At 42.3% G+C, this 72,089-nt stretch overlaps 1 protein-coding gene across 1 annotated transcript; it reads right to left on the bottom strand.

The window, feature by feature from the left end:
- Nucleotides 1-24,537: 24,537 nt before the first annotated feature.
- Nucleotides 24,538-55,293, bottom strand: LOC307189593 (NUT family member 2G-like; the record flags this gene model as incomplete). The annotated part of the gene is given in 10 exon segments (XM_079927771.1): nucleotides 24,538-24,813; nucleotides 49,888-50,293; nucleotides 50,295-50,728; nucleotides 51,055-51,297; nucleotides 51,710-52,005; nucleotides 52,458-52,581; nucleotides 52,585-52,630; nucleotides 53,677-53,792; nucleotides 53,796-53,805; nucleotides 54,767-55,293. Coding segments are annotated over 10 exon segments (2,478 nt in total).
- Nucleotides 55,294-72,089: the final 16,796 nt, after the last annotated feature.

Raw genomic sequence — 72,089 nt, 5'->3', positions numbered from 1 at the left:
ATCAAGTGGGATTTTTTCCAGGGGTTCAAGGATTCTTCAATAAATGCAAATCAATCAGTGTGGTACTCTATATCAACAAATTGAAGAATAAAGACCATATGATCACCTCAATAGATGCAGAAAAAGTTTTTGATGAAATTCAACACTGATTTATGATAAAAACTCTTTAGAAAGTGGGCATAGAGGGAAACTACCTCAACATAATAAAGGCTATATATGACAAACCCACAGCAAACATAATTCTTTTTTTTTTTTTCCTGCGGTACGCAGGCCTCTCACTGTTGTGGCCTCTCCTGTTGCAGAGCACAGGCTCTGGACATGCAGGTTCAGCGGCCATGGTTCACAGGCCTAGCCGCTCCGCGGCATGTGGGACCTTCCCGTATTGGGGCATGAACCCGTGTCCCCTGCATCGGCAGGTGGACTCTCAACCACTGTGCCACCAGGGAAGCCCAGAAACATAATTCTTAATGGTGAAAGACTGAAAGCATTTCCTCTAAAATCAGGAAAAAAAACAAGGATGTCCACTCTTACTACTATTCAACATAGTTTTGGAAATCCTAGCCATGACAATAAGAGAAGAAAAAGAAATAAAAGGAATCCAAATTAGAAACAAAGAAGTAAAACTGTCACTATTTGCAGATGACATGATCCTTTATGTAGAAAATCCTAAATTACTAGAGCTGATCAATGAATTTGGTAAAGTTGCAGGATACAAAATTAATACAAAGTAAGCTCTTGCAGTCCTATACACTAACAATGAAAGATCAGAAAGAGAAATCAAGGAAACAGTCCCATATACCACTGTACCAAAAAGAATCAAATACCTAGGAATAAACCTACCTAAGGTGACAAAAGACCTGTACTCCGAATACTACACAACACTGATGAAAGAAATCAAAGATGACACAAACAGATGAAAAGATATACCATGTTCTTTTATTGGAAGAATCAATACTGTGAAAATGCAAATCTACCCACAGCAATCTACACATTCAATGCAATCCCTATCAAATTACCAATGGCATTTTTCACAGAATTAGAACAAAAAACTTTACAGTTTGTGTGGAAACACAAAAGACCCCGAATAGCCAAAGCAGTCTTGAGAAAGAAAAATGGAGCTGAAGGAATCAGGTTCCCTGACTTCAGACTATACTACAAAGCTACAGTCATCAAAACAGTATTGTACTGGCACAAAAACAGAAATATAGATCAATGGAACAGGATAGAAAGCCTGGAGTTAAACACACACTCATATGGTCACCTTATCTTTGACAAAGGAGGCAAGAATATACAATGGAGAAAAGATAGTCTCTTCAATAAGTGAAGCTGGGAAAACTGGACAGCTACATGTAAAAGAATAAAATTAGAACACTCCCTAACACTGTACCGAAAAATAAACCCAAAATGGATTAAAGACCTAAATGTAATACCAGACACTATAAAACTCTTAGAGGAAAACACAGGAAGAACACTCTTTGACAAAAATCACAACAGATCTTTTTTGACCCACCTCCTAGAGTAATGAAAAAAAAAACCAAAAATAAACAAACAGGACCCAATTAAATGGAAAAGCTTTTGCACAGCAAAGGAAATCATAAACAAAATGAAAAGACAAACCACAGAATAAGAGAAAATATTTGCAAACAATGGATTTGCAATCAAGGGATTTGTCTCCAAAATTTACAAACAGCTCATGCAGCTCAATATTCAAAAAACAAACAACCCAATCAAAAAGTGGGCAGAAGACTTAAATAGACATTTCTCCAAGAAGACATACTGATGATCAAGAGGCACATGAAAAGATATTCAACATCACTAATTATTAGAGAAATGCAAATCAAAACTACAAGAGGTATCACCTCACACTGGTCAGAATGGCCATCATCAAAAAATCTAAAAACAATAAATACTGGAGAGGGTGTGGAGAGAAGGGAACCCTCTTGCACTGTTGGTGGGAATGTAAACTGATTCAGCCACTATGGAGAACGGTATGGAGCTTCCTTAAAAAACTAAAAATAGAACTACCATATGACCCCTTAATGTCACTACTGGACATATACTCTGAGAAAACCATAATTCAAAAAGACACATGCACCCCAATGTTCATTTCATCAGTATTTACAATAACCAGGACATGGAAGCAACTTAAATGTCCAAAGAGAGATGAATTGATAAAGAATATGTGGTATATATCCACAATGGAATATTACTCAGCCATTAATGGAACAAAATTGGGTCATTTGTAAAGGTGTGGATGGACATAGAGACTGTCACACAGAGTAAAGTAAGTCAGAAAGAGAAAAACAAATATTGTATATTAACACATATATCTGGAATCTAGAAAAATAGTACAGATGAACCTATTTACAAAGCAGAAATAGAGACACAGATGTAGAGAACAAACGTGTGGACACAAAGTGGGCGAAGGAGGGGTAGGGTGAATTGGGAGATTGGGATTGACATATATACACTGCTATGTATGGCATAGATAACTAGTGAGAGCCTGCTGTATAGCATGGGGAACTCTACTCGATACTCTGTGGTGACCTAGATGGGAGGGAAATCCAGAAAGGAAGGGATATGTGTATACATATGGCTGATTCATTTCACTGTACAGCAGAAACTAGCACAACATTTTGAAGCAACTATACCCAAAAAATTTAAAAAAATAAAGTAATTATTATTATTTTAAAAATTCCCCACCCCTGAAGGGTAAGGGGAGGGAGGGACTGCTGACTTGGCACACCAGCTTGTCCTGACTCCCACACTTCACATACTCTGCTGCAGTCTGCAGCTGTGCCAGCCCCCTCACTTGCCTAAAGTAATTATTGATAGGCATGTACTTAGTATAATTTGAGTGCTGTGTCCCTGCCAAGCTAGCTTCTTGGACTTGTGCTGACAGGTTGGTGGATGTGACCAGGCCCCAGCACTAAAAATCTATAGGGAGGATTCTGAAATGGTGCTTGCCAGCACCAGTGTCCTCATGGTAGAACAATTTCCCCAAAGTAGGTGTTGCCTGCATCTATGTCACCAGGATGAGTTCCAGTTGCCTCCTGTCTCTTTAAGAGGGTCTCTAAGATAAGCAAGTGTGAAAGGACTCAGGTTCCTTTCAAATTACTGCTTCTGCCGTGGGTCTTGGAACATGTAAGATTTTTTGTGCATGCTTTAAGACTGGAGATTCTGTTTCCTACAGCTCTCTGGTTCTCCTTCAGTAAGCCCTGCTGGCCTTCAAAACCAAAGTTTGGGGGGTCTCACCTTCTCATTGAAGGATTCCCCAGGCTGGGGAGCCTGATGTAGGACTCAGACCCCTCACTCTTTGGGGATAATCTCTGCAATTGTGATTATCCTCCTGTATGTGAGTAGTCTACTTGGGGGTGTGAATCTTGAATATATCATGTCTCTGCCTCTCCTACACTTCTCATTGTGGTTCCCTTTTTATATCTTTAGTGGTAGAAGATGTTTTCTGCTAGTCTTCAGGTCATTCTCATTGATAGTTTCTTTGTAAATAGTTTTAATTTTAGTGTGCCCTTGGGAGGAGGTGATCTCAGAGTCTTCCTAATCAGCCATGTTGGCCACCTCCCTCTGACCTTATTGTTCATGTATAATTGATGGTGATGACCACTGTCAATAGAACCATTATATTAAAAAACACTTTTCCCTCTTTTAGTTTGGAGAAATACAGCAGATGCGCAGGAAATGATTTAAAGGCTTCAATTCTTTAATTTTTAATCATGTGGTTGAGTGATACATAAGTTTTGATAAGAATAAACATTTGAAAACTATAGCCAATTTTGATATTAAAAGGTTTAGGCAATACAGATTAATTTTGAAATATTGTATGTAGGAAAAACTGAGTAATTAGTAATTATCACTGAGTTACATTGAGGTATTTAGTCCACAAAATATTGAAAAAAATATAATGTCTGGCAAGAAAAGACACTTCACAATTTGTCTCAGGTAGACACTCCAACAAAAGTTAATTTTGATTTCCTGCTTAGCTTTTAGAAGATTGATCTCTTTCATTGAAGTCCAGGATATGCTCTACTATGACTTTGAAACTCTTTCCTTAGAGAATATTTACCTAAGCATTAGGGTATCAAAGAAACTAGGAAATAGTAACTTCTAGCTAGAGAGATAAACTTTTGAGTGGGATCACATTCTGATTATACTAATTTGATTTTGGTATTGCATATATATTTCAAGAACACCAAGAAAGTGAAATCTAAGTGTACAAACAGGTACCATTGCCTCAACATGGCCCTTCTCATAAGGGCGATTGTGCTAACCCATTAGGGACTCTCATGTTATCCAATACAAAGTCACAACCATCATGAAGTGTGGTCCAAGAGAGAAGAGCAAGGTCTCTTGTGATGATTAGGAAATAATATTAAAATAAAATGTTGGAATAAATGAGCATTTCTCTAAGTAGAAACAGTGAAGTCCTTGAGAATAAATCTTTAAAGGGCTTGGAGTTCTAGGAAATTGAAGTATAGTTGACTTACAATATTGTGTTAGTTTCAGGTGTATGGCAAAGTGATTCAATTATATATATTTTTAGATATATATAACACATTTTTAGATGCTTTTCCACTATAGGTTATAAGATATCAAATATAATTCTCTGTGCTATAAAGTAAATCCTTATTGTTTATCTAGTTTATATATAATGGTGTGTATCTGTTAATCCCATACTTTTTTTTTTACATATTGTGTGATTCCATTTATGTAAAATTCTATAAAATGCAAACTAAACCATAGTGACAGAAATCAGATCAGTGTTTGCTTGGGAATAATAGGGTGATGGATTGGGGAGGGATGGGAAGAATGGATTTCAAAAAGGCATGAGGGAAATTTTGTAGTGATGGATATGATCATTATCTTGATTGTGGTTATGGCTTTACAGGTATATATATATGTCAAAACTTATCAAATTAAATACTTCATATAGGTACATAGGTACATTTCATTGTAAATCAATTATACCCCAATAAAGCTATTTTTAAAATTACATATGTGGTGATACTATAAAATGGTACAGCCATTTTTGACAGTTGGGCAGTTGCTCAAAAAGCTAAACGTGGATATCGTCTAACCCAGCAATTTCACTGCTACATAACTGTCCAAAAGAAATAAAAACACGTTCCACACAAAGAATGCTCCAAGAGCAGCATTATTCAAAATATCCAAAAATCAGAAGCAACTCAGATGTCCATCAACTGATCAATGGATAAATAAATATGCTATATCCATACAATGGAATATTATTCAGCCATAAAAAGGAATCAAGTATTGATAGATGCTATGACATGAATGAACCTCAAAATATTTATGCTAAGTGAAAGAGCCATCATAGAACACCACATATTATATGACCCCATTGATACAGAAATTCCAGAATAGGAAATTCTAGAGAGATTGAAAATAGATGAGCAGTGGACTAAGCCTAAGTGTAGGGGAGAATGGGAAGTGACTGCTTATGGGTACAAGTTTTCTGTTGGGGATGATGAAAACTTCTAAAATTAGATTACATGATGATTTCACAACTCTATAAATATACTAAAAAACATTGAATCATATGCTTTAACATGTGAAGTTTATGGTATGCAAATTATATCTCAAAAAAACTGTGAAAAATTACATATATGGCTGGCATTCTATTTCTGTTGGACAGTTCTGTTTCAGAGAAACACAGCTTGATGCAAAATATGGGCCAAAGGTAAATAGGAGGACATAGTGGTACTCATTATATGCCTTCCCTGCATATGTTAAGTGTTCTATGAATATTTACTCATTGTTAACATAGGACAAATGCTGCAGGCAATAAAAATATATTAGAGGTAATTTTTTGACCCCAGGATTTTTTAAAACTATCATGTGTAAAAGATTTTAAATACTCCATTAACATTTAATAAGCAATAATTAAATTCTCTAATATCGGCTTGAATATACAAATTACATTCAAGTTTTGGATAGTTTTTAAGGATTTTTCTGTAATCGCTAAGGAGGCTATCCCCAACTCTAGCCTCCCCCCCCCCCAATCTACATCAGAGTTGCCTTTCCATCTTGCAGATTGCTGCCTTGGAAAAATTCAGACAGAAGCAAGTTTTCTAATCAAGTGCCACCTACTGGTGTGTCAGTATTTGGCTATATCAAATCTTAAATCCACGAAACGAATTTTACTAAGTTTGATGCCAGAATCAAACAACTTTATAGGTCATAAGCTAAAAGCATGATGTCTATGTGAGTTTTGGGCATGATGGTGGCTGGTAGTTTATTTTTTCCAAAGGGGTGGAACTGTCTTCCACTTCTTCAAAAGAAATGATGATGCTAAAATATCCCACATAGAAAATAGAGATGAAAGCTTTGATAAACATAATGGTCCCCCACACAAAGATGTCTAAGCCCTAATTCTTAAAACCTATGAGCATATTATGTAACATGTCAAATGGGACATTGCCGGTGTAATTAAGGTTGCAAACTTTAAAATAGAGATTGTTCTGTTTGATCTGGTGAGCCCAGTCTAATCACATGAGCCTTTACAAACAGAGAACTTTCTCCAGTAGGAGGCAAGAGAGCTGAGGCAGAGAGGTGAGACAGACTCGAAGCATGAGGACTCAATGCATCATTGCTGGCTTTGAAGATGTAGAAGCAATGTGACAAGGAAAATTTAAGGAGCTGAGAGGGGCTCCAGGCTGACAGCCAGATAGGAAACTAGCCCTCAACCATACAACGACAAGGAACGGTATTTCACTAACAACCAAGGTGAACGTACAAGTGGATTCTTCCCCAGAGTCTCCAGAAAGGAATAAAGCCCTGCTCACATCTTGATTTTGACATTTTGAGATCTGAAGGTGAGTACCTTGCCAAGCCCACCAGACTTCTTTTTTTTTTTTAAATAAATTTATTTATTTATTTATTTTTCACTGCATTGGGTCTTCGTTGCTGCGCCGGCTTTCTCTAGTTGCAGAGAGCGGGGGCTACTCTTCGTTGAGGTGCATGGACTTCTCATTGCGGTGGCTTCTCTTGTTGCAGAGCACGGGCTCTAGGCATGCAGGCTTCAGTAGTTGTGGCACATGGGTTTAGTTGCTCCACGGCATGTGGGATCTTCCCAGAACAGGGCTCGAACCCATGTCCCCTGCATTGGCAGGCAGATTCTGTTTTTTTTTTTTCTTTAACATCTTTATTGGAGTATAATTGCTTTACAATGGTGTGTTAGTTTATGCTTTATAACAAAGTGAATCAGTTATACATATACATATGTTCCCATATCTCTTCCCTCTTGCGTCTCCCTCCGTCCCACCCTCCCTGTCCCACCCCTCCAGGCGGTCACAAAGCACCAAGCTGATCTCCCTGTGCTATGCGGCTGCTTCCCACTAGCTATCTATTTTACTTTTGGTAGTGTATATATGTCAATGCCACTCTCTTACTTTGTCACAGCTTACCCTTCCCCCACCCCATATCCTCAAGTCCATTCTCTAGTAGGTCTGTGTCTTTATTACTGTCTTACCTCTAGGTTCATCATGACATTTTTTTTCTTAGATTCCATATATATGTGTTAGCATATGGTATTTGTCTTTCTCTTTCTGACTTATTTCACTCTGTATGACAGACTCTAGGTCCATCCACCTCACTACAAATAACTCAATTTCGTTTCTTTTTATGGATGAGTAATATTCCATTGTATATATGTACCACATCTTCTTTATCCACTCATCTGATGATGGACACTTAGGTTGATTCCATCTCCTGCCTATTATAAATAGAGCTGAAATGAACATTTTGGTACATGATTCTTTTTGAATTATGGTTTTCTTAGAGTATATGCCCAGTAGTGGGATTGCTGGGTCATATGGTAGTTCTATTTGTAGTGTTTTTTTTTTGCGGTATGCGGGACTCTCACTGTTGTGGCCTCTCCCATTGAGGAGCACAGGCTCTGGACGTGCAGGCTCAGTGGCCATGGCTCACGGGCCTAGCCGCTCCATGGCATGTGGGATCTTCCCGGACCGGGACATGAACCCGTGTCCCCTGCATTGGAAAGCGGACTCTCAACCACTGTGCCACCAGGGAAGCCCTACTGGTAGTTTTTTAAGGAGGCTCCATACTGTTCTCCATAGTGGCTGTACCAATTCACATTCCCACCAGCAGTGCAACAGCATTACCTTTTGTCCACACCCTCTCCAGCATTTATTGTTTCCAGATTTTTTGATGATGGCCATTCTGACCGGTGTGAGATGATATCTCAATGTAGTTTTGATTTGCATTTCTCTAATGATTAATGATGTTGAGCATTCTTTCATGTGTTTGTTGGCAATCTGTATATCTTCTTTGGAGAAATGTCTATTTAGGTCTTCTGCCCATTTTTGGATTGAGTTGTTTGTTTTTTTGTTATTGAGCTGCATGAGCTGCTTGTAAATTTTGGAGATGAATCCTCTGTCAGTTGCTTCATTTGCAAATATTTTCCCCCATTCTGAGGACTGTCTTTTGGTCTTGTTTATGGTTTCCTTTGCTGTGCAAAAGCTTTGAAGTTTCATTAGGTCCCATTTGTTTAGTTTTGTTTTTATTTCCATTTCTCTAGGAGGTGGGTCAAGAAGGATCTTGCTGTGATTTATGTCATAGAGTGTTCTGCCTATGTTTTCCTCTAAGAGTTTGATAGTTTCTGGCCTTACATTTAGGTCTTTAATCCATTTTGAGCTTATATTTTTGTATGGTGTTAGGGAGTGTTCTAATTTCATTCTTTTCCATGTAGCTGTCCAGTTTTCCCAGTACCACTTATTGAAGAGGCTGTCCTTTCTCCACTGTACATTTCTGCCCCCTTTATCAAAGATAAGGTGACCATATGTGTGTGGGTTTATTTCTGGGCTTTCTATCCTGTTCCATTGATCTATATTTCTGTTTTTGTGCCAGTACCATATTGTCTTGATTACTGTAACTTTGTAGTATAGTCTGAAGGCAGGGAGCCTGATTCTTCCTGCTCCACTTTTCATTCTCAAGATTGCTTTCGCTATTCGGGGTCTTTTGTGTTTCCATACAAATTGTGAAATTTTTTGTTCTAGTTCTGTGAAAAATGCCAGTGGTAGTTTGATAGGGATTTCATAGAATCTGTAGATTGCTTTGGGTAGTAAAATCATTTTCACAATGTTGATTCTTCCAATCCAAGAACATGGTATATCTCTCCACCTATTTGTATCACTTTTAATTTCTTTCATCAGTGTCTTATAATTTTCTGCATACAGGTCTTTTGTCTCCTTAGGTAGGTTTATTCCTAGGTATTTTATTCTTTTTGTTGCAATGGTAAATGGGAGTGTTTCCTTAATTTCTCTTTCAGATTTTTCATCATTAGTGTATAGGAATGCAAGAGATTTCTGTGCATCAATTTTGTATCCTGCAACTTTACCAAATTCATTGATGAGCTCTAATAGTTTTCTGGTGGCATCTTTAGGATTCTCTATGTATAGTATCATGTCATCTGGAAACTGTGACAGTTTTACTTCTTCTTTTACAATTTGTATTCCTTTTGTTTCTTTTTCTTCCCTGATTGCCGTGGCTAGGACTTCCAAAACTATGTTGAATAATAGTGGTGAGAGTGCATATCCTTGTCTTGTTCCTCATCTTAGAGGAAATGCTTTCAGTTTTTCACCATTGAGAATGATGTTTGTTGTGGGTTTGTCATATGTGGTGTTTATTATGTTGAGGTAGGTTCCATCTATGCCCACTTTCTGAAGTGTTTTATCCTAAATGGGTGTTGAATTTTGTCAAAAGCTTTTTCTGCATCTATTGAGATGATCATATGGTTTTTCTTCTTCAATTTGTTAATATGGTGTATCACATTGATTTGGGTATATTGAAGAATCCTTGCATTTCTAGTATAAATCCCACTTGATCATGATGTATGATCCTTTTCATGTATTGTTGGATTCTGTTTGCTAGTGTTTTGTTGACCATTTTTGCATCAATATTCATCAGTGATACTGGTCTGTAATTTTTTTTTGTAGTATCTTTGTCTGGTTTTGGTATCATGGTTATGGTGGCCTCATAGAATGAGTGAGGGAGTTTTTCTTCCTCTGAAATTTTTTGGAAGAGTTTTAGAAGGATGGGTGTTAGCTCTTTTCTAAATGTTTGATAGAATTCACCTGTGAAGCCATCTGGCCCTGGACTTTTGTTTGTTGCAAGACTTTTAGTCACAGTTTCAATTTCATTACTTGTGATTCTTCTGTTCATATATTCTATTTCTTCCTGGTTCACTCTTGGAAGGTTATACCTTTCTAACAATTTGTCCATTTCTTTCAGGTTGTCCATTTAATTGGCATATTGGTTTGTAGTAATTGGTTTGTAGTAATTGTAGTAATTTAACCACAGATGCAAATTGGTTTGTAGTAATTGTAATTGGTTTGTAGTAATCGCTTATAATCCTCTGTATTTCTGCAGTGTCAGTTGTGATTTCCCCTTTTTCATTTCTAATTTTATTGACTTGAGTCTTATCCCTTTTTTTTGTGATGAGGCTGGCTAATGGTTTATCTATTTTGTTTATCTTCTCAAAGAACCAGCTTTTAGTTTTATTGATTTTTGCTATCGTTTCCTTCATTTCTTTTTCATTTATTTGTGGTCTGATCTTTATCATTTCTTTCCTTCTGCTAACTTTGGGGATTTTTTGTTCTTTGTTCTCTAACTGCTTTAGGTGCAAGGTTAGGTTGTTTGTTTGAGATGTTTCCTGTTTCTTAAGGTAGGATTGTATTGCTATAAACTTCCCACTTAGAACTGCTTTTGCCGCATCCCATAGGTTTTGGGTCGTCGTGTCCCCATTGTCATTTGTTTCTAGGTATTTTTTGATTTCCTCTTTGATTTCTTCAGTGATCACTTGGTTATTAAGTAGTGTATTGTTTAGTCTCCATGTGTTTGTATTTTTTACAGATCTTTACCTGTAATTGATATCTAGTCTCATAGTGCTGTAGTCAGAAAAGATACTTGATATGATTTCAATTTTCTTAAATTTACCAAGGCTTGATTTGTGACCCAAGATATGATCTATCCTGGAGAATGTTCCATGAGCACTTGAGAAAAATGTGTATTCTGTTGTTTTTGGATGGAATGTCCTATAAATATCAATTAAGTCCACCTTGTTTAATGTATCATTTAAAACTTGTGTTTCCTTACTTATTTTCATTTTGGATGATCTGTCCATTGGTGAAAGTGGGGTGTTAAAGTCCCCTACTATGATTGTGTTACTGTCGATTTCCCCTTTTATGGCTGTTAGTATTTGCCTTATGTATTGAGATGCTCCTATGTTGGGTGCAGAAATATTTACAATTGTTATATCTTCTTCTTGGATCGATCCCTTGATCATTATGAAGTGTCCTTCTTTGTCTCTTCTAATAATCTTTATTTTAAAGTCTATTTTGTCTGATATGAGAATTGCTACTCCAGCTTTCTTTTGATTTCCATTTGCATGGAATATCTTTTGCCATTCCCTCACTTTAAGTCTGTATGTGTCCCTAGGTCTGAAGTGGGTCTCTTGTAGACAGCATATATATGGGTCTTGTTTTTGTATCCATTCAGCCACCCTGTGTCTGTTGGTGGGAGCATTTAATCCATTTACATTTAAGGTAATTATCAATATGTATGTTCCTATTACTATTTTCTTAATTGTTTTGGGTTTGTTATTGTAGGTCTTTTCCTTCTCTTGTGTTTCTTGCCTAGAGAAGTTCCTTTAGCATTTGTTGTAAAGCTGTTTTGGTGGTGCTGAACTCTCTCAGCTTTTGCTTGTCTGTAAAGGTCTTCATTTCTCCATCAAATCTGAATGAGATCTTTGCTGGGAAGAGTAATCTTGGTTGCAGGTTTTTCTCCTTCATCACTTTAAATATGTCCTGTCACTCCCTTCTGGCTTGCAGAGTTTCTGCTGAAAGATCAGCTGTTAACCTTATGGGGATTCCCTTGTGTGTTATGTGTTGCTTTTCCTTTGCTGCTTTTAATATGCTTTCTTTGTATTTAATTTTTGACAGCTTGATTAGTATGTGTCTTGGCGTATTTCTCCTTGGATTTATCCTGTATGGGACTCTCTGTGCTTCCTGGACTTGATTAGCTATTTCCTTTCCCATATTAGGGAAGTTTTCAACTATAATCTCTTCAAATATTTTCTCAGTCCCTTTCTTTTTCTCTTCTTCTTCTGGAACCCCTATAATTTGCATGTTGGTGCGTTTAATGTTGTCCCAGAGGTCTCTGAGACTGTCCTCAGTTCTTTTCATTCTTTTTTCTTTATTCTGCTCTGCAGTAGTTATTTCACTATTTTATCTTCCAGGTCACTTATCCATTCTTCTGCCTCAGTTATTCTGCTATTGATCCCATCTGGAGTATTTTTTCATTTCACTTATTGTGTTGTTCATCATTGTTTGTTTCATCTTTAGTTCTTCTAGTTCCTTTTAAAATGTTTCTTGCATTTTGTCTATTCTATTGCCAAGATTTTGGATCATCTTTACTATCATTATTCTGAATTCTTTTTCAGGTAGACTGCCTATTTCCTCTTCATTTTTTAGGTCTGGTGGGTTTTTATATTGCTCCTTCATCTGCTGTGTGTTTTTCTGTCTTCTCAAATTGCTTGTCTTACTGTGTTTGGCGTCTCCTTTTTGCAGGCTGCAGGTTCATAGTTCCCGTTGTTTTTGGTGTCTGTCCCCAGTGGCTAAGGTTGGTTCAGTGGGTTGTGTAGGCTTCCTGGTGGAGGGGACTAGTGCCTGTGTTCTGCTGGATGAGGCTGGATCTTGTCTCTCTGGTGGGCAGGTCCACATCTGGTGGTGTGTTTTGGGGTGTCTGTGGACTTATTATGATTTTAGGCAGTCTCTCTGATAATGGGTGGGGTTGTGTTCCTGTCTTGCTAGTTGTTTGGCATAGGATGTCCAGCACTGTAATTTGCTGGTCGCTGAGTGAAGCTGGGTGCTGGTGTTGAGATGGAGATCTCTGGGAGATTTTCACCATTTCATATTATGTGGAGCTGGGAGGTCTCTTGTGGACCAATGTCCTGAAGTTGGCTCTCCCACCTCAGAGGCACAGCCCTGACTCCTGGCTGGAGCACCAAGAGCCTTTTATCTACACGGCTCAGAAGAAAAGAGCAAAAGTAGAAATAATGAATTAGTAGAAGTAGAAAGAAAGAAAGAAAGAAAGAAAGAAAGAAAGAAAGAAGGAAAGAAAGAAAGAAAGAATGGAGAGAGGGAGGGAGGACGGAAGGAAGGAAGGAGAGAAGCAAGGAAAAAAGAAAGAAAGAAAGAAGATAAAGTAAAGTAAAATAAAATAAAGTAAGATAAAATATAATAAAGTTATTAAAATAAAAAAGTAATTGTTAAGAGAAAAAAAAACAGACAGATAGAACCCTGGGACAAATGGTGGAAGCAAAACTTTACAGACAACATCTCACACAGAAGCATACACATACACACTCACAAAAAGAGGAAAAGGGGAAAAATTCGTAAATCTTGCTCTCAAAGTCCACCTCCTCAATTTGGGATGATTCATTGTCTAAAGGTGGGCAGGAAGGAAAGAAAGAATGAAGATAAAGTAAAATAAAATAAAGTCATTAAAATAAGAAGTAATTATTAAGAAAAAAGTTTAAAAAAAACCAAAAAAATGGACAGATAGAACCCTTGGACAAATGGTGGAAGCAAAGCTATACAGACAAAATCTCACACAGAAGCATACACATACACACTGACAAAAAGAGGAAAAGGGGAAAAAAATTATAAATCTTGCTCTCAAAGTCCACCTCGTCAATTTGGGATCATTCCTTGTCTATTCCGGTATTCCACAGATGCAGGGTACATCAAGTTGATTGTGGAGCTTTAATCCGCTGCTTCTGAGGCTGCTGGGAGAGATTTCCCTTTCTCTTCTTTGTTCTCACAGCTCACAGGGGCTCAGCTTTGGATTTGGCCCTGCCTCTGCGTGTAGGTCGCTGGAGGGCGTCTGTTCTTCGCTCAGACAGGACGGGGTTAAAGGAGCCGCTGATTCGGGGGCTCTGGCTCACTCAGGCCGGGGGTAGGGAGGGGCACGGAGTGTGGGGCGAGCCTGCGGCGGCAGAGGCCAGCATGACGTTGCACCAGCCTGAGGCGCACCGTGCATTCTCCCGGGGGAGTTTTCCCTGGATCACGGGACCCTGGCAGTGGCGAGCTGCACAGGCTCCCTGGAAGTGGGGTGTGGATAGTGACCTGTGCTCGCACACAGGCTTCTTGGTGGCGGCAGCAGCAGCCTTAGCATCTCATGCCCGTCTCTGGGGTCCACACTTTTAGCCGCGGCTCGCGTCCGTCTGTGGAGCTCCTCTAAGCAGCTTTCCTAATCCCCTCTCCTCGTGCACCAGGAGACAAAGAGGGAAGAAAAAGTCTCTTGCCTCTTCGGCAGGTCCAGACTTTTCCCCGGACTCCCTCTCGTCCAGCCGTGGCGCACTAACCCCCTGAAGGCTGTGTTCACGCCGCCAGCCCCAGTCCTCTCCCTGCGCTTCGACCAAAGCCCGAGCCTCAGCTCCTAGCCCCGCCCGCCCCGGCGGGGGAACAGACAAGCCTCTCGGGCTGGTGAGTGCCGTTCGGCACCGATCCTCTGTGCGGGAATCTCTCTGCTTTGCCCCCCGCAACCCTGTTGCTGTGCTCTCTTCCGCAGCTCCGAAGCTTTTCCCCTCCACCACCCACAGTCTCCACCCGCAAAGGGGCTTCCTAGTGTGTGGAAACCTTTCCTCCTTCACAGCTCCCTCCCACTGGTGCAGGGCCCATTCCTATCCTTTTGTCTCTGTTAATTCTTTTTTCTTTTGCCCTACCCAGGTATGTGGGGGGTTTCTTGCCTTTTGGGAGGTCCGAGGTCTTCTGCCAGCGTTCAGTAGGTGTTCTGTAGGAGTTGTTCCACGTGTAGATGTATTTCTGGTGTATCTGTGGGGAGGAAGGTGATCTCCGCGTCTTACTCTTCCGCCATCTTGCCGGAAGTCCTGTGAAGTGTGTTTTATGGCCCAGTATATGGACTGTCTTGGTGAGTGTTTCATGGGTGATGGAAAAACAAACATGTATTCTGCTGTTCTTGGGTGGAATGATATATGTGTGTGTGTGTGTGTGTGTGTGTGTGTGTGTGTGTGTGTGTATCAATTAGATCCTGGCGTTTGATCATGGAGTTCAGGACTGCTACATCCTTGTTGATTTTTGTTCCAGTAGTTCTGTCAGTTGATAAAACAATACCAACAATTGTCAATAGTAATAAATTTTCTCAGTTTCTCTATCTACTCTATCAAGTTTTGCTTCATGCATTCTGTCATTTGGTTCATATACCTATAGGAATGTTACATCTTCCTTGTGGATTGATTCATGATTATTAAGTAATGTCCCTTGTTGTCTCTAATAAATTTCTTTGCTGTGAAATCTACTTTAGTATACTCCTGATTTTTAAAATTGATTGCATGATATGTGTTTTTCCACTCTTTTGCTTTCAATCTACCTATGTCATTGACTTTAATAAACAGCATATACTTACGATTTTTAATCCACCCTCACAATCTCCCTTTTGAAGGGTGTAATTAGAACTGTTACTTATTGATATGTGCGGGCTTAAGTTAGCCATTTGATTATTTATTTTACATGTGTTTCCTCTGGTTCTCATTTTTCTGTTACTTCTTTCCTGTTTTTCTGTGGGTTATTGGTTTATTATTTAAGATTCTATTTGGATTCATTCGTAATGTTTTTAGTGCATCTCATTGTAGTTTTCTTAGTGGTTGCTGTGAGTATTACAATATACATATGTGCCTTATCACAGTATATTACCACTTGTAGTTAAGTGTGAAAACATTACTTCATTTAGGTCCCTTTATCTTTCCCATTTTAAAATATAATTTTCTAGAGTATCAGTATTATCATTTTTGCTTCAGTTATCACATGTGATTTTAAGATCTTGTGGGTAGAAGGATAATCTATTGTATATACTCATATTTGTGTTCTTTTCATTCTTTCCTCCTTCCTAATGCTCCAGTATTTCTTCTTTTATCATTTACTTCCATTTGAAGAACTTCCTTTAGACATTGTTTAAGGGTAGGTCTGCTAGCAACAAATTCTTTCAGTTTACTTCCATCTAAAAACATGTTCATTGCACTTCATTACTAAAGAATAGTCTTGCCAGATGCACATTCATCAGTTGACAGTCTTTTCTTTCAGCACTTGAAGAAAAAGATCGTGCCATCTCCTTGTGAGTTCCAACGTTTCATATGGTATGTGCTGTCATCTGAACTGGTGTGTTCCCTGCTCCCCCATGGGTAATGAGTCATTTCTTTCTGGCTGCTTTCAGTATTTGTTTTGTTTTTAGTTTTCATAATTTTAAATATGATGTCTTAGTGTGAATATATTAGGATTTATTTAATAGTCACTTGGTTTCTTGAATCTGCACACTTAGGTCTTTTGCCAAATATGGGAAGTTTTCAGATATTTTTTATTTAAATAGTTTTTCAGTCCCATTCTCTCTTTCTGGGACTCTGATAACATAAATGTTAGCTTTTTTATTCTTGTCCTAGAGATTCTTTTTTTATCCCAGTCCTTTTACTCTCTGTTGTTCAGATTTGCTAAGTTCTATTGACCTGTCCTCAAATTATCTGATTCCATTTTCTGTCATATCAACTCTACCATCAACTCACTCCAATGAGTTTTAAATTTTCTAATTTTTAGTTGTATCATTTCCCCCTCACTTGTTGTATACCTTCTTTTTGTTGAAACTTTGTACTTTTTCCTTTGTTTCAAGAGAACTTACAATTGCTTGAAGCATTTTTATGATGGCTGCTTTACTGTCCCATCTCAGTATTGGTGTCAGGTGATTGTCTCTTCTAATTTGTGATTCCTGGTTCTTGGCATGATGGGTAATTTTCTATTGTATCCTTAACATTTAGCTGTGATGTTAAAGGACTCTGCATCTTGTTTAAATCTTTCATTTTAGCAGGAAGTCATTCTGTCTTTAGGTTTGGCCCCCAGATCCTGGCCTAGCGCTGTGGGCTGTGTTTGTTCCAATGACAGTTTTCAAAACTCTTGTGATACTTCGAATCTGTTTGGTTTATTTGGTAACACTTTTGCCCCCACTTTTCCCTGCTGTTGTTTTTGGAGTGTGTGGATGGAACCTCCCAAAACAGGCTTCTTTGTGTCTCTAAGTAGGGGATGCTGTGGCCCAAAATAGGAAAAGTTTCACTGGCTGAGCTACTGATGTATCAGGGTCCCCCTTCCCACTGTCTCTTGGCCACCTGGTATCTTTCAGTAGGGGAGGGGAATCTCTTCCTGGGCTGGGCAATTTAAGGTGGGGGAGAGGGGACATGTCCTTGCTGGTGCCTAGCTGCCAGGTGCCTTGCATGTAGATGGGGAGTCTCAGGTATGTGGGGATAAAGAACACTTTGTGGCACAGGTATTTCTTTGGCAGAATTGCCCTGGCTGCTACCAGCCAACTACCTAGTGCCTCTAGTTGAGAGGAGGGGAGTGTCAGTCCTGTGAGAAAAGAGAGCACTTCCCTTCACCACTTACTGTTATCAGGGGTCCTAATTGATACCACCTGCTGGTGCTGCTGGGCTCACCTGGTGTTGTCAGCAGGACTTCCGTTCCATCCAGGGAGGAATGAGCCTATTTGGGCTGTCTTTTGCTAGTTTGGGATCCAGGAAATACTGGGCCACTCCCTTATGTAGGGTGGGGGAGTGTAAGAAGCACTGTCACTGTGTTGTTATTCTAATCACAAGGTCCATTATCCAGGAAGTAGAGCTTAATTGCCCTCCCTAGGAGTATGAGCTACACTTATTAATTACTTTTAATGAACAGGGTATGCAAAGAGAAAAATGGTTGATTTTGTAGTGGAGAAAACTGTCCAACACTACTTTTATCAAGTGATCAAGGTTAACATCACCATGAATAAATCATGTTGGCATCATGTACCCCTTGATATGATACACTTCATTTCTGTGGTATTCTTGCAAAAAGTCCATGATGCAAGTCTAATGAGAAAGCTTCAGACAGTCCCAAATTGAGGGGCATTCAATAAAATAACTGACTAGCTCTTTTCAATGAAAGACAGAAACAGTGAAACTGTCACAGATTTGAGGACACTAAAGAGACATGATGACTAAATGCAGTGTCACATCCTAGACTGGATCCTAGATCATAAAAAGGACAATAGTGGAAAATCTGAATACAATGTGCAGTTCCTAATAGTGATGTCCCAAGGTTACTTTCTTAGCTTTAATAAATGTACTATGATTGTGTAAGCTGTTGATATGAGTAGGAAAAAGTGAAGTTACCAGTTGCTATTGACATTCTACTGTAAGCAATAGACTTCATTGACTTATATATTTATTTTTATTGACTTGTAAGTTTCTCTTTTTCTTCCCAGTGGTTTATAAGTGTACCCAAGTAGTTTGGTGCTCAAATCATCCCAGATTTGACCAGTTGGTGGGAATCCCTTCAAACTGTCTCCCCAGTCCTAGTGTTATCCTCCAACATGATTTTTATCATGTTTTACTTTCTGGATCCAGAATCATCTTGTACTTACCCTATTCTAACCCTGGAAGCAGCCAGTAAGCCAAGAAGCCAGGGTTTCCACTAATGGAAAATGGTGTTGGAGACTAAGATCTGGATGCTGGATGTGCTCACTGCTACTGAAGCATTCTTCTTGGACTTTTCAGTGGACAGACATAGAAAATACATGGGTATATACACACATATATAAATATATATGCATACAAATATGCATGGGCACATAAGCATGTACAGACACACGTATACAGACCTTACCAAATCTTAAGTTCACACCAATACTTCCAATTCCTGCTCATCCTCATGGGATTCTTCCCTGCTTTGTCCCATTCCATATTTGTATGACTTCTCTTCCACAGTGAGAACCCAGGCTCCCAACAACATAGACATAGGTACTCATTTGCTGAATCCTATAATGCATCCAAAACAGTTTCAAAACTGCTTCACCACACTGCTGTAAGAAACAAACCTACTAAAGAGTTAAAGATTTCTTTGTAATTCTAGCATACATATAAAAATAAACTGCCCAAGACTGAGGATATATAGTCAAATACTATGTTCATTATTTTTCCTTCTTTCTGACACAAGAGGTAACAAACTATATATGCTTTTTTCCCTTTTCTCTTTTCACTTCATAACATTTTCTCCATAATATTTCATTAATATCTTCTTTCTCAGACTTTTTCTCACATGTGTTTTATTCCATTGTGTATATGCTGCAGTTGATAGAGCCTCCTATGCTTAAACATTCAAGCCATTTTCAATATTTTGCAACTGTAAATAATGCTGTGAAAAAGAACCATGTGCATGTGTATATTCATAAAATTGCAAGTGACTCTTTAGATTCTTAGAAGTGTGCTTGCTGTGTCAATAGGTATGTATGTGTATACAGTTTAAATATTGGCCAGTTCTCCTCTAAAAGGCTTCTACCATTCTGCATTCCCACCAACAATATATTAAAATGTCTACTTCCTAACAGCCTCACTAATACAGAGTACTGTCAAGCTTTTGAATTTTTGTCAAGCTGATGAGTGAGAAATGGTTATCTCAATGTAGTTATAATTTGCATTTCTCTTATCATGAGTGAAGTTGAACATCTTTTCATTTCTTTATACCTCTTTTGGTAAACTGTCTGATCATGTCTTGTGTCCATTTTTCTATAGGACATCTGGTATTTTCTTCTTGATTTTTAAAAGTTCTTATAAAGTGGGGATATTAACCCTTCAACTGTGAAAGATATTGATTTATAAGGTGATATACTTTTCTTCCAATCATTTGTCTTTTGATGTTACTTACGATATTTTTTTGCCATGTGAAAGGTTTTTTTTTTTTTCTGGGCAGCCCCACGTGGTTTGTGGGATTTTAGTTCCCCGACCTGGGATCGAACACAGGCCCTCAGCAGTGACAACTCAGAGTCCTAACCCCTGGACCGCCAGTCAATTCCCAGGACCATGAAGGCTTGAACATAGGGAACTTCAGTCCATTTTTCTGTCCTGCAACAGTAGAGATCCAATTGCAAGACGATATTACAGAGACCCATTTTCAGGCCATTTTTCTCCATTCCCCAACTTATACAAGGCCCAGGCAATGTTACAATAGAGTTTAAGTTTTTCCCTTTTCAACCCATCTCTTTTGAAAATTTCCAATTTTATTTATTTATTTATTTTTTGCGGTACGTGGGCCCCTCACTGCTGTGGCCTCTCCCGTTGCGGAGCACAGGCTCCAGACGCGCAGGCTCAGCAGCCATGGCTCACGTGCCCAGCCGCTCCGCGGCATGTGGGATCCTCCCGGACCGGGGCACGAACCCACGTCCCCCGCATCGGCAGGCGGACTCTCAACCACTGCGCCGCCAGGGAAGCCCGAAAATTTCCTATTTTTAAGGATACGCTCCAGAGGTGTTTCTTCTGGCTTAGAAGAGGATCATCCCATGTTGAATAACATGGAACCGTGAAAAAGTGCTCCTAGAAATGAAGTCCAGTGTCCCAGAGACGTCTGCCAGGAGGCTTTTTTCCTATAATATTTCCCTATGCTGGGGGTATTCCTTGAGTTTGAGCATCTCTAAAGCCTAGGATGTGGGCTGCTTGGAAGTGGCCATCCAATAGGTAGTCTGTAACAAGGTATGGGCTGCCAAGGCCTTGAGCGAAAGGGGTCCTAGAGGTGCGAAAAAGGAACTCCTGGAGGAATTGGAGTTGGGTGCAATGGGAAATGCCAGGGGGGTCAGGACCTAAGGGCCTACATTGGGAGTATTCCCACAGGGGATTGTTTTTTTGGACATAGAATAAGGTGAGAGACTAGAGAGCAGAACAACGCAAAACCCTTTCCCTTATCTGTTTGGCAGCTAGGAGAAAACTGGGGGGAGCCGGATGATTCCATCTGACACAGGCAACAATGAGTTTGGACAGTTTCCCATGTAATTTAACATACCAAGTGAACACAATTAGTTTCGGATCTCTGTTTGGAGGCTCCAGGGGCCCCATGAAGCATCCCAAAATTAACTGAAGTCAAAAGAATTTCAATTAGAATTTGATATTTGGGAAATCTGTCAAACATTTCCAGAACTTTTAAAACACCCAGTCAAATAGAATCATAGGCTGCTGTGATTCCTTGAGCAAAGGTGGAAAAAGAAAAAGATTTCAAAAGTAAATACAGCTCACTTAAAGGCACAGAAACTCACACAATCTATTATCAAAAGGAGCATTCCCAGAAAACGTTGTTTTCTTATGAGAGAAAGAAACCAAATCCAGTCTTATATCAGCCTACTCTTGATAAGACCCAGTTACCTAATTAAAGTTAATCCAACCTTAGAAAATCCCAACCACATACAAAATTCTTTTCTCAATGTTCCGTTTCCACAAATCTTCTGCAACTTTCTGTAGCTGCATTTTGTCCCTTCTTTTTTCTGTTCAGAAATAACCAGCTGTAGGACAAAATCACATTTTTCCCTCTAACAAAATACATTTCCGTTCCTCATACCTTCTCTTCTGAAAGCACACATCCTACTTTCCTTAAGCCACCATGAACTGTCTTTTACATTAGCATTCCCTGATTGGAATATCCCATAACCTGTTGGGAAGATCCCATGTATCTTCCCAAAGCACAATTTCTTTCCTTAATGTGATGCAAGGTATGTGTCTAATAAATCCAAACATCCTGTTTCCCTCTCACAAGGAAACAAAAGTAGGTAAATTTAGGCCTGTTTAGCAAATACGGTTCCAATATTTCATCTTATTTGAAATGGCCTGGATACTCGATGGATTCCTATCATTTAACTTAATTTAGTTTCAAGTTACCAAAATCTGGCGGGACTATTCTAAATGAACATTTTGAAAACATGATTATTCCCATAGAGTTTACTAAAAACTTTTATCCAGTTATATTAACTTAAAAGTTTAATCCTATCAGGTTATTTTCCTTGATAGTAGATTTTATCTCAGAAACAATACGAACTTACTGACTTCCAGTAAGCGTAGGTACAATAGAAGTATTATACTTAATGTTGATAATACGCAGAGGTCTGTATTAATTAAACCCACAAGCTTAAGCTAGACAAGTTAATTTTTACATAATCAGAGATCTCAGTTTTCTTGCTTGAATTTAAAAAGGGCTCTTTTTTTCCCTCAGTCTGGGGGACTACAGATGGATCAGGGAGTCCCTGAGAGTCCAGGCAGAATAGTTACATTGCAAAGGCAGAGGAGAGAAGTGAAAGCCCTCTCTTCTTTTTTTGTTCTTTAAAATCCCACTAAGTAACCCAGGGCTGGAGTCGAGTCTCAGACAATGTGGGATCCATTTGTATTTCAAGGCTTAAGTGCTCCACCATGCCCACAATGTTGGCAGACACTTGTAGGAGTGGTTGGACAGACAAAACTCATAAAACAAAGATACCAATGACAAAAAATTAGACACAAATAAGAAGTTTTCAGGATAAAGGGGATGGGAGTGCAGGTATAAGGACCAAGGGAGAGGTAAAGGGAGGAGGGACAGAAAAGACTGAAAAAGAGAAAGAGAAAGAGAGAGATTGCCGTTTCAACCTGCCCCCTGCAGTTGTCTTTTCAGGCACCAACTTGCAAGCTTTCAGAAAGGGCCACTGAAGGAGGTTGCACCCTGTCCACTGCCCACCGGGGTGATCAAGCCTGGAAACCAGACAGTTGTATGTCATCTGTAGAAATCTAACCCACAGGTGGGACTCTCACCCATGCATACACCAATTTACAGAAATCTGCTGTAGCACTGCAGCAAAGGGTCCCAGGTCCCAGCCTGTCTCAAAAGTGTGGGGAAAGATAAGAGACATACAGAAAACAAATAGCAAAGTGGAAAATGTAGTTCCAACCATATCAATAATCACATTAAATGTGAATAGATGAAACAACGTTAAAGACAAAGATTGATAGACCATATTTAAAAAGGACGGTCCTTATAAATGTAGTCTCTAAGAAGTGGAGGAAAGAAAGGAAGTAAGGAAGGAAGGAAAAGGAAGGAAGGAAGGAAGGGAAAAAGAAAGAAGGTAGGAGAGAAGAAATTAAAGGCATGCAAATTTAAATGGTAGAATTAGAACTTTTATTGCAGAGGACATGATCCTATGTGTTGGAAAACCCCAAGGAAACGACCAAAACAAAATAAAACAAAACAGACTAGAATGTATAAACAAGTTTAGGAAGGTCAGAGGAAGCAACAATTTCTTATAAAAATAAATTGCATTTCTATATACTAGGTACAAAAATATGAAATGGAAATTAACAAAATAATTTCATTCACAGTAGCATGGAAAAGAATAAAATACTTAGAAAGAAATTTAATAAAGTGGTGCAAGATCTGTACACTGAAAACTACACAGTATTGCTGAGAGAAATTAAAGATGTATACAAACAGAAAAAAGCTACAGACTTGGAGAAAATCTTGCAAATCACACATCTGATAAAGAAGGAAATCTTTCCCTTTGCGACAACATGGATGGACCTAGAGGGTATTATGTTAAGTGAAGTAAGTCAGACAAAGGCAAGTACTGTATGATTACACTTGTGTGTGCAATCTAAAAAAGAAAACAAATGGATAAACATAACAAAACAGAGACAGAGTTATAGATACAGAGAACAAACAGGTGCTTGCCAGAAGGGAGAGTGTTGAGGGGAAGAAAGCAACAGGTGAGGTAGATTAAGAGGTACAAAGTTTGAGTTGCAAAATAAATGAGTATGAAATGTACAGTGTGGGAAATATAGTGAATAATTATGTAATATCTTTGTATGGTGACATATCATAACTGTATTTATCATTTTGAAATGTATAGAAATAACCAATCACTATGTTATGTAACAGGAACTAACATAGCATTGTAGGTCAATTATATTTCAAATACAAACAAACAAATTCATGGGAAAAGAGATCAGATTTGTGGTTACCAGAGGTGGGAGATTGGGGGAGGGGGAATTGGTTAGCTGTAGTCAAAGGTACAGACTCCCAGTTATAAGATAAATAATTACTAGGGGTGTAATGGACAACATGATAAATATAATTAACACTGCTGTATGTTATACATGACAGTCGATAGAGTAAATCCCAAGAGTTCTCCTCACAGGAAAACATTTTTTTCTATTTAATTTTGTATCTATGTGGGATGATGGATGTTCACTAAATTTATTCTGATGATCATTTCATGATGCATGGAAGTCAAATCATTATGCTCTACACCTTAAACTTAAAAAAATTTAAAACAAGAAAGAATGGACTTCACTTAACATTAATGTCTCAATATTGGCTCACTAGTTGTGCTAAATATGCCATAGTAATGTAAGATCCTAACATTAGGGGAGAGCGGGTGAAGGGGATATTGGGACTCTGTACTGTCTTTGCAACTTTTTCATAAATCTAAACAAGTCTATTTAAACATAAAAAAATAAATAAATTTTTAATAATGTACAGAAAATCATTGAATTGTCCCTTGTATAATAATAAGTGAACTTCATGGTATATAAATTATATCTTAGTAGAGTTGTTTAAAAGGTTATTAAGAAGGTCAGGGTGGGATCAGGGCTGGGCTGAGGCGGGGTCAGGGCAAGGTCAGGCAGGGCCAGGGTAGGGTCAGGCCGGAGTCAGCAACCCTGGCAATGGGTGCAGAGGCGTAGATCGCCCAAGGCCGAAGCCAGCCTGTGGCCTTTCTTTGGCTGCTGCTGCTGCCCGTGGCCACCCTGGAGCTGTGAGAATCCCCGGCCACGGCCACTGCCGACCCCGGCTGGGCTCCAGGCGCGGGGGTGTGCTGGAGGGCAGCGCTCCGACTCCAGAAGCGCAACGGTTGGCCCCGGGAGCCACAGGTGCGTTGGGGCCTCTGTTGAAGGCTGAGACGGCCTAAACTTCAGGGCCTGAGGGGCCGGCTATGACCAGGACCTGGGTGCCCTGAGTCACTGACTTTCATCTTTTCTCTGCCCTGGCCAACAACCAGGCAGCCCAGAGACCCCCTCAACCCAGGTGGGTCACCGACTCCCCACTGTGCATTCTCTGGGTGGGAAGTGCCCCAGGACTTCTGTGGGACTGTGGAAGTGGGGACATAGCAGGGTCTGATCCTGAGGCTGGGTGGCTGGGTGGAGGAAAGCACCAGGACTGATGAATGAGTGGCCCTGAGTCCAAGGCCGCAGGTCTCATTCCCCTCTGTGAGGCCCTAGGAGCACAGGCCCTAGACCAAGATACCTGCTCTCATGGGGCCTGGGCACAGCCCCTGCCCTCCGAGGTGTGAGTCCTAGAGCCAGGGCTGTCTTCATTAGCCCACTCCCTCTTCTTTTAGAAATGTAGAACCCTGAGTCAGAGGTGGGGAGTGACTTTCCCCAGCTCACAGAGCAGCACAGACTACTGCCTGCAAATCTCCCTCCATAAGGCACTGGGGTGACATGAAGGAGGCACAGGCCCTTAGAAGTCATGATCTTGAGCAAGTGATGTTGGCAAATTCTGAGACCTTTAGTTCTTTGATCTATAAGAGTAGGCACTGAGGTGTGCTAGTTGAGGGAAATAAGGTCTGTGACGTGCCCAGCCCTTGGCAGCCTCACTCGGGGATGTTCTTCTTCCTGGAGATGCTGCTGTGAGCTGCTGTGGCTACCTTTGGTCCTCCCTTGCCCCATCCCACCAGACCTCTGGGTCCTCATCCCCACAGGGCTTGCTCTGTCCAATTCTCAGGGGCAGCCAGTGAAGGCAGAGTCCTGGTAGCACTGTCATTTTGGCTAGGCCACTGGACACTTGGCCTTGTTTTCCCATCTATGAAGTGGAGAGGGCCTTCCTGGTAGTGGCATTTGGGGTACTACTAGTGTCTCTATTGTAGGTGGCAGGGGAGTCTCCACAGTGTGTGGGAAACCCAAGGTGATGGGGAAGATCTACAGTAGCCTGGACGTAGCCTGGCCCATTCCAGACCACTGACAAACACCCTGATTTCCCATTGCCATAAGAGGAGCTTGGGAAAAGTGGAATGAAAACACATGTACGACTTCTGACCTCTGAGCCTGCATGAGCAAGTTAAAATTATTATGACTTAAGTGTGTTTCACTCTCTGAACCTCACTTTGCTCTTCTCCCAACCCAGCTCAGCTATCTACTTTGTAAGCTTATTAGGTGAACTGAATAACACAGGAAAATAAGTATCTTTTTTAAAATTGAAAAGGAGAAATGTAGGCAAAGACTTATGAGCAAGTGTCTTTATTAAAGAAAGGAGTGTTTATGGTTGGGGGAAATGCTTATGGTGCAAAATTAAGAGGAAAAAGAATAGATATTTTAATTATTTGTAGGGTCATAATTTGGTACCGTGTTTCTCAACAGAGGTGCTACAGGCGTTTTGAACAGAGCCTGTCTTCATTGGGTGGGATGTGCCAGCATCCCTGGCCATTGCCTAGTAGTGTGTCAGGAACAGTCCCTAATCATAGGACAAACAATCACGTTCCCAGCATTCTCACACCACATATACAACACATACACACCACACATACACCACATTTCTCACACACAGACACAGACACACACAGACACACACAGACACACACAGACACACACACACACTGTTACTCCTTGAGGACAGAAACCCTGTCTTTCTTGTTTTAATATCCCAGCCTGTGGCCTGGGCACGGCCAGGCGCCTGGTAGGTACCCCACTGCTGCCACCCTGGTCCTATAGACCATCATTTCTTGCCTGGACCTCCAGACAGGTTTCCAAGATCTCACCCTTTGTGCTATACTTTAGTCTCCACATAGCTGTCTGGGTGTTTGCTTTAAAGCAGGAGTCATGCCAGTTCCCTGCTCATTACCCTCAGTGCCTTCTCATTTATACCTAGAAAAAAGTCGAAACTCCCTACCTTGGCTCTCAGGCCCTGCGTAATGTTGGCCCCTACTCCTCTCTGCTCATCTCCTACTACATCCCTCACCCACACCATCCCAGCCAGCAGGCCTCCTTCCTGCTTGAATATGCCAAGGCCATCACCACCTCAGGGCCTCCACCTTGGCTGCCTCCGTGGCCTCGCTTGCTCTCCCTGCTAACCTTGGCATGACTCATTTCTTTACATGTACAACTCAGCTGCTCCTGTGAGGAGTTTTACTTGATCGTATGAGCTACAACAGGCAACCTGTAATAGCACATCTCCCTGTTTTACTTCCTTTACACCACTTCTTAGATCTAAAACAATTTGTCTTATTTACTTCATTTACCCTGTTGAAGGCGCTAAATCAAATCTCGGAGACAGAGTTTTGGGTGAAGTAGAAAAGGATAGCTTTCTTACTTTGCCAGGCAAAGGGGGACACAGCAGGCTCCTGCCTCGAAAAACTGTGTGTCTCCTTGGAGAGGATAGTGAGAAGTTTTAAAGTAATGGTTCAAAGATGCATGATCAGCCCTTAGACATTCTTCTGATGAGGTGGTTGTGAGGTAAGTAAGAGTCAGCATCATCGACCTTCAGGTTCCAACTGGTCTGGGGTCTACATGCTTGTGGGCAGCATACCATTGTTAATCATTAACTTCTCCCACCTGGAGGGGGTTTCAGTATCAGAAAACAACTCAAAGATATTGTTTTGTGTATCCGTTGATGGGGAGCCAGGACCTTGCCCCAAGGCTGCACTGTTGTTTCTCTTGAATGTTTCTCACTGGTCTCGCATCCCCTCCTTTCCCTAATTAACAACTCCTTGAATCTGCCCAGTGGAACTCAGAGAAGGTCATGGAGGCTGAATGAAGTCTATTTCCTGTAATCAAAGAAATGGGGGACACAGAAAGGCTTTGTGCCCAGGAGACCCACAGGCCCCTGCTCGGTATCCCTGTCTCCCCCAACTAAGAATGTTCCTGTGTATCATTAGTGTCTAAAAGATACTGAACACAAGGACAGAGGAATAAATGAGTGATTGGATGAGAGGGTGGATGGGTGAGGCGTAGGTGGGAGGATGAATGGGTGGAAGGGAAGATGGGTGGGTGGGTGAAAGGATGGTAGACAGAGATAGATGGAGTGAGTGGAGACGGATCAAAAGATGCGTAAATGGGCAAATGGATGGAAGGGTGAGTGGATGAATGGGACATGAGGAAAGAGGAAAGATAGGAAAATGGATGGAGGAATTAGTGGATGGATGGAAAGGTTAATGATAGACAAATGGAGAGTGGGTGGGATGGTTTGTGAAAGGGTAGGTAGGTTGGTGAATGGTTGCTAAGCACCACTGAGTGGCATGTGTTGGTGGGATTTGCCTTTTTCCTTTGTGGAATAGGAGAGGTGTGGTCTATTGCTATGAGGGAGGTGGAGGGAATAGGATGAGTTTGGAAAAGTTTGAGAAAAGGAGGAGGGTTTACTAGGCATAGGTAGAAGACTGAAACAGTGCTGAAGGCTCAGCTGTGCTGAGAAAACTCCATGTTGAAGTGGTGAACAGTAAGGCAGAGTAGCCTGTAGCTAAGCCACAGCACCCTTCACTGATTTCCTCCTGATCCTCTCAGCACCTCTGCTCGAACCCTTCCATCTCCAGGAGGTAAGGTGGGCTTCATTGAGAACAAGTTTTGTAATATATTATACGGACTTAGAAAAGGCAAGAACTTCTCCGTGCATGAGGACATGTTGTGTGCTGGGGACTTCTCGACAGGAAAGGCCATCTGCCAAGTGAGTAAGGTCATTTCTGTTCTTCCCTTGCCTGTTCTCAGGGCCTCAGTTTCCCTGGGAGAGGGGCTGTGTTGACTCTACTATCTTTGTGGAGCTCACTGGGACTTCCCATTTCCTCTCTCCACATGTCTTCCTGGGCTCCATTCCTTGGCAGTGTCCCCCAGGATAGCCCTTCCCTAAGCCCCTTACACATAAGGGCATCTACTGGTAGCACCCTCAAACAGCATCTTTTTATGAGGCATACTATAAAGTTTTTATTGAAGTATAACATACATACAAAATAATATATTCATACTGTTTTCATAAGTTGGATGAACTTTCACATAGTGACATGACCAATACCCCAGAGATCCCACTCACACCTCCTTCCTATCACCAACACCCAACAGAAACCACCACCTTCACTTTTGACAGGTTAGATTAGATTCTGAATATTCCATAAATAGAATTTATTTCCAGTTGTCAATCTTTCGTGTCTTTATATTTGTGAGATTCATCCAGACTCTTAAATGTAGTTATAGTTTGTTCAGTCTCATTGCTCTACAGGACTCTATTGTGTGAATTGAATTCTATGATCAGTTCTACTCTTGATGGGTATTTTAGAGGTTTCCAAGTTTTCCATTTCTTTTCACTTCCAAATGTTTTATCTTCTATTTCACAGAAGCCCTTGAGTAGAATTGTTGAATTAAAAGTTATGTGTATATTAAGCTTTGGCAGATATTTCCTAACATCTCCAAAGTGGTTGCACCATTTCCACTCATTCCAGCAGTGGATGAGAGTTTAATATTTATTTATTTATTTTCCTTATTTTTTTTGACTGTGTCATGTCTTTTTTCTTTTTTTAACATCTTTATTGGAGTATAATGGCTTTACAATGGTGTGTTAGTTTCTGCTTTATAACAAAGTGAATCAGTTATACATATACATATGTTCCCATATCTCTTCCCTCTTGCGTCTCCCTCCCTATCCCACCCCTCTAGGTGGTCACAAAGCACTGAGCTGATCTCCCTGTGCTATGCGGCTGCTTCCCACTAGCTATCTATTTTACTTTTGGTAGTGTATATATGTCCATGCCACTGTCTCACTTTGTCACAGCTTACCCTTCCCCCTCCCCATATCCTCAAGTCCATTCTCTAGTAGGTCTGTGTCTTTATTCCAGTCTTGCCCCTAAGTTCTTCATGACCATTTTTTTTTCTTAGATTCCATATATATGTGTTAGCATACGGTATTTGTTTTTCTCTTTCTGACTTACTTCACTCTGTACGAGACTCTAGGTCCATCCACCTCAGTACAAATAACTCAATTTTGTTTCTTTTTATGGCTGAATAATATTCCATTGTATATATGTGCCACATCTTCTTTATCCATTCATCCGATGATGGACACTTAAGTTGCTTCCATGTCCTGGCTGTTGTAAATAGAGCTTCAATGAACATTTTGGTACATGTGTGTTGTGTCTTAGTTTCACCACAAGGGATCTTTGCTGAGGCATGTGGGATCTTTTGTTATGGTGTGCTGTCTGCTCTGGTTTCTCTCTGGTTGTGGTTCTCAGGCTTCCCTCTAGTCGTGTGTGGGTTTTCTCTCTCTAGCTGTTGTGCATGGCGCTCCGGAGTGCATGGGCTCTGTAGTTGTGGCATGCGGGTTCTCTTGAGGTGCACAAGCTCATTAGTTACGGCACGCTGGCTTAGTTGCCCCGCGGCATTTGGGATCTTAGTTCCTCAACCAGGGATTGAACCCGCATCCCCTGCATTGGAAGGCAGATTTTTTACCACTGGATCACCAAGGAAGTCCTGGATGAGAGTTTATATCCTCGCCAAAACTTAGCACTTTCCATCTTTTCTCATTTTGATAGCTTATGGTGGTTTGCAAGTCCCTGATGACAAGTTAAATATACTTTCATATGTTTATTGTCATTGGATATCTTCTCTAAAGTTTCCCTTCAAGATATTCCGCCCTCTCACTTTTCTGTTGGGTAGTCTTTTCCTTTAGGGGCTCTTTGTGTATTTTTACATATTCCAGGTATGAGTCCACTGTTGGATATTTGAATTGTAAACATTTCTTTCCTCTCTCTGTAATGCCCAATTTTAGAGGTGGGCAAACAGGCCCAGAGAGGGAAAGTAGCTACCCTAAAATAAGACATCACAACCTGGTCCCCCGTATTCTGACTCCAAGCCTAACCTGACCTCCACCATATCCGCCTTAGGGCCCAGCCTCCCAATCTGGCATCGTGTGCGGATCTCTTACATAGATGGCATTGTGGAGTGGAGGGGAGAGTATTAGGGTTCTGGAGTTAGAGACACTGCTCTGCCCTGAAGGTCTTTTCACCTTCCGCGCCCATGTCCTCATTCATAGTGTAGGATTCTCAGGCCTCCCTCATGGGACTGTTGAAAGGATGGTATAGTGGGTTGGATAGTGTCCCCTAAATTTGTAACTATTTGGAATCTCAGAAAGTGATCTGATTTGGAAAAAGGTCTTTGCAGATGTGATTAGCTAAGAATCTCGAGATGAGACCATTCTGAATTTAGAGTGGGCTGAGAGACAGAGAGACACTTGATTTCAGACTTCTGGCTTCCAGAACTGTGAGAAGAGAAATTTCTGTTGTTTCTATAGTTACCCAGTTTGTGGTAATATGCTTTGGCACCCCAGGAAATGCACACAGGAGGGATGGGATGCACCTGGTCCTTGGGAAGGCCTCACGGACAGCTGTTTTCGTGGCGGCCCAGTGGAGCTGCTGAGCCAGAGGGAAGAAGCTTGGCCACGTGCCCACCTGGTAGGAGGTAGATACAGGTTTCTGGGTTCCCAGTCAAAAACTGATGGCTGTCTGGCCTGGCCCATTGTTCTCACAGAGTCAGCTGCACTGGCAGGTGAAATAAAGGGCTCAGACCCTCGAGTCCCCATCTAGCTGTCATGGTAGACCTCCCTTCCAGCCTGCAGAGCTCATGCCCATGGAGTTCAGGGCTGGAGCCCTTTGTCTGCTTGCCTGCTGACATCCATAGTGCCCCTTGACCCCACCCCCTCTCATTTATCCCCAGGCTGAGGACACCATTGAGCTGGACACCCAGGAGCCCCAGCACATGGCACCTCCTGCCTCCCTTAGCCTTTCAGTCACCACAGCCTGTCTGAGAGGTTCTGTCTAGATTCATCTTCTGCCACATGCCTGCTCTGGTCCCCATCCTCCAACCGGGGGTCTCTTCTCTCCCTGAAGTGCACAGGGCACCCAGAAACAGGTCTTTGGAGAGACAGACCATAGGAGCACTCAGTGCTCAGATTGTGGGGCAGGACAGACCTTGTTCAAGTCTTCAGTCTGTCATTTACTGAGATTGTGACCTTAGATAACCCATGAAATGGGGTTGCCAACGGCCTCCACTTAATAAGGTCCTTATAGAAAATTCAGTACTGTGCCCGGCATTCCGTGGGTGCTTAACAACTGCTGGCTTTCAATCTCCTGGGCTGGTCTGCCTCCCTCTATCTGTATTGTACCTGTTCTTCTGGGCCTGTCTTAGACCTGTCCTCTCACCCAAGGTAGAATTCATTGCTCTGGCCCTGCCCAACACACACACACACATGCACGCACACACACACACGCACACACACACACACAAACACACACACACAGACCCACGGTTTGCTGTGTGTCTTCAGTAGTGCAAAGTGCATCTCACTTTGCATGGGATACATTAGTGTTAGGGCTTCCTCTGCCTTCTGAGAGCTCCCCAGGGGCCAGGAGGTTATTGGAGCCCTTCCCCTCTCCCCCAGACTGGCCCAGAATCCATCATAATGTAGAAAACCACATGGCTTATCTGCATGAATCCCTGAGGCCTGGAGTGGACAGGGACCAGGCCTTCCCCTGGCCTTGAACAGCTTGGGGTGGGTACACTGTGGGGAGGGTCAAAGGCACACCAGCTAGGGAGCACAGAGGGGAAGAGCTGAGGTGATGATGGCACATTCCCAATCTCCAAGAAGACCCTGTGTATGACTTTCTTGGGTCTGCAGTGACAAATCTCCTCAAAGTGGGTGGCTAAAACAACAGAACTTTATTCTCTTACATTTCTGGAGGTCAGAAGTATAACATCAAGGTGTTGGCCAGGCTGGTTCCTTCTGGAGATTCTAGGGGAGAATGTTTTCTTGCGTTTGCTAGGTTTTTCCAGGTCGCCAGCATTCCTTGGCTCATGGCCCCTTCCTCTGTCCCCAAAGCACATCGCTCCTACCTCTGTTTCTGTCATCACATCTCCTCCTCTGACTCTGAGCTCCTGCCTCCCTCTTTCCGCATGAGGACATTTGTGATTACATTGGGTCCACCCAGATAATCCAGGATAGTCTTCCTATTTCAAGATGCTCAACTCCGTCACAGCTGCAGATTCTCTTTTGCCACATAAGGTAACATAGCCAAAGGGTCCAGTGATGAGGATGGGCATCTTTGAGGTTATTTTTGGCCAGCTACAGCATGTACCCTTCTCTCTCCTTCAAGCTGCCACTTCTCCCACCCCTCCCTCTCAGGTGGAGACCTTCTTATTTCACTGAGAACGCCAAACCAATCAATCAGACTAAAGCCCATTCATCTTGCCAGCCCTACTTTCCCCCACCCCAGTATCTTCCATCTCTCCTGAGCCTCATGGCCCATCCCAGCCAGTCCGTCCTGGAGCTCTGGGTGCCCAGAGGCTCCCCTGCTCCATGTCTTCTGTCTCCCCCTTTCTTGGCTCCCGTGTAAACGTGCAACAGCCATCTCCCTCCTGCTAGTTCCCAATTTGTCTGCCTTCCTTCCCCAAAAGACCCAGAGCAGCACAGAATCTAACCCACTCTACCCAGGAGTGTCGCCAATGTGTGACCAGAGCCACATGACCAACACCCCCAGGAGCCTGTCTTGCCAGAGCCACCGGTGGACCTGAGTCCTCCTCTCACTCAGCACTGCAGAAACTCTCACTCCCATTTCCTGGGCACCAGGACTAGCCAACTACTCTGCTCTACACCTGGTCCCCTCCCCTCCCACCTCTAAATGCCGGAGACCCCAGGGCTCCATGCTCAGCCTGCTGCCTCCCCTCTGCAGTTCCTCCCTGGTTGGTGAGAAAGGCTCAGATTTGAAAGGTCCTGTTGCCTCTTTCAACATATTGCCCCAAATCTGACTGTTTCTTACTGCCCTGGCCCTCCCCATCAATACTCTCTCACCTTCTCTCCTGTAGCTACCTCCCAACTGGTTCATTCTCCACACAGCACCAGAGTGATCCAGGTGCTAGACATAACCTATTCAGTTTTCCATGGGGGTCAAATCTAACCCCCACCGTAAGGCCCTGTGACCCCATGTCCCATCTATCCCCCTTGATCCACACACATCACTGCTCTTCCTCCCCACCACCTGGCTCAACTCTCCTCTCCTCATCTGCGTTTACTGCTCCCTCTTCTCCCGCATCAGAAAGTTAGGTTGTTTCTTGCCTGTAGTCTCAGCACAGGAAAGCTTTGTGCCTCCACCCTATGAAGTGCACTTCCCTTCCTGTCCTGTCCCTTCCATGGCTTGTTTCCACATATCACAGCTGACAATGGCAGGCTAATTGGCTTATTTACAAAAGCACCACAAAAGAGGAGCCTTGTCATTTCACCGCTGTGCCCAAAGGCGGAGGCTGTCCTGGATGCTTGATGTACGTGTTGGACAGGTGAGTGGAGGAGCACCAAGAATGGCTATGGCCCCTGCTCCTCTACCCCCACCCCCAAGGATGGGACCTTCATTTTGGCTGATAAGTGAAGGGATTTCCAACCAGACTGTCCTGCCCTGGCAGCATTTTAAGACTCCAGCAGCTTTCTGGGGACCAACGATCTTCTCCCCGAGCAAAACAGTCTGCCTCCACCACGCCTGGGTATGGGCATTTTCTGAAGTTGCTCAACCAAGAAGTTGAGAGAAAAATTAAAGGCCTAACTAAATGAAAGAAAAAGGAGGAGGAGCAAGCATCAGAAGTAGACTCAATTATGGCAGACATATTGGAATATTCAGACCACAAATATAAGATAACTATAATACTACGGATTCTAGTGGAAAACGTAAGCAACATGCAAGAACATATGGGTAATATAAGCAGAGAAATTTAAAAAATCTAAGAATTAAAAGTAAATGCTACAATGCAACATTGTAAATCAAATACACTTCAATATTTAAAAAAATTTTAAAAAGTAAATGCTAAAAATAAAAAGCACTGTAACCAGAATAAAGAATTCCTCTGATAGACCCATCTGTACACTGGACACAACCAAGAAAAGGATCCATGAGCTTGAAGATATGCCAAAAGAAATTTCTAAAATGAAATGTGAAGAGAAAAGAGAATGAAAAAACACAACAATGTATCCAAGAATTGTGGGATAATTATAAAAGATGTAATATATGAGTAGTGAGAATACCAGAGGAGAAAAAAAGAGAAAAAGGGACATAAAAAATATTTGAAGTGATAATGACTGATAATTTTCCAAAACTAATGACAGCCATCAAACCACAGATACAGAGATCTCAGAGAGCAATAAATAAGATAAATACCAAAAATTCTACACTTAGGCATGTCATTTTCATACTGCAAAAAAAAAAAAAATCAAAGATAAGGAGAAAATCGTGAAAGAAGCCGGAGGGGGGGGGGAACACTTTATCTGTAGAGGAGCAAGGAAAACAATTACATTGGATTTCTCTTCAGAAACTATGCAAGCAAGAAGAGAGTGGAGTAAAATATTTTATATGTTGAAATAAAGAAGCCACCACCATAGAATTCTGTATTCAGCAAAATTATCCTTCAAAAGCAGGAGAGAAATAGAGACTTTTTCAAATGAACAAAATTTAAGGGTTTTTTTGCCAGTAGTCCTGCCCTGCAAGAAGTGTTAAAAGAAGTTCTACATAGAGAAAGAAAATGATATATAACAGAAAATCAGATAAAGGAAGGAAGAATTTTGGAGAAAAAATAAGTGAAGGTAAAATACAAACATTTATATTTCTTATTCTTAATCAATCTAACAAACATCAGTTTGTTCAAAATAGTGATAATAACTATGTAATCAGTGATGGACTATAGCTTATGGATGAATGACAGTAATGTTATAAGGAACAGGAGGGAAGAATTGGGAATACTCTGGTACAAAGTAGTTGCACTACCCATGAAGCAGTATAATGTTATATGAAATTGAACTTAGATTAGTTGTAAATGTATAACACAAAATCAAGGATATCACTAAATATGTTTATATATATATATATATATATATATATATATATACACACACACACACACATATACACGAACTATTGAGAGGAGAAAAAATGGAGTCATAGAATGCTCAATTAAAATAAGAGAAGGGACCAGAGGGCAGACAGCAGAAGCAAGAAGAACTACAATCCTGCAGCCTGTGGAACAAAAACCACATTCACAGAAAGATAGACAAGATGAAAGGGCAGAGGGCTATGTACCAGATGAAGGAACAAGATAAAAACCCCAGAAAAACAACTGAATGAAGTGGAGATAGGCAACTTCCCAGAAAAAGAATTTAGAATTATGATAGTGAAGATGATCCAGGACCTTGGAAAAAGAATGGAGGCAAAGATCGAGAAGATGCAAGAAATTTTTGACAAAGACTTAGAATACACTAGAGAGAATCAATAGCAGAATAAATGAGGGAGAAGAATGGATAAGTGACCTGGAAGATAGAAAGGTAGAATTCACTGCTGTGGAACAGAATAAAGAAAAAAAGAATGAAAAGAAATGGAGACAGCCTAAGAGACCTCTGGGGCAACATTAAATGCAACAACATTCACGTTATAAGGGTCCCAGAAGGAGAAGAGAGAGAGAAAGGACCCGAGAAAATATTTGAAGAGGTAAGAGTTGAAAAATTCCCTAATATGGGAAAGGAAATAGCCACCCAAGTCCAGGAAGCACAGAGAGTCCTGTACAGGATAAACCCAAGGAGAAACACGCCGAGACACATAGTAATCAAACTGGCAAGAATTAAAAACAAAGAAAAATTATTGAAAGCTGCAAGGGAAAAACGACTAATAACATACAAGGGAACTCCCATAAGGTTAACAGCTGATTTCTCAGCAGAATCTCAACAAGCGAGAAGGGAATGGCATGACATATATTAAGTGACGAAAGGAAAGAACCTACAACCAAGATTACTTTACCTGACAAGGATCTCATTCAGATGCAATGGAGAAATCAAAAGCTTTACAGACAAGAAAAAGCTAAGAGAATTCAGCACCACCAAACCAGCTCTACAGCAAATGCTAAAGGAACTTCTCTAAGTGGGAAACACAAGAGAAGAAAAGGGCCTACAAAGACAAACCAAAAACAATTAAGAAAATGGTAATAGGAACATACATATCAATAATTACCCTAAATGTGATGGGATTAAATGCTCCAACCAAAAGATACAGGATTGCTGAATGGATCCAAAAACAAGACCCATATATATGTTGTCTACAAGACACCCACTTCAGACCTAGGGACACATACAAACTGAAAGTGAGGGGATAGAATAAGATATTCCATGCAAATGAAAATCAGAAGAACGCTAGAGTAGCAATACTCACATCAGATAAAATAGACTTTAAAAAAAGAATGTTACAAGAGACAAGGAAGGACACTACATAATGATAAAGGGATCAATCCAAGAAGAAGAAATAACAGTTATACATATATATGCACCCAACACAGGAGGACCTCAATGCATAAGGCAACAGATAAGAGCTCTAAAACAAGAAATCGACACTAACAAAATAATAGTGGGGGATTTTAACACCTCACTTACACCAATGGACAGATCATCCAAAATGAAAATAAATAAGGAAACAGAAGCTTTAAATGACAATAGACCGGATAGATTTAATTGATATTTATAGGACATTCCATCCAAAAACAACAGAATACACTTTCTTCTCAAGGGTGCATGGAACATTCCCCAGGATAGATCACATCTTGGGTCACAAATCAAGCCTCAGTAAATTTAAGAAAATTGAAATCATATCAAGCATCTTCTCTGACCACAACGCTATGTGATTAGAAATGAATTACATGGAAAAAAACGTAAAAAACACAAACACATGGAGGCTAAGCAATACGTTATTAAATAACCAAGAGATCACTGAAGAAATCAAAGAAGAAATCAAAAACTACCCAGGGACAAATGACAGTGAAAACACGATGATCCAAAACCTATGGGATGCAGCAAAAGCAGTTCTAAGAGGGAAGTTTATAGCTATACAAGCCTACCTTAACAAACAAGAAAAATCTCAAATAAACAATCTAACCTTACACCTAAAGGAACTAGAGAAAGAAGAACAAACAAAACCCAGAGTTACCAGAAGGAAAGAAATCATAAAGGTCAAAGCAGAAATAAATGATAGAGAAACAAGAAAACAATAGCACAGATAAATAAAACTAAAAGCTGGTACTCTGAGAAGATAAACAAAATTGATAAACCATTAGCCAGACTCATCAAGAAAAAGAAGGAGAGAACTCAAATCAATAAAATTAGAAATGAAAAAGGAGAAGTTACAACAGAAACCGCAGAAATACAAATCATCCTAAGAGACTACGACAAGCAACTGTATGCCAGTAAAATGGACAAGCCAGAAGAAATGGACAAATTGTTAGAAAGGTATAACCTCCAAGGGTGAACCAGGAAGAAATAGAAAATATGAACAGATGAGTCACAAGTAATGAAATTGAAACTGTGATTAAAAATCTTCCAACAAACAAAAGTCCAGGACCAGATGGCTTCACAGGTGAATGCTATCAAACATTTAGAGAAGAGTTAACATCCAACCTTCTCAAACTCTTCCAAAAATTTGCAGAGGAAGGAACACTCCTAACCTCATTCTATGAGGCCACCGTCACCCTGATACCAAAACCAGGCAAAGATACTACAAAAAAAGAAAATTACAGACCAATATCACTGATGAATATAGATGCCAAAATCCTCAACGAAATACTAGCAAACAGAATCCAACACCACATTAAAAGGATCATACACCATGATCAAGTGGGATTTATCCCAGGGATGCAAGGATTCCTCAATATATGCAAATCAATCAATGTGATACACCGTATTAACAAATTGAAGAATAAAATCCATATGATCATCTCAATAGATTCAGAGAAAGCTTTTGACAAAATTCAACACCGATTTATGATAAAAAATATCCAGAAAATGGGAATAGAGGGAACATACCTCAACATAATAAAGGCCATATACGAGAAACCCACTGCAAACATCATTCTCAATGGTGAAAACCTGAAAGCATTTCCTCTAAGATCAGGAACAAGGCAGGGATGTCCACTCTCACCACTATTATTCAACACAGTTTTGGAAGTCCTAGCCACGGCAATCAGAGAAGAAAAAGAAATAAAAGGAATAGAAATTGGAAAAGAAGAAGTAAAACTGTCATTGTTTGCAGATGGCATGATACTATACATAGAGACTCCTAAAGATGCCACCAGAAAACTATTAGAACTCATCAATGAATTTGGTAAAGTTTCAGGATACAAAATTAATGCACAGACATCTCTTGCATTCCTATACACTAATGATGAAAAAATCTGAAGGAGAAATTAAGGAAACACTCCCATTTACCATTGCAACAAAAAGAATAAACTACCTAGGAATAAACCTACCTAAGGAGACAAAAGACCTGTATGCAGAAAAGTATAAGACACTGATGAAAGAAATTACAGATGATACCAACAGATGGAGAGATATACCATGGTCTTGGATTGGAAGAATCGATACTGTGAAAATGACTATAACACCCAAAGCAATCTACAGATGCAATGCAATCCCTATCAATTTACCAATGGCATTTTTTACAGAACTAGAACAAAAAACTTAAAATGTGTATGGAGACACAAAAGACCACGAACAGACAAAGCAGTCTGCAGGGAAAAAAACGGAGCTGGAGGAATCAGACTCCCTGACTTCAGTCTATACTACAAAGCTACAGTAATCAAGACAATATGGTACCAGCACAAAAACAGAAACATAGATCAATGGAACAAGATAGAAAGCCCAGAGATAAACCCATGCACCTATAGTCAACTAATCTATGACAAAGGAGGCAAGGATATACAACAGAGAAAAGACAGTCTCTTCAATAAGTGGTGCTGGGAAAACTGGAGAGCTACATGTAAAAGAATGAAATTAGAACACTCCCTTACACCATACACAAAAATAAACTCTAAATGTATTAGAGACCTAAATGTAAGACCGGACACTATAAAACTCTTGGAGGAAAACATAGGAAGAACACACTTTGACATAAATCACAGCAAGATCTTTTTTGATCCACCTCTTAGAGTAATGGAAATAAAAACAAAAATAAACAAATGGGACCTAATGAAACTTCAAAGCTTTTTCACCACAAAGGAAACCATAAACAAGATGAAAAGACAACCCTCAGAATGGGAGAAAATATTTGCAAATGAATCAACGGACAAAAGATTAATCTCCAAAATATATAAACAGCTCATGCAGCTCAATATTAAAAGAACAAACAACCCAATCCAAAAATGGGCAGATGACCTAAATAGACATTTCTCCAAAGAAGACATACAGATGGGCAAGAAGCACATGAAAAGCTGCTCAACGTCACTAATTATTAGAGAAATGCAAATCAAAACTACAATGAGGTATCACCTCACACCAGTTAGAATGGGCATCATCAGAAAATCTACAAACAACAAATGCTGGAGAGGGTGTGGAGAAAAGGGAACCCTCTTGCACAGTTGGTGGGAATGTAAATTGATACAGCCACTATGGAGAACAGTATGAAGGTTCCTTAAAAAACTAAAAATAGAATTACCATATGATCCAGCAATCCCACTCCTGGGCATATACCCAGAGAAAACCATAAGTCATATAGACACATGCAGCCCAATGTTCATTGCAGCACTGTTTACATTAGCCAGGTCATGGAAGCAACCTAAATGCCCATCTACAGACGAATGGATAAAGAACATGTGGTACATATATACATATGGTACATATATACATAAAAAGGAGCGATATTGGGTCATTTGTTGAGACATGGTTGGATCTAGAGACTGTCATACAGGGTAAGTAAGTCAAAAAGAGAAAAACAATTATCGTATATTAAACGCATATATGTGGAGCCTAGAAAAATGGTACAGATGAACCGGTTTGCAGGGCAGAAATTGAGACACAGATGTAGAGAACAAATGTATGGACACCAAGGGGCAAAAGCGGCGGGGGGGGTGGGGGTGGGAGTGTGATGAATTGGGCGATTGGGATTGACATGTGTACACTGATGTGTATTAAGTTGATGACTAATAAGAATCTGCTGTATAAAAACATAAAATAAAATTCAAAAAGAACCCCATGGATTATTTAGAAGTGTGCATCTTAATCTCCAGACATTTGGAGGCTCTCTACTTCTCACTCTCATTTTTATACAATTTAAAAGTTAGACTTTGGACACAGTGGAATAAAATGCAATTATGTTTGTTTAGTTACTTTATAGAGGTCCTTCAAATATCACTGAAGTTTTGAAATATTAATTTTACATAGTAGTTCTCAGTCTTTTGCACATGTAACCATAAGTGAATTCCCAAAAAATATGTAACCCTGGCTGCTGGAGTCATGTTTATCAGGGGAAGTTCACAGACACAGGAATAGTGGGGAGTTTGTGGGTCCCCCCTGCACACTTTTTTCTGGACCAGCACACAGGTATCCAGTAGGTATCCAGGGTCCAGGAGAGGGACCCAAACTTTGGGCTCTGGTGCTTTATGTGTCCATGAAGTCTTGAGGAAGGCTGGCCTTCCTCCTACAGCGAGGCAGTCTTGAACAAGTTAGCCCTGTCCTCTCACTACTTCAACAGCCATAATTTTCATTACTCCCTCTTGGTCTCCAACCCCACTCAGACAAAAGCATAGTTTCTCATGGGGTTGCCAACCTTTTATTTTTCAAACATTATCAACATCATTTCATAAAAGGAAGAACATTCGAACCCCAATTAACTAAGAAGCACATATTGCAGAATAAGCTCGTTTGCCCTAAAACAAGACCCTTAGGTATTTCCATGGGCCATCCTTGATTTCTCCATTATGCTGCTGAGTAGTGCAAAGTTGGTGCTCAGGAACACCTTGGATGATGGTGTGCTATCAACAGCTGCTGTGAAAGAAAGAAGCTGGCACCCTCGGTGGCTATATGGGCAGAGGAGTTGAGGAGACAGTAGGTGAGGCTCTGTGCTGTCAGTGAGGGCTGTCCTCTGCCCGTACCCCTTTTAATCCCTTTGTATCCCTACCACCTGAGGAATGAAGGCAGTGATGAATTATTGGCAGAGTTGCCCTGTCTGATAAGAGGGTCACCTGCAAGCCAGAGGGCCCAAATCCTCCCTGGAACACATCACTCCCTACCCACCACTTAACAATTCCCTTCAAACAAAGGTGCAAATTTGTAATAGCTGTACCGTTAAGATATGCAGTCTATGATTCAGAAAACTGTGACTCCTTTCAATTTTCCTTTCGGAAAATTGTGCCCTGTTCTTGGAGAAACATGGCATTTTGTAGGGAGAACCCAGGCCAGGTGGCCAAACTCTCTGTCAAGTCTGTTTCTTCAGCCAATACTTTGATTTCAAGTGAGGGTGTTGGAGATGAGTGCACCTTCACCATGATAGCCTTTCCCTGGTATCACTGGCCAAGGTTCCTTTTGGTGTATATTACATACAAAAGGTTGCCCAGCACCTGCCTTGCTGCTGCTCCTGGGATTAGGCACCTCCTTTGCACACTCTGTGGATGGTGGTCCTTTCTCTGATTCTGTGAATGTGTCAGTTAAACTATTATTTCTTGAGGCCTGTAAACTATTATTTCTTGATGTCTGTGCAAGTTTCAATTCTGCAATTTCTATTTCATTCTTCTTACGGATTGAAAAACACTAGTGAAATTCCTCATCTTACAATCTATGCTCCTTAACATTAACCCTAGTCTTCTTAAAGTCCTTGGTCTTGCTCTCTCAAAGGCTTCCTCGGGCTTGATTCCAGTGGGCTGGTGACGTGGACACCACTGAGCTTGACAACATGTCATACTCCACCCAAGCCTGGAGATCTCCTGTGTCTGGGGGAAAAGGCAGGGGCCGTGAGACAGGAGACAAGAATGGAGGTAAATTCAGGGGTAAAGCCCAGGGAAGAGTCCATATGTCAGTTGCAGGTCAGCTATGTGCCCTCTGTCCGAGAAGACGCCCCTCAGTGTGGGATGACCAGCTCCTCTCAGAGAGAGTGAGGCTCCTGGGCCTGGCTTCTCATGTGATACTGGGCAGATCCTATGCACAGAGGCTGTGGCCTGCAGGGGTCATCTATCAGCACCTCTGCAGGGGTGAGGGGCCAAAGGGGGCCATAGGCAACCTCTTCCAGGAGAAGTCACCTGTCCTGCGGCTGGGGCATCTGTCCCTCAGACCCACACCATCTACCTTTCTACCTGGGTTCCAAGCCCAGCAAGGCACAATCCTGACTTCCCCAGTGTAGGATTTCCCCAGTGTGTGACAAGCCAGGCTGTGGCCACCTACTCCGAGGGTATAGGTCAGCAGGGCAAAGCCTGTCACTGCTCCCTGGTGAGGCAACTACAACAGAAAGGTGAGTTTTTGAGAGCAAGGGTCAGGTGTCAGGGAGGAGAGGCAGAAACCCAGAAGGGACCCATCGCCTGAGGCCACATCCTTGTCCACCTCTGTGGGGTCAGTCAGCCTCCAGTGTCTGCTCTGAGGTCACAAGACCCCACAGTACTGGCCATCACAACCACCTGCCTCAGAACAAAACAAGAGGGCACGAGAGCAGGAGGCCCATATGAAAAGTGTGGTCCGTTGAGGAGGTGCTCCCTGGGCCAAGTGACAAGACATGGCTGCTCATGGCACAGCTGCCCCCAGACTCAGCATTAATGTCTGGGCTGTGAGCCCATTGATTCTGGGAAGGGGACCAGCACAAGGTGAACAGATGCTCCATACTTTGAGTCAGGCAAGCCAGGAGCCAAGCACTGACAATCAGCCTGCGTTACACCCTCATGTTTCACAGGGCAGGAGCCTGGCGGCGGGGGCGGGGGGGGGGGGGCCTGCCCTGAGGTCACAGCAGAGAAGGTTTGCTGCTGGAGGGCCATACACAGGACAGCTGTATAGAATGTGATCAAAGTCTCTCTGGTGCTTCATGCCATTCAAAACCAGGGGCTCTTAAACAGCCCGAGGGTAAGATACCGCCAAATCCTTGCTGAAATTTCTGAGCCCATCCTCAGATCCCAAATTTTGCACAGATTGCCAAAAGTTCCATGGACTTCTGATCAAGAACCTGATTCATCTGGACTGCTCAGTGCACAGCAAGATTGCCAGGATAGGGCCTAGGGATCTTGCCCACACAACCGTCCCTGACATTTGCTCCTGGAGAACCACCTGCCCAGCTACCGACATCTCCTCCTTCCCTCTAATCAGGCTAAATGCAACTGGGAGAAAGGCAACACAAAAGGAGGCAAATGTGGAAAAATAAACCCGACAGTGCTGTCTCCCCCAGCCAAGACTAAAAGTCGATGAGTCTACCCACTGCACTCACCTGAAAACCCCCACACATCACCAGGAGCACAGAGAGCACACAGGCCATCAGATACACCTGACCTCAATTTCCTCCTGAGAGAGCACTCAGGGGCCTCCCTGGGATTTGGAGGTGTCAACAATTCACTGCATTGTGGCTTATGCCACAGAGCAATTTTGAACAAAGATTATAGTACCAGTAAACTTTAAGCACTGCTTTAAGTCCAATCACTTTACGTTTAAAGAGAGAGGAATTGGGCCTTCCCTGGTGGTGCAGTGGTTGGGAATCCACCTGCCAATGCAGGGGACATGGGTTTGATCCCTGGTCTGGGAAGATCCTACATGCCACCGAGCAACTAAGCTCCACAATTACTGAGCCTGTGCTCTAAAGCCCATGAACTACGACTACTGAGCCCGTGTACCACGACTACTGATGCCCGTGCGCCCTGAGCCCCTGCTCCGCAACAAGAGAAGCCACCATAATGAGAAGCCTGCTCACCGCAACTAGAGAAAGCCTGCGCACAGCAACGAAGACCCAACGCACCTAAAAACAAATAAATAAATTAATGAATTTAAAAAAAGAGAGAGGAATGGAATATTTTAAACAGAGACATATGAGCCCTTTAAAGGGCAAAAAAATGTTGCTTGCAGCTTTTCAAATGGGAAAGGAAACAAAAAATGACTGGGTTTGCTGTTTTCCTTGAATTTGTCTAGTACTAGCACTAGATAATATTGATGATCTTCATGCTTGATCACAAACAACATGATGCTGTAATATTCAAACTGTTGGTGAAACTTTTTTAATCTCATGATTTACTCTGGAACAATTGTGTTGACATAGGTACTGATGGTGCAAAAGCAAAGGTGGCAGAAGTGCTGGCACCTTAACCCAAATCAAGGAGTGGCACCAAACTGTACTACTTGGGCTTCTATTCACTATCATATACTTGTATTAACAGTGCCAGTTCCAGTTAAGAATGTTCTGTCTTCAACAGTAAAAATGATTTATGTTAGTAAATCTTGACCATTGAAATTGAATATTTTATAGTATATGATGAAATTCAACATACAAACATCACACATCTGTGTATCAAAGTGAATGGGAAAAAGTTAGATCAGATACTGATAAAGAGGAAGTGGACGACATGGATAATAGATATGAAAAATTAGCTAAAATGTAGCACAGAAAAGAAACGGTCAGAAATTATGAATGAGAAGTTTATGGACCTAGAGTCTGCTGGTGGCTTGATTTTGGACTTTGCAGCCTCCAAAACTGTGAGAAATAAGCCTCTGTTGTTTAAGCCACCCAGTCTGTGGTAGTTTTTTATAGTCCCTTGAGCTAAGACATATTTTGGTACCAAGAAGTAGCAAACATCTAAATATGTGAAAGTGGCCTTGGAATTGGATAGTAGGTAAAGGCTGAAAGAGATTTGAAGTGCATGCTACAAAAAAGCTGAGATCACCATAAATGCCTTTCAGCCCTTACCTATTAAAAGTGATTCTGGCGATGGCTCAGAAAGAAAAGAGGCACACTGGAGAGAAAATCTCCATCTTTGTAGAGAATACAGAAATAATCATGAACAGATAGAAATATGGACGTTAAAGGCTATTCTGGTGAGGTCTCAAACAGAAATGAGGAACACGTTATTAGAAATTGGAGGAGAGGCAATTCTTATTATAAAGTGGCAAAGAACTCGACTGAACTCTGTTTTAGTGTTTTTTGGAAGGTAGACCTTGTGAGTGATTAAACTGAATATTCATCTGAGGAGATCTCTGAACAAAGTTTGGAAGAAGTAGCTTGGTTCCTCATCACCGCTCACAGTAAAACACATCAGGAGAGAGAGAAATTGAAGACCAAATTGTTAAGCAAAATGAAATCAGAACTTAGAGATTTAGAAACTTCTCAGCCTATCCATATTTGAAAGTGAGAAAACTTGTTCTGAAGAAAACTCGAAGGGTGTAGCAGGTGTGCTATTAATTTAATTAGTCATCTCAGCAGAGGCCAGGAATAGAGAAGGATTAAACCAGCAGGGACACTGCCAGTTTGAACTCGCAGGGGACAGAGAAAGCCAGGCAGAATGAGGGAAGGCTGTAAGAATTCTTGGGTTCTACAGAATGGGAGACTAGAGCAATTCGGCTGTGAATGTGTACTCCTCTTGAAGAAAAGGGAAGAAAGACCCCAAAGGTGATTCCGAGGTCATTGGGTCTGTCAATCCCACCACAGGCCCAGGGGGCCTCAGTTTAAAAATGTGATATTGTCGCCCTCACAGAGAGTCATGGTGTAGGTGGAGGCCCTACAGAGAGCTGCAGTGTGGGTGGCACCCTACAAAGCGGAAGGAGTGGGGCTGCCCCACTGAGCTGTGGGGATGATGTTTCCACCCCAGTGGGACTGGGGGGCAAAGCATCAAACCAAAGAGGATTACTCTTATACCTTAAGATCTAATGGGATTGGCCTTGCTAGGCTTTGGACTTGCTTAGAAACTGTCACCCCTTCCTTCTTTCCTATTTCTTCCTTTTCGAGTAGGGATGTCTATTATATGCCAGTCCCACTATCGTATTTGGAAACACTTAACTTGTCTTGGTCACAGATTTACAACTACAGAGGAATTTTGCCTCAGGATGAATACTACCTCCAGTCTCACCCATATATGATTTAGATGGTGTTTAGCTCAGACTTTGGACTTTAAATTTTACAGTTGATGTTGGAATGAGTTAAGGCTTTTGAGGCTGTTGGGATAGAATGAATGTATTTTGTATACAATAAGGAAATGAATTTTGGGTACCAGGGGCAGAATGCTATGGACGTATATCCCCCCCACCAATTCTTATGTTGAAGCCCTAACCTTCAATGTATTTGGGGATAGGGCCTTTGGGAGGTAATTAGGTCATGGGAATGGAGCTTTCATAATGGGTGTAGTGCCCTTAGAAGAAAAGACACAAGAGAGATCCCTCTTTCTCTCTGCCACGTGAGGACACAGTAAGACAACCATCTGAAAAGTAGGAAGAGAGCTCTCACCAGGAGCTGAATATGGCACCTTGATCTTGGCCTTCCAACCTTCAGAACTGTTAAGAAATTACATCTGTTTTTCAAGCCACCAGGTCTATGGCATTTTGTTATAGCCGTCCAAGCTGATGAAGACATAGAGAATATATATAAGATGGTCTAATATACATATATCCAGGGTTCTAGAAGTAGAGACAGGAGAGAATGAGTAGAAGTAACATTTGAAAAAGATAATATTATGTTCTGGATGAGATGAAGAATGTGTATTATCAGTTAGTGAAGCAAAATAGATTACATGGAGGATAAATTTTTTTAACCTGAAACTAATCACGTGTCAAGAAACTGGAGAACACAAAAGAAAATCTTAAAAAAAACAATTAGCAAAGAAACTGATCACCCACCATGAAACAGTGTACTGATGGCATAATTTGAAAAAACAGTAACAAAAGCCATATTCGATGGAACAAATATTCAAAGTTCTGAAAGGAAAAACTTTTCCTCTGGAACTGATTACCCTGTCACATTATAATTTATAAAAGTTCACCAACAAGGGAACTGATAAATTATTTTTAATGTATGCATACAATGCAAAATTATAAATAATTAAAAAATTAAAGAACATCTAATATATCAATTTTTCTTAAAGTAAGAATGTTAAAAGAAGCCAAAGGCAATATGATTTACATGACACCATATATAACCAAAAATATTATTATTATACATAATTTTGATTATCTACAGCTGTGCTGAAAGCATAAACATTTTTATAAGATGGATATATACCAAGTTCTTGATGGTGGCTATCTTTCTCATTGTTGGTGAGAGTGTAAAATGGGACAATACTTATGGAAAACAATATGATGTTTCCTCAAAAAATTAAAAATATAACTACCATGTGATCCAGCAGTCCCACTTCTGGATTTGTATTCAAAAGAATTCAAAGCAGGATCTCAAATAGATATTTCCACACCCACATTCATCATAACATTATCCAAAATACCCAAGATGTAAAGAAACCCAAATGTCCATCAACAGATGAATGGATAATGGGGTCTATAAATACAGTGAAATATGTCCTTCCTTGAAATAAAAGGAAACCATGTCTCATGCTACAACATGGATAAACCTCTAAGACATTATGCTAAGTGAACTAATCCACTCATAAAAGGACATGTCATAGCCACTCACATGAAGTATCTAGAGTAGTTAAAATCATAGAAACATACAAAGGTGATTGTCAAGATCTCAGGGAGGAGGAGGGAGAATTAGGGAGTCTCTGCTGTCCCAACTCCGCCTGGGTCCTGGGGAAGGAATCAGAACTCAGAAGCAGGAGAAGAGGCTTTGGCTAGCAGGGAAGGGGGGGTGAGGCCCCGGGCGGGTTCACAAAGGATCAGAGCATCTGAGTGCATTAGGAGGAAGGAGCTTCAGAGGTGGGCCAGCACAGGCCATGACGGGGGCTGAGCAGACTGGGGGGGGGCAGTTCGGGGAGACAGCAGGGGTCTGCTCCCTGCCCCTCATTGTTTGCTCGTCTCACCCTTGTGAGCGGGTCATTTCCCCTGCTCTGATGATTCGAAGTCTCTGCCAGCACCCACAGGACAGTGACTGAGGCCTTCACACTCCTCTGCACGGATCCCAGCTCCCACCCAGATCTGGGGCCACAGACACCTCTCCCCAACCCCTGCTGCTCCTGTGAGCAAGCTGTTCTTGTGAAACGTGGTCATAGTTTGTTAGGAGGAACCGTTTTATATGGGAATACAAATCAGTGTTGATGCCAATACACACACATGTCCAGCCATGGGTGGAAAGGGACGGGACAGTAGTTCTGGGGTGTCTCTGCACACCCATAGGCCCCTGAGGCCAGTCTCCACAGCCACAGCCAGATGGGTCCTCCTCCCTCAGTTGAACGAGATGCTGCTGCAGAGAAATCCCACAAGTTCCACAAAGGGGCCCAACTGTCATTACCCTTATCCACACCTTTCACGGGTGCCCCATGAATTTCCCCGCACCCATTCCCCTTGTTGCATCCTCATTGGGATTAAGAGGTAGCTGTGTCCACCACTCTCCACATTGCAATAATCCCAGTGGGACTAGAGGATGCTCCCGCTACGACGAGGCAGACAGTCCTGTCCCCATGGCCAAGACTTTTCCTCTCTGGTCACTCCACCCACACAGGAAACCCTGGATGAGCGGAGGGTCATCCCAGCGCCGTCACCTGGCCACTTCAGGGAAGCAGAGAGAAGCTCCATAATGACAAGGGCTGTCTCCAGGCCCCATCCTAGAAACTGGTGAGTGTCCAGAGGGCTGAAAGGCACAAAAGCAGCTCTGCCTCCCCAGAAGGTTCTGGGATGCAGAAGATGGTACAGATGCCCCAGAAGGCCCCTAGCCAAGCAGGCTTTAGAGAAGGGGATGATGAGGGGGTCCCTGGGGAAAGTGAGAGCTGTGGGTTCCCAGGGCCAGCCTGAGGAGTCCTTGTCTATGTGGAGGAAAGGTTTGGCCACCTGTAGATCCAGAGCTCCTGTGACCGCCCTCATCCTTCCTTCCTCTCTGGATCAGCTCCCCTCTGTGGAGCAGCTCAACATGAACAAGATGACAGTGGCCTGAGAGCATTTCCCACCAAAACTATCTTTATTCACAATTTATATACATCACTCCAAAGGTCCTGCTCCCACCCACACCTGGCCACACCCACCTCTCCCACCTCCCTAACCTCCCACAATCCCGCTCCCTCCCCCCACCCTGGTGGTCCTGCCCTCCCTCCCTTCCCCCCACATCATCTAGGATCAGCACTGGGATGACAGGGAGCCCGTAGGCTCCCCTGGGAGCCACCCTGGAAGGCCGGCCCAGCTGTTCCCTACTGGCTGCAGTGCTGCTTCTCCTCTTCCTACTCTTCTCTGTGACACACGGGTCACGCTTTCTCTTTCTTGGCTGTGAGGGGAGAGCTGGCCCCAGAGCCAAGGCTGGCCTCCCAGACACCCGGAGGCCAGCCCCGGGGATGGGCAGCTTCTCAGCAGTGGCTGGGTGTCCAAACAGAGCCTGCTTCCTCGACTTGGGAGCGGCTGGTGGAGCTGGGCTGAGGCCTCTTCTCTGAGGGGAGGGGGCATGGGGAGCACTCTGGGCCCCCCAACCTCCAGGGGAGGCCAGGCCTGAGGCATGGGCAGGACTCTGGGACACCCAGCAGAGAGCCGAAGAGGAAGGCCAGGCTGGGGAGCTCCTCCTCGTCCTCACCGGACCCGTCCCTGGGCCCTCGGGCCTCCCGAACAGGAGAGGCCTCTCTGAGCATAGACGCATCCCTGGGTCCCCGTAGAGGGCCAGCGTGCCTTTGACCCTGGGGAGGGGATGGAGAGACCTCCTGACGTCCTCGAGAGGAAACAAAGTCTTTGGGCCTGCACAGGCCAGTGTCTCTTTGGATGAGCCTATGAGGAGCCTCAGAATCAGTCTCTGGTGGGCAGGCTTCATCACTGACCCCTAGATGGGGGTCTTGGTCGTGCCTCTGGGCACCTTGGCCAGCGTCGGACTCAGAAGGACTTGAGCCCATTCCGGGTGCACTGTGACTCGGGGCTGCCCGCACACCCTCATCCTCTTTCAAGGCCAGGAGTTGTTTCTGCATCAGCTGGTAGGAGGGAGGAGGACAGTGACGGACAGTGACTCCAGGACTCGAATCCAAATACAGACACTGTGTCATTCCTGCCATCCTCCTGCAACTTATTCCCAGCTTTGTGCCCTTCCCTCCCCTCCTGGCTCCCCATCCTCTCCTTCCTTTCACCCTGCACTGCACCCACCCCAGAACAGGCACTTCCCCATGCCAGACCTCCCAGGCAGGGGAGGGATGGACAGCACCAGGTGACCCTCCTGTTCTGGGGCCCTACCTCTCCCCTGTTCACTGGGGTCCCTCCGTGCCCTGGTCTTCCTGGGTGTCCCTTGTGTCCCCTGTTCTACCGGGGATCCCTCCCTCCTCTGGCCCCCCTGGGACATCTGGGTTCCCCTGTCCCCTGGATCACCTGGGGTCCCCCTCCTGTGGGGTCCCCTGGCTCCCTGAGTGTCCCTGTCCCTCCTCTGGCTCACTTCTTCGGGAGTGAGCCCTTCCTCCTGCTCCAGCTCCTCCACTAGGTCCAAGAGATCCAGCTGTGGGTCTGGGGAAAGCAATTCTGCCAGGAATCGAGGGTGAATGACTGCCTCCACCTCGGACAGAAAGAAGAGGCTGTGAGCATCCTTGGCCAGGAGTGGCCTGTGAGACAAGAAGACCCAGAGGGAAAGTGAAAAGCAGAGACCCACCCCACTCTCCTCCACAAGGCGGGGATGGTCAGCACACACACAAACACACACACACGCACATACACACACAAACATGCACATACACAGTCACACACAAAAGAGCACATATACAGAGGCACATACACAGACACACAAAGGCATACACACAAAGAGACACAAACATGTACACACATACATCTGCGTAAACCTCCCCTAACACCTGGTTCAGGAACAAGGAGCTGAGCTTAAGTCCCAACGGCCTGAGCAGAGCCCAGATCTTGGGTGCTGAGTGTTCCATGCCCTGGCATCTTGTAGACCCCAGGCTCCATGCCTATCCTACCTTGGTGACAAAGTCCTCCTGGGAACACAGCTTGTCAATGTAGCTCAAGAGGCCCGGGTCCGAGTAGGTGCCATCCTCTTCCTGCTTCAGCTCATTTCCGTCCTCTCCACCTTCTGCATCTGACTCGCCTGTGGCTGAGTGGACGGGCCCCACCAGCACCTCTGTGATGTCCATATACTCCCTCACAGCCTCAGGGGGAATCTCCTTGGGTGCCTTGGGCTCTGGGGGCCGCTGGGACCTGTGTGGCTTTGGGCGGGAGGGCTGGGCCCTGGGGCTGGACATCCTGGGAACACAGGCTGAGACAGAGCAGGAGGAAGGGAAGGAAGGTGAGGGACTCCCGGTCCACCTCCTGACCACCAAGCGCACGTTGGTGAGGGCATTGTTTGGGGGACATTGATGTGGGTGTGGGGGGGGTCAGGACCACCTGACACCTCATGCACTGTTGGAGAGGGGAGGTAAGGGGGCATCTAAGAGAGTCACAAGTAAGGAAGTGGGGAACCTCCAATTTTCTAGGGGTCTGCCCATCAAGCCCACTTCCTAGGCAGACTTTTTGTGGGGTCCTTTGACAGGGAGGTGTGAGAGGAGTTACAAAACTGACCAAGTCAATACCCCATAGTGACAAAGGGCAGCTGAGACCCCATGCCCCCACCTCCCGCCTCGGTGGCTGTTTTGGTTGAAAGACCAATGCCCCTGTCTTGAAGGAAAAGGATCCACGTGGGGACAGTAGCCAACCCTAGGCCCCTGTTACCTGTGCCTTCAACTCCAGTGGGAACCTGGGTGCCTGGCTGAAGGCCCACTTTCGGGGCTGGGGGCCCCCGAGGATCCAGCTTCGGTGGGGCTGGAGGAGGCAGGTGCTGCGCACACTGCATCCACTACAACTTCTGAATCTGCATCTCCTCCTTGGCCTCAAATTCCATGAACCTGGGGGGTGACGGAAGCATAGGCCACCCTGAGGAAAAGGCCTGGGTTCTGGAGCCCAACAAAGGCAGCCAAGAATGAGGGATTGGGAGAGGATGTGCCTTGAGGCTGTCAAGGCCCTGTGAGGTGCTGTCCACAGCAGAGAGCTGCTCCTGGAACTGATACAAGATCTGGGACCCTTCCTGCCTCATCAGCACTGGAGGCCATTCAACAGCATAGACCCAGGTCGCTTAATTGAACCAGGTCAACGGGACACGTGGCTGACCCAGGGGGCACCCTCTTCATGCCCCCCGACCCCATCCAGAACCACATGAAGGGCTGACAGCCAGAGGCTGGAACAGGCATGTGTTCCCTACAGGGGTCCTTGCCCGAATCCAGAACCCTGGGCTGGGACTGAGAGTCCTGGAACATAGACCTGGAGACAGGGCCCAGGAGAGGCTGGGCAACGTGGATGCTGAGCTCAGAGGAGAGGCCTTCCTTTCCTCTGAGAGGCGCTCGTTTGTTTGGTTTTGTTTCTTAAACCAAGGGGATTACCATGGAGCAAACACTGGAAGGGCCGTTGACCCTTGGGCTGATGACAGCTGGCTTTCCCAGCCTCTTCAGGGATGCCAGGGTACCCACTCAGGCCACTTTTCATGAGGAGAGGGGGTCCCAAATCTATGTCAGTGGCCGCCAGCCACCCACCACTAAAGAAGCAGCAGGCTGGCGGGTGGAGCTCTTTCCCCAGCCCAGCCCATATGGCCGGAGTTGGACCCCTACTGGACTCACAGCTTCACCCTGTGCCGTCCTGAGACCTTCATGTCAAGGCAAGGGTAGGTCAAAATCAGGGGAGGGCAGAGCTCCTGGTGGAGGAAGGACAGAAGACCCAAACTCTCAAGGTGAGGGAGGGGTTTCTGGAGGACAGTAGGACCTCTGGGCTGCGGGGCCCCTGTTCTGGGTGACAGCCCTCCTCCTTTGTCCTCTCTGATGAGCACCCCCATGGCCAGACCCTGCCCTCACCCACTCGCCTCAGCCTCCACGCAGCCCCTGGGCCCAGGACGCTGACTCACTTTTCCGCTATCTTGTAGTAGATCATCCGGTCAACGTTGCTTATGCGCTGCCATTCCTGCACGGCCCTGAACAGTCCCCACTCCAGCGTCATGGTGGGCTTCAGGCGGGCCAGGGATCAAAGCACTGGGCTGTAAGCCCTCGGGGTCAGTCTCCGTGCCCAGCCCAGCCCCCACCTGCCTGACCCCACTGGCCAATGTGGACCACACATCACTCAACGCAGCATGACTGAGCAACAGGAGGGTGAGAGGCAGGTATCTGCGAGGGCAAAGACAAGCCTTCCCGGCTACTGCTGTCACCGCCTCACACTCACTCGAGGATGACCATCCACTCCCAGGCTACAGCTGGGACACTGTGCCTTGGGGAGCTCTTTTCCTCTTCAAGGTTGCCTTTTCATAATAAAAATCACTATCATCAATAAGGTGTGGCATGTGCCAGGCCATCTATGAAGCTAACACTTCATAGATTAGCCCAAGGAGTTTTCTGCCCAGTCCTCTGAGTGAAGTGTGATTGTCCCCTTTTTACGAGGGACCGGAGGTTTAGGATGGAAATGCCTGCCAGGCTCACAACTCTAGTGGGAGAGAGCCCACACCCTTAGGAGAGCTCTACCATCACCCTGTTCCTAGTGGAATTCTCCACAACAACAAAGTCGAGGCGTGCATTAAGCGCTCTCCTGGGCCCCGCACTCCTCCCCCTCCTGCGAAGTGACCTCCCCTGGCCATGTACATCAAGTCCTGTACGAAAGGAGATCTCACCACAGGAGAGTGCGGCATTCACTCCTTGGCTCCTCACCTTACACCACGACCCTCTCTGACTGCAAGTCTTCAGTCCATATTACCATGAGAATCATGGAAGAGCAAGTTGGCTAGACTCTCAGGGTGGTGGGGTCAGTTGAGATGAGGCACATTTCAGTCATGATGTCATGGACTGGCAGGCTCACCCATATGACCGACAATGTGCCTTCTCATAGCATGGACATCGCCCTCAGACCTTGCTTCCAGTATCCCTAGAAATCTAACCTGCGAGTCCATCCCCAGGTCCTCTTTATCTAAAAGCTCCAATAAGCTCATGACCCCCTGAGCGTTCACTCACATGAGAAAGCAGGAAAGAGCTTCTGCATCAGGACTCTGGGGAAGGTGTCTCCAGGCCAGTGGTTTGAGGCGCTGCCAACGTCGGAAGTTACTGTACACGCTCTGGGGGTTAGAGCAGTCACCGTGCGAGGCGTAGGACTGGTTGGTGGCCAGGCTGCCCTGCCTGGAAGTGCCATGTGGCCAAGGCCCATAGTTCACTGGGCGAATGATAGGGGCCAGCTGGGCAGCTGGTGGTGGAGCTTGAGGAGGAAAGCCTGGGGTCCAGCCTCCCTTGCCAGCCTGAGTAACTCCAACAGCTGGAGCAGTCACAATGGTCTCCATCGCAGGAGTTGCTAAGAATATGGATGCAGGACATGCAGCACTCCCGCTGAGGGCCCCTGGAGTACTCCAGGTGAGGGGGCCTTGGGTAACGATAAAGGTCTGAGTCTGGGGGGCCTCCACTGGACTCCCTTGTGACCTGACTTGGACAGTGAGGTTGCAAGCCCCAGGGGCACTGGGTCCACGGCCACCATTAGCCACCAAAGGCATCGTGGGGAATCAATCTGTCATCCTTGCTGCCATCCTTTCTCCATAGCCAGGGCAATTCCTCTTGATCCACCTCCAATGACCCCTCCTCCCCAGTGCAGTCTCAGGTTTCTTCAGGCTCCCTAGTCTCCCCAGCTGAAATGTGCTTGTGTTCAGTGCTCTCTTCTCCCTCTACTTCAGTCCAACTATGTGCCCACAGTGAAGTGTCACATGTGAACCCGAAGGATGTGAGAGATGGCAGGGTCTCTGAAAACACACCCCCAACCTATAGGCTTACCTTCTTCTGAAGCCATCCTGCAGGCTTGGGCACGGACTACTGCTGCCTGGTAGCCTCAATGAGAAAAGTCAAGACCAGGACCCAGAGAGTGACCTGGTTCAGCAGTTGCTCAGGATCCAAGTAAAGGAGGGACAAGTTTGAATCTAAATAGTAGAATGTGGGCTGAAACTTTCTGCAGTGGGGGAGGGGCAGAGGGCACATGGGTCTGGGTGGGGTGGGGTGGGGGGACATTTCACGAGGGCTCTGGCAGGTAGGCAAGAACCAGAAGTTCCTTCCACCTCACACAGTGGCAACACAATTGGCGTGTGCCTCTTCAGGCAGTTTATAAACTGTTTTTTTGATTCATGGCACCGAGGTTGGACATGACGGTCCCTTCCTTTCACGTCTTTATCCATCAACCTAGTTTTGTGTCCCTCAACACATTCTGCTTCCTACCAGGCTCTTGACTTACTTCAACAGAGACTAGACTTTCTGAACAAAATACCCAAGTGTTAGTCTGATAAACACTTGGGTATTTATGGCCACATGGAAGTGAGTATTTGAAATTAGGATTGTCTCAGCAGATCCAGTGTCTTTGACTGCTGTATGTACATCACTCCTAAGGAAGTGGTCCTTGTGCTCCAACCAACCTCCAGCAGGACCAGCCTTACTAATGATCCTTTGTGTCGGAAAGCCCCCGTCCATCAAAAAACTGTCATGCAGTCCCCATGTCCAAGACCAGAATTCACTAAATGTCTTTCTCATAGTATTCCATGGTTGTTAAAGATTTAGTTTTTTTACCTTTTAAATGATTTTAGTATAATATTTTAAGCAAGTAACACCTTCTCATGGTTCAAAATTAAATTGTGCAAAATGGAATATGCAGTGGCAAGTCCTCCTCCCACCTCTTTCCCCTGTCAACCCAATCCTCTTTCCCAGAGGAAACCAGTGTTATCTGTTTCATTAAAATCTTTCCAGAGATATGCCATGCAACTAAAAATGAAGGCAATCTATTTTCATTTTTAAAAATGCCTTCATTGTTTTTTCTAGTTGAAAATTCATATATGTTCCAATATATCTGAGGATATTTCCAATGATTGTCTTTGTACGGGTATCGTGGCTCCTCTGTTTCTGCACTAGATTCCTGGAACAAGAATTTCTACAGTCCCTTAAATTTCAAAGTACCTGAAAGAATAGGGTGGCTCGATCTAGCAAAGAAAAATAACAAATGCCTAACTGAATTTGGTTTTTGAACTTCACGTAAACAATGAATTTGTTTTTAGTATAACTGTGTCCCACGCAATATTTTGGACATACTTTTACTGCAAATTCTTTTCCTGTTTATCTGAAATTTACATTGAACTTGAAATCTGTATTTTATCTGGCAACACTACCAAAAAAGTATAACATACCAAGCTATTATTAGTTACTCATCCTTATGAGAAAGAGAACTTGGAGTAAAGAGACTCAAGTGTGCATCCTGGCTCCAACACAAAACACAATTGTAAACATACACAAAATCTGCAGGCTCTTCAGATGAAATGGATTTGGAAGAGCCATCATATAGCATTGAACGTCTTGGCTTAGTAGGGGTAAGGACAGAAGTAAGGAACAAGAAGGCGGAAAATCTTCTCTTTCCTTATGTTAAAGGGACTAAACATCCTAGAGCCCTGGTTTTTCTAGGTGTTAAAAATCCACTACCCATGAAATGGATGTGCACCTTGAGACAATGCCAAGAGTTCATCTACCAATTTCCAATCCCCATTCATACAAACTCACTTCCAACTAAATCCTAGCCTGCAAGCCCTGCTTACAAGTTTGTTAATTTCCTGTCTGCATTACATACCCTTGCTCTTTAGAATCTAGGCCTCATCATTGCATATGGTCCCATCTGCATGGGAATCACGGTAGCATTCCTTTTAAAAAACTTGTTTGATTTTTTTTTCAAATTGAGAATCCATGTCAGTCAGTTTACCACTATCAAAATATGAAAGAGTATTTGTGTTTTGTGTTGTGAGAAGAGAGGCCTGTTAGGAAACTTGTCAAGGGAGATGAAGGGTGAAAACCTCAGAGGATTGCAACCCAATATCTTGGGAGACGAGATTCACTGACTGCTGTAGCAGCAGTAGAACTCCTACTGATTGTGGGGTGTTGGGGAGGGAAACAGAGGTTTAGAAGGACTGTTCCACAGTGTGAAAAAGACTCCTGTTGGTGCTTAAGAAGTTCCTTGCCCCTTGTCAGGAGAAATTGACTCAGAAGAAGATGAGAAGATAAGGTGAGAATATTTCAAGCAACATCATGGTGAACTTTATATCTAAAGAAACTCCTGTTGGGGACTGAAAAAAATAAACAATTTGGGAATAACACTCAGTACTGGAGCTTTTATAATGAAGGAAAACTTAAATGATTTTCAACCAATAACTTCATACTAGAGGGATGGTGAGGCAAAATATTGTACCCAGGCACTCGAGGAAGGCAGGCTTCCTTGTTGCTTCCTCCCCTTGTTCAGTCATTGAACCAATTATTTACAAGATTCTCACTCATAATTCTGATACAGTATTTGAAGGAGTCTTCTCAAGGCCACTGATACAAAAATTGCACTGTGCAAAAATTAGCCAGTTCCAATTCTGCAATCACTTTTGTAATACTTCAAAATCCTACACCCCAGAGACAGAGATAATCAAATTAGCCCAAATGTAATTTGGGAAGACCAGTCACAGAAGGGAGTATCTAAAATTCCTTTGGATCATGATCTCTGACTATTCCTGCACAGAGGTTGGGGGCAGGCATTGACTACTGAGAAAAAACATCTCTGGACACGCATCACAAGCCTCAGAAGACAGTTCATTTCCACTCAATCACGAAACATTAAAGAAACGAAGAGATACCATGTTTGTGTCTTTTCAAGTCTGTGCACTTGGAGGCGCATAGTGCTATTAGGTGTGAGGGGTCTTCAGAGGCATCCTGTTGAGTGAGAAATGCTCTAATCTTGAAATTGACCAGAGAGAGGATCTGATGATTGAAGTTTCTTTGGGAAGTATTAAAAAATCAGGTCAGTAAGTTGATCCCACTACTATTTTTGTTGTTGTTGTTGTTTTTTATTGCCAACTGAAATTCTGCAAGATATTACAAAAAAGGAGGGAGGGAAAGTAAAATTGTTCCCATATTACCTGCTGTGTTGAAATTGGCCCAGATTGTCAACTCTTTCTCAAAGTTATTAAAAAAAAGACAAAACCGTACAAAGGAAACACCTGTTAATCAACATTTATTGAAAAACCTCCATGTATTTAATACACTAAGAAAAAAAATTCTATTACTGTAAATGCGTTTGGAAAAAACTCTAGGAACGGAGTCAGGAGACAGTATTTTAAGAGTGTTTCCCAGGTCTGAAATTCTTTCCTAGAATTGTTCTTTAATGGAAACTTCAGGCTTGCTAGGAAAAAGGACCTACTGTTTTTTGAAAGGCATAAACAAGAACCAAGGAACTGATGTCCAAAGGGCTTAAAAGCACTTGCCCCAACTTGAGGCTACTGTGCTTAGAGAGGAGCTCTCCAGAACTCTTTGTATCTAAGTGCATGGGTTTCACGTGTGCAATATAAAAATCACGAGTGCACATCTCACAAGAGCTGGTTTTAAGAAGAGAGCGTCACGAAGGTTCCCGGCGAGGAGCGTCGCCTGAGAAGTTCCGCAGCGTGCCCGATCCTTCACTTCTCTCCTCTCCTGCAGAGACCTTCTGGAACAGATGCCCGCGCGCCCCGCGCCTGCACGCCTGCGCACGCCCACTGGGGCGGGGCTCTCGGGCACGTGGACCGCCGTCCTCCAACTGCTCCCGGCGTCTGTTGGGGCAGTTTGCTCCGGAAGACAGGAGCGCATGCGCGAGCACGGGGGGCGGGGCCCCAACGGCCGTCGGGGGGGCGGGGTGTCTCATGGCGGCCTCTAGAGTCAATTATAGGAATCCTGTGGTAAGGGGTACGGGGACTTTTCACCCCTCAGGTGTCACCGCTATGCGCTGTTGTTCACCCTGTGGGTTATTTGTGCCCTTGTCCATGTAAGGAGACTCCCCCCACACCCCCATAGAGCTCGATTCCCTTGAGGTGTTTACCCCAGGGTTACTGGCACCACTGGGGAGCCGGCTGCATGAAGGGTTCAGTGATTGCGGGACCTACAGTGCGGGATAAATACTGTGTGCGAGCTATTAAACAGGTGCAGTTCTAGTCTGCGCGTTCTGAAGAGTACAAAAGCTAGAGGGAAGTTCTTGCGAGTTGAAAACCCTCATCTGGTTCCAAAGGTGTAGCTCAGGTCACTGGAATATGAGTGAAGAACTAGCGAACATCCTCATAGCTTTACTAGTAACTTTTTTTTTTTTTTTCGGTATGCGGGCCTCTCACTGCTGTGGCCTCTCCCGTTGCAGAGCACAGGCTCTGGACGAGCAGGCTCAGCGGCCATGGCTCACGGGCCTAGCCGCTCCGCGGCATGTGGGATCTTCCCGGACCAGGGCACGAACCCGTGTCCCCTGCATCGGCAGGCGGACTCCCAACCACTGCGCCACCAGGGAAGCCCACTAGTAACTTTTTAACATAAAAATATCAATCAACACTTATGTTCAAACTGTACTCTTTTGTCAATGAGAGGAGTAAATTTGCTGAATCTAACAATAAGCATTTATTCGTAGTCTGATACTCTCAAATCATGACGGAATTGCAAGCCTAGGTTGGCTGGTGATGCAAGAGTTCAGCAAAAATCAACGAAAGCATTAGGTAAGAATCAATTCGGTATATAGAATTTACAGTGAAGAGTAGTGTACATTTTATCTTATTTGTAAATTATGTGCACACATCTATTATATCATTAAAATTAATTATATGGTATATATCTCCACACTTCTTTAGGGAGTGCTGATTCAGGTTATTAAGGCTTTGCTTCATAACACACCACAGCAGGTGCGTATGGGGCTTAAGGTAGTTTATGTTTGTATTCTGGGGTCGTGAAAGTACTGTGTGGGTGTGTTTGTAGTGTGAATTATATATATGTGCGTTTGTGGCTTGTTGGAGTTCAGTGTCTGTATTTAAGGATATTAAGAAGTTACATCCTTGTTTTTGGCAGTTGGGGAGTTGTGGGTGTTTATGTGTATCTGGAAGTGTCATGTTGTATATGTGTATTTGTAGATCTTCCAGGGATTGTAGGACCTCATGGGCAGTGGGTGGTTTTATGTATATCATTATTTGGGAGCCTATTGGGAATGTGTTTCCATGAATTCCTGGCGTAAGGTTTATTTGTGTATTTATGGAGTTGGTGAGAATCTGAGTAGTGTATTTGTATTTGGGGGTTGGTGATGTCTGTGTGGATATTTGGGGTTAAGTGGAAGACATGAGTGTGTTGTTGTGAGAGTGGATGTATTTGAGTTTATGTAGAGGGTTTGAGATGTAATTCAGATGTACTCTAGTTGTTCGGATTATGTATCTGTAGTGTAAGACTTTGGGAATGTGCGTTTATGTGTGTGTTTTCTCCCAGCATGTTATAAATGCGTGTCTGATGGTGGGTTTTGAAGGGTTAGCTGCATGTACATAGTGGAAAAGTTGGAAAAAGTACTTGTGTTTATTATTTTTGGTGTAGGGTTGTGTGTTTTGCTTATTTTTGAAACGTAGAGGGATCATTTGTATCTATTCAGGGCATGCTGTATTATGTGCGTTTCTTTTGGTGGTTTTCAGGAATTGTGTGTTTTGGGGTGTGTGAGGGAAGGTGTATGACTGTTTTATGGGACTGGTGGTATAATGTATATGTGCATATGAATGTGTTGTGTGGTGTGGGGTTTATATGAATCTGTATTCTGGAAGCAGGTGGTGTTATTTCAGTGTGAGTATTTGGGAGTGTGGGATTATGTATATGCAGATAGTGTGAAGCCTCATGTCTATTTTTGGTTATAGGTTGGTACGTTTCCATATTTGTAGTATGCTGAGTAATTGGGGGTATATTTGGGGCTTGTGGTGAGAAACATATATGTTGAGTTTGTGTGTGTATTCAAAGAGCGTAGCAGATTAGATGAATATTTTCTAGAGTATGTGTTTGCATTTTTCACTGGGGGTTATTTGTATCTGGAAGTAAGTATTTTTGTGTTGATATAGTAATGGAGTTATGTGTATACAGGAGAATGGGAGAATTTATTTGTACTGGAAGTATATGATATGGTTCTAAGTAAGTATTTAGGGGTATGGAGGTTTAAGATGTGTAATTTGGGATTTGGAAGGGGTTTTATGTGTATTTATATATGATATGCTGGAGATGTGTCCGTGTCTTAGGAGTGTGTACTGGTTTGTGTGTATATCCATCAGGGCATGGGTGAATTCATAGGGTTTGAGGTAGTCAGAAATGGTTTCCTGGAATGCTGGGATTTTTGTGTTTGGAAATGTTTGGGGATTGTGCTGGTAATGTTGGATTCTGGAAATGTAAGGATGATGTATAGTGTTTTGGGGGATATATATATTTAGAGATTGGGAATATTTGCTGGTGTGTGTGTCCATGTGTGTGTGGGGGTCATGAGTGTATGTAGCTACAGTTGAGGGATTGCTGGTGTTTTTGTGTCTTTTATGTATCTGAGCATGAGGGGTGTATGTTCATGGTTAGTTTATGAGAGTGTGCATAAGGGCTTTGTGTGTGTATTAAAGCATTCAGGGATCCTCTTGTGTCATTTCTGGAATGTACTGGTTGAAGAACTTGGTGGAGTTGCTTATATGTGTATTTTCAATGTTTGTGGGATGGTCCTCTATATATTTGGCAAGTTTGGTTGTTTTGTGCCTGTGTGTGTGTGTCTTTAGGTTCATGGGGCTTATGGGGTGTGTATTCTGAGATACGGGAGAGGTTCAGTGTGTGTATTTGGAAACAGAGAGGCTGTGTAGGTTTGTGTTCAGGAATTGTGGAGTATATGTATTTTGAGACTGTGGTATTGTGTGTGGGTATTTTTTGGGTGGTTCATGAAACAACTGTATACTTGGTGTTTTTTGAAAGCCTATGTATCTACAGGTTATTTGTTGTGAATATATGGGTAGTGTGTTGGTTGCATATGTTGGTATTTGAGCGCATTCAAGGTGAGTGGTTTTGTGTAAAAATAAGGTAGTGAGAGGTGTTTTGTATGTACATTCAGGTTTCAGGTAGCAGTTGTATGGGTGTGTTTAGTGTATATTAAAGATTGTATGTTCTGAGATATGTTCTGGAGATATGTAGTGTGGTTTTCTTTGTATATCTGGGGTGAGAGTTCAGGGTGTTACTCAGGGTGCAGTCAGACTGTGTGCACATATTCACATGAAAGGGGATGGGGTGCACTGGAACTGGCTCATACTAGCTTGGTATAGTCAATGGTGCATATCTCTTCCTAGCTCTGTGATGTCAGGTTGAAATTAGTCATGCTGAGAATAGTTACACCAGGTAAGTTGTGAAGCTCCGTAAATCAAAGCTTTCCTACCTACCCTTGGAAAGCATTTTATTAAGCATTCATCAGCATTTATCACTGGTGAGTGTGTGCATGTGTGTGTGTGTGTGTGTGTGTGTGTATGTGTGTGTGTGTGAAGCAAGAATATTCAGGCATCAGTGCGTACGTGTATGGGAGACTCTGAGAATTTTGAGTGGGGCATTCAGGGGTTGTGGGCCTTTGTATGTGTGCCTTGACCCTGGTCGATCAAGTTGGTACATTCTCTTTTTTTTTTCCTTGCCCATGTACTTTTAATGTTACAAGTACATTTTGTTTCAATTCTGACATATTATTTTATGCTATAATTGATATATTTTATTTACAATAAATGTAACAAAATTTTCTTTTATTATTTTATTTGGTTTTTAGATTCTGTTTTGTTCTAAGTACTCTTTATATGTATACCTGTTACAGTGCCCTTAATTTTCCTTTTTCTTAAAAAATCTTTTGCTATCTAGTCTGTCAGTTTTAAATGGTACTCACTGACACTCATATATACAACAGTCAGTTACCTTTTTCAAATTTCACTCTTCTCCCTCTCTTCTCCTCCCATTTTTAATGGAATTCTTTCCACATAGTCAGAACATGTAACAATTAAACACTATTCTCTCACCCATTACCCTACTTTTGTGTTAGTATTTGATTTACAATTAAATATATTAAATAATCACCAGCAATCATTTACCAAGGTTTCCTCAGTGTGTGCTGTTTACATGAGCTCATCCTATAGTAGATTCCTCATGAATGACTCACCTGCACAATAGTCCCTGGGTTCTTGCACAGTCGAAACTGTTTACTTATAGACTTGATACGTTAAAGGCAGCTTGGCTGAATATAAAAACCTTGGGTGACTTTTGTTCTATGGAATATTTTGAAAATGCTGTTCCACTGTTGCTTTGCATTGTATGTTGCTCTTGAGAGGCTGGTGCTAGACTAATATTCTTCTCATTATAGGTATAATTTGATTATTTTGTTTAGAGGACCTGATGATTTTTTTCCTTAGAGTTGTTTTACTAACATATTTCTCAAAGTGATTTGTTTTTGAATCATTTTCCCAGGTACAAGGTAGGCCCTCTCAACATGTAAATTTAAGTTATCTTTTATTTCCAGATAGTTTTCTTGCCTTACAGATTTAAATATCAATATTTATTTCTGTTGTGTTTCTTTTTCTTTTCTAGTAACTCTAATTATATAAAGATCAGATTTTTTTTTCTTGCCTGCCTGGCATTTCATCCACTTTCTCCTTAAACTTTTTTACTCTTTGTTGTCTTCCTGCCTTTCCTCAAAGTCCCTTATTAAAATTTTGTTCCAATCTGTACTCTCTTGGGCACCCTATAATTTGCTCTTCCTTCCCTGGTGGACTTTGTCTTTTTCTTCTATTCCTTTTCTGAACTTGATTGACTTTCATTGAATTTTTTGTGTGTTTTGTCCTTTTTTGTCATTAGTTTTTAAAATTGCTGATTCAATGCATGCATTCAATGTTAAAAAACTTATTGTTTTAAAACTAATTGCTTGTTTATGAATACTTAATTCAATTTAGAAGTTTGTTACAGTATTCTGCTCCCTTATTAATTTTTGGAAAGAATATCTATCACAGGAAATATTTTAATTTGAATTTTCTATTTACTTTTTGTATAATTTATGTTGAATTGAGTTAATTTTTTTTCAGTCCTAGGCCTTTTGTTGATAATTTTCCTGGCGTTAGAGTGCCCTTTTCTACCAGTATTTTAAAATGCATTTAAAATTTTTGATTATGTTGGTAACGGTTGGGATGGTGGCAGAAAGAGAGGAGAGGTGGCATGACATGTTTGTCTTTGGTTTCTGTAGGATCCTTAACTTTTACTTCTTCCTTTTTCTTCCTTCTTTCTTTTCACTACCACCACTTCTCCATTTGGCAGATTCTCCCCCCAGAAGCAATGCATCCCAAAGGCTAATACCTATAGTTCTGCTTACTTTCAAGCCCAATTATTATAGCTGATGCCAGGAATTGACAATTCTTCAACTTGTGTTTAGCATTTTGACACTTACTGTTGTAATTTCACTTTCTGGAAGTGATTTTGTCTATCTTTATCTGCATCTTCTGTTCCACTCTTCTTTTTCACAGAATCTCTTAAGTTCACCTTCCCTCATTCTTCATGCCTGTAGACTTTTACCAGCCATGATGATACTGACCAGGGTTCTTGGCCTTCCTCAATAAATAGAAATTGACTAGAGGCCAGACAAGGAATTCAGGCAAGGCTTTATTGGAGCCCCTGCTGCAGCAGTGGGGAGCCAGAACAAGTTACAGGTTCCCTTGCTCACTTGCTCCCTTGGTGGGGGGGTAAGTGAGCTGGTTCTTTATATGGGGTGAGCGTAGGGGGTGTCCAGGGGTTGGGCCAGAGGGGTGGCTTAAGTGTTTTGTACACCCCTCTGGTGGTGTTGAGTGCAGGGGGCGTGTTCAGTACCCTGCTTTTGCTCCGGACACCCTGTTTTTTTGTTCCCAGGTCTTCAGAAGTGACAGTAGGGAGGTTTTTTGTTCTTTTTGTATCTTTTGTCCGTAATTTGTCCCAACAGCGCATGCACGCAGTTATTTTTAGTCCCTTATAGTTTCTTTGTACTTTTTTGCTTGAGGAGAGGTTTGTCCAGGTGCAAGCATTGCAGCACTGCAGCAAAAGGTCCCAGGTCCCAGGCCTATCTCAATGAGAGCCTGTTGAAATTTGTTTTTCATTTCTCTACTTGTAAATAATTAGAAGTTCATGGTGTTCTCTGCACCCTAGTATATCTAAAGCATGGCCAATAGTAATTTTATTAGTGTTCTTTATTTGTGTTGTTTTACTTGTCATTGTTATCTTCTGGTTTGGAAGGTTGAAGAGATTCAGATTCAGGTGGTCACCATTACAATCTGTAGCTGGACACTTTCCCAGGCAAGGTTTTAAACAAGAAAATGGCAGTTTTAGAAGCTGAGCAGAGGCACTACTGCAGGATTGAAAGAGTGGAACTGGGGATCACAGTAATTGTTCTGGTTGGTGAAGTGACTCACAATAAGAAAGTGGCAGTGGAATTTAGAAGTGAGGATGGATTCAAATTGCACTCAAAACAATAAGGACTAATTGTCAATTTCTTAAATAAATTGTCTCGGGACTTCCCTGGTGGTCCAGTGGTTAAGACTCTACGCTCCCAATACAGGGGGCCCAGGTTCGATCCCTGGTCAGGGAACTAGATCCCACATGCCGAGACTAAAAGATTCCCACATGCCGAAACTAAAAGATTCCCACATGCCACAACTAAAGATCCTGCATGCCGCAACGAAGATCCTGCACACAGCAACTAAGACCTGGCACAGCCAAACAAACAAATAAATAAATATTTAAAAAATAAATTTCTCTTTTTAAAAAATGTATGTATGGACTAAATGTAATGTATGGACTAAATTTTCTATTCATTGATAGCAAAATAATCAGTTCATGGGTTCAGATAGCCTCCTGCCAATGCACAGTAAAGATACCCACTGGTCATTGACCTTCAGGAAAATTCCAAAGGAAGCGTTATATATTTTTTTATTGAAGTATAGTTGATTTACAATGTTGTGTTAGTTTCAGGTGTACAGCAAAGTGATTCTTTTCAGATTCTTTTCCCTTACAGGTTAGTACAAAATATTGATTATAGTTCCCTGTGCCATACGGTAGGTCCTTGTTGATTATCTATTATATATATAGTAGTGTGTATATGTTAATTCTGAACTCCTAATTTATACCTCCCCTCCTTTCCCTTTTGGTTCCATAAGTTTGTTTTCTATGTCTGTGGATCTATTTCTGTTTCATAAATAAGTTCATTTGTATCTTTTTTTTTAGATTCCACATATAAGTGATATCAAATGATATTTATCTTTCTCTGTTTGACTTACTTCACTTAGTATGATAATCTCTCGGTCCATCCATGTTGCTGCAAATGGCATTATTTCATTCTCTTTTTATGACTGAGTAATATTCCATTGCATATAAATAGCACATCTTCTTTATCCATTCATCTGTTGATGGACACTTACGTTGTTTCCATGTCTTGGTGTTGTTAATAGTGCTACTATGAACATTGGAGTGCATGTATCTTTTCAAATTAGACTTTTCTCTGGATATATGCCCAGGAGTGGGATTGCAGGATCACATGGTAACTCTATTTTTAGAGTTGGTCCATTCTCTAGGGCCAAAGAATACCCATAAATGTTGGTGATTTCTGGCTCCTCTTCATGCAGATGGGTTCAGGGTGTCTGTACCTAGGCAGGTTCACACTCCTTCAGCATTTGTGTGGTCCTGGCATATGGGTCTTGAGATGAGTGAGCCTGGTGGACAAACAGCCATGTAGAGCAGCAGCAGTGTATTAATCAAGTTTTCATTTTCTGTATTTTGTGATGTTTTGACATCTTAAAAAGCTGTCTGGCCAGGGAGAGACTGCCCCACACTGGGCTAGCAAAGGGCTCTCTGGGAGCTTGTCTTTCATATGCAAATCAACCAACCAATCGGGAGTCTAGAGCCTCAATTACCCCGTTTATCTAACTTACACACTAAGCCAATATTTCCCCTGACCTAAAATGTCCCAGGGTCAGGTACCAGGCAACTAGAGACCACACCTATAGCCTAAAACCCACCAGAATTATTCAAACTAAGCAATCCTAAATTGTTTACTCTGCCCTCCCTTACATTTTCTGTCAAAATTCCAATAAACACTCTGGCATAGGCTTTCTCCTTGTTCCTGCTTGTGCCTCCTGACCAAACCTGGTACTTACCCACTAGCCCTGTGTGGTGTTGCATGTCCCCTTCTTTCAGGAAATGTAACTAATGAGTTTCAGAGGCATTGGATTCTCTGTATCATCACTTGGTCACCTCCATAAATTAAATCCTGGACATAATTTTAGAACAGTTGGCACAGTGAGCAGAATGACTCAAGTGTTCAATGGAGGGGCCTACCTCTGGGCTGCTCTTGGCTTTCTAACTGATTTTACCACACAGCAAGTTCTGCCTAAGAAGGTACTGTTAGTTCCTGGTGCGTTTGCACTTTGGCTGCTGCCACTTTGTGCTGTGTCTACCATATGCTGTATTCCAACTTAAATTGTTATAGGATCTTGAAGGAGTAGTCCTTAAGGTCCTTCGCAGCTCCTTCTGTAGCTTAAAGGTGCTATAGTATAGGTCTGAAAGGACTATAATTCACTAGTTGGCACCTTAGCCAGGATAGATTCATCTCATCAGTCTCTTTTTGTCTGAGATCAATATACTGCTTTTCAGGCTGGTGACCTTAGGAGTGACTAGAACAACTAGTTAACATACAAGGCAGAGGCTACTCCCAAAAGTGAGTGAGGAGAGGCTTCCTCCAATAGACTGTGTTGGGATGCCAGTCTGATCAACTAAGCCAACAATGGTGGACTGCAGTTTTGTTTTGTATTCCATATTCATTGAGAAATAATTAACATATAACATGGAGTGAGTTTAAGGTATACAGTGTGATGATTTGCTACAAATACATAATTGCAAAATGATTACCACAGTAGGGGTAGTTAACTTTTCCATTCCTTCACACAGTTACCTTTGTGTGTGTGTGGTTAAGCCATTTAAGATCTACTCTCTTAGCAACTTTGAAGTATATAATACAATATAGTTAACTGCAGTCACCATGCTGTATGTTAGATGCCCAGAACTTATTCATCTTATAACTGGAAGTTTCCACCATTTGATCAACATCTCCCCATTTCCCCCAATTCCTAGACCTTGGCAACTACCATCCTACTCTGTTTCTGTGAGTTTCAGCTTTGTTACATTCCATGTATAAGTGATAGCACACAGTATTTGTCTTTCTGATTTATTTCACGTAGCATAATGTCCTCATGGTCAATCCATGTTGCTCAAAAGGCAAGATTTCATTCTTTTTCTTGGCTAAATAATATTCCATTGTGTGTATATCTATATATGTAGATATATTTGTCACATCTTCTTTAACCATTCTTCTGTTGATGGACACTAAGGTTGTTTCCATACCTTGGCTATTGTGAATAATGCTTCAGTGAATATGGGAGTGCAGATATTTCTTTGAGACAGTAATTTTATTCCATTTCCTTTGGCTATATACCCAGAAGTGGGATTCCTGGATCATATGGTAGTTCTCTTTTTAATTTTTTGAGCATACTGTTTTGCATAATGGCTGCACCAATTTATATTCCCACCAACAGTGTACAGGCATTCCTTTCCTCCACTTTTATCTTTTTCTTTTTTATGATAGCCATTCTAATAGGTTTGAAGTGATATCTTATTGTGGTTTTGATTTGTGTTTAATGATTGTTGATGTTGAGCATCTGTTCATACACCTGTTGGTCATTTATATGTGTTCTTCAGAAAACTGTCTGTTTAGATCATCTGTCCATTTTTTAATTGAATTGCTTGGTTTTTTGCTGTTGAGTTAAATGAATTTCTTATGTAGTTTGGATATTAACCCCTTATTAGTTTGTTTACAAATATTACTCTCATTCCATATGTTGCCTTTTCATTTTGTGAATTGTTTCTTTGCTGTACAGGTTTTTAGTTTGATGTAGTCCCATTTTTTAAATTTTGCTTTTGTTGTTTGTGCTTTTGATGTCATATCCAAAAAATACTAAGACAAATGTCAAGGAGCTTCTACCCTATGTTCTCTTCTAGGAGTTTTACAGTTTCAGGTCTTATGTTTATGTCTTTAATCTATTTTAAGTTAATTTTTGTGAGTGGTGTAAATTAAGAGTCCAGCTTCATCTTCTACATGTGATATCCAGTTTTCCTAACACCATTATTTGAAGAGACTATCCTTTCCCCAGTAGGTATGCTTGGCTCCCTTATCAAATAATAATTAACTGTATATGTGTGGGTTTATTTCTGGACTGTCAACTCTGTTCCATTGTTTTATGTGTCTGTTTTTATGCCATATTCTTTTGATTACTATAACTTTGTAATAAGGTTTGAAAACAGGAAGTGTGGTAACTCCAGCTTTGTTTATTCTTTGTCAAGATTGCTTTGGTTTTTTGTGGTCTTTGTTGTTCCATTCGAATCTTAGGATTGTTTTTTCTATTTACATGGAATTTTGATAGGAATGACATTGGAATTGGAGTTTTGATAGGAATGACATTGGAATTTTGATAGGAATGACATTGAATCTGTAGATGGCCTTGGGTAATGTGGATATTTTAACAATGTTAATTCTTCTGATCCATGAACATGGGGTATCTTTCCATTTATTTGTGTCTTTGTCAAATTCTTTCATCAAGGTCTCATAGTTTGCAGTGTACAGATCTTTTGCCTCCTTGGTTAAATTTGTTCCTAAGTATTTAATTGTTTTGGATGCTATTATAAATAAGATTGTTTTCTTTATTTCTTTTTCAGATATTGGGTTGCTAGTGTATAGAAATGAAATTGATATCTGGATGTTGATTTTTGTATCCTGGAACTTCACTGAATTTTAAAAATTAGTGCTAACAGTTTTTGATGGAGTCTTCAGGATTTTTTATCTATGAGACCATAAACCTGAAAACAGTTTTACTCCTTTCTTTCTGATTTGCATGCCTTTTGTTTCTTATTTTTGCCTAACTTCTCTGGTTGGGACTTCTGGTATCATGTTGAATATGTGTGGTGCCACTCTGGGTACCCTTGTCTTGTTTCCTTGTTTCTGATCTTAGAGGAAAAGCTTTCACCCTTTCACTCTTGAGTGTGATTTTAGCTATAGGATTGTTGAATATGACCTGTATTCTATACTCAATTTGTGAAGTTTTTTTTTTATCATGAAAGGATATTTTGTTTCATCAAATGCTTTCCCCATCTATTGCAGTGATTATATTTTTATCTTTCATTTTATTAGTGTGATGTATCACATTTATTGATTTGCATATGTTGAACCATCCTTGCAGCACAGGGATAAATTCCACTTGATCATGGTGTATGATCCTTTTAATGTGCTGTTCGATTTTTTTCTATTGTTTTTCTGGTCTCTATTTCATTGATTCTGCTCCGATTTTTGTTGTTTCCTTTCCTCTGCTAACTTTGGATGTAGTTTGTTCTTTTCTTTAAATTTTTTGATGTGTGAAGTTAGGTTGTTTATTTGAGATATTTATTTTCTCTTAACGTAGTCATATATTGTTACAAACTTCTGTTAGAACTGCTTTTGCTGCTTCCCATAAGTTTTAGTGTGTTGTGTTTCCATTTTCATTTGTTTTAAGATATTTCATTTCTGTTTTGATTTGTTCTTTGACCCACTGGTTGTTGAGGAGTGTGCTGTTTAATTTCCACATATTTCTGAGTTTTTCAGTTTTTCTCCTGTTAATTGATTTCTAGTTTCATACCATCATGGTTTGAAAAGTTGTTCGGTATCAATTCAGTCTTCTTAAACTTGCTGAGAATTGTTTTGTGAGCTAGCATATGATCTAACCTGGAGAATATTCCATGTGCACTGGAGAAGAATATGTATTCCACTGCTCTTGGATGGAATATTCTGCATATGTCTGTTAGGTCCATTTGGCCTAAAGTATAGTTTGAGTCCAGTGTTTCCTTATTGATTTTCTGTCTATATGGTCTGTTCATTGTTAAAAGTGGGATAGTAAAGTCTTCTACTATTATTGTATTGTTGTCTATTTCTGCCTTCTTCACTGTTAATATATCTGGGTGCTCCAATGTTGGGTGCATATGAATTTACGATTGTTATATTCTCTTGGTGAATCAACCCCTTTATCATTATGTAATGATCTTCTTTGTCTCTTGTTACAGTGTTTGAGTTAAAGTCTCTTTGTCAAAGATGCAGACATAGAGAATGGACTTGAGGACATGGGGAGGGGGAACGGTAAGCTGGGAAGAAGTTAGAGAGTGGCATGGACATATATACATTACCAAATGTAAAATAGATAGCTAGTGGGAAGCAGGAACATAGCACAGAGAGATCAGCTCGGTGCTTTGTGTCCATCTAGAGGGGTGGGATAAAGGAGGGTGGGAGGGAGATGCAAGAGGGAGGAGATCTGGGGATGTATGTATATGTATAGCTGATTCACTTTGTTATACAGCAGAAACTACCACACCATTATAAAGCAATTATACTTCAATAAAAATG

This window comes from Stenella coeruleoalba (assembly GCF_951394435.1).
Source record: "Stenella coeruleoalba genome assembly, chromosome: 7".
Classification (NCBI taxonomy): domain Eukaryota; kingdom Metazoa; phylum Chordata; class Mammalia; order Artiodactyla; family Delphinidae; genus Stenella; species Stenella coeruleoalba.
The sequence above is the reverse complement of the archived record's forward strand: the minus strand, read 5'-3'. Positions and strand labels throughout refer to the sequence as shown.